Genomic DNA, 72,089 nt, shown 5'->3' with positions numbered 1-72,089 from the left:
TTTGGAGAAATTATGTGAAAAATCAAAGTATTTGGGAAGTGATGATATTTTAGGGTTCTAGGATTTTAGACTTTAGGAGAATATAGATTTTTATTTTATATCTCGGTTTTTAATTGTGAAGTATGTGTTCAATTGGAAATTTAAGTAAGTTACGTGACTATTTTATAGTTGATGATTGATATTCCTTTGGCATTGTTGTGAGGAAATTCAAATAAGTTAAAAATGCAAGGTAAACGGGGTTCCTATGCTAGATTTTGCATAAAAAGAAATGAACTGAGGTTGATTTTGGAAAAATATACATGTTTTGTTATGAAAATAAAATTGAAATAACTCGGTTATTTGTTCTGCATTACTCATGAAATTTGTATAAAAAAAGAAAGTATTTTATATCATGACTGGTATAGATATGAGTAATATTTGGTATGCTGTTTTTGAACTATACAAAAAGAGCAAATATAAAATCTGAAAACTTGTGCACGTTATATGAAGATACTCTGAATCTATTTTTGAATTTGTGAATATGCTTTAGATCTACTTTGATTATGTGAAAATGATATGAATTTTTTCAGTACTCTGTTTTTATATGATGTAGCATTTGAAAAACCTTTGGGATTAAATTATGATTTTGTTCTATTTTGTATCTGATTCTGTTTCTGATTCTAATCTAATGATTTCGATGCTGTTATATGGTTGACCAGCATATCTGTTTCTGAGTACACCCACTTTGAAAGCAAAGTGGTTTTTCTGCATGGTCTTTCTTGTATGCACACTCGGAACTCAGAGAATGAATAAGGGAAAGATTCACATTCTGATGTTGTCTGGTTTAGCCATCAGGGATATCATAACCCTACCAAGGAGTTAAACATAGTCTCTATTCTGATATGATATGATATAATGATGATGTTCAATCATGTTATGCCAAACGATTTTTTAATATGAAAATTTTGAAATGTCGCTCTGATGTTCTGATAACATGTTTTTGGGTTCTGCATTCTAAAACTGAAATGTTTTGTTCTACATTCTGAGCTTTTTGAAAAGACTCATGTTATATACTACTATATACTATCTGCTTACTGAGTTGTTGATAACTCACCCCTTATCTCTACAATATTTCTCATATAATTTGAATATTTTATGTGAGGATCAGAAGTAGGGAGCATCTGTGAGATGAGTTAAACATAGTGGATTAAGCATAGAAGGTTTCTATGATTATTGGAGAATTTTATTCAGTAATCTTTTCGTGTGTTTAGAGGTATATTATTGGAATAGATTATTTGAGATTTTGTTGTGTTTTAGATTAATTATATTGGAATAGTTGATTTGAAACAATGAGTTATATATGCCATTGAAATTTTGGAGTCTATGACTATATGGTTGGAAGATGATTTTAGGTAATATGAGCTAATCCCTTAGACCTCCAGGACAGGGGCGTTACAAGGAGGCCAACTCATTATCAGTGCATGTATCTTGTATAGAGGTATATTATAATTATTATATATAATATTAATGATATCTATACAGTTTTGGCACAATTTCTTTAAAATTACACTAGATTTGCTATTATCTTACTTATTTGCATCGACTTAAATTTCATGTACATAACAAAGTTGCATCGGAAGGGTCCATTTTTTAAAGGTACCTATTGGAGGGATTGTTGACGTTTTGTTTTCATTATTTGGAATCCGCACAAATAATATTCAATAGTCCATATAAAAACCCTGATGATTCTAGAGGGAGGTTGTTGATTTTCATCTTGGTAAGAAGTCATTGACTTAGGCGCATTGATATATACTCTTCAACTTCGACAATTTTATTCCATTCTACAAGCGAGTATTCCACTCTTAAATTCTTAATATGCACTATCAAGTTACTTTTTAATTAAGTTGGTGGAATTACAAGCTTCATTTCTGATACCATATAAGTATATATGATCCATATAGAAATGCTAAGGAATACATTCAACTAAAATGAATTATCGGAAGAAAATATATAAAAGAAGTATCGAGACCAGTTTTGTTAATGGTTTCGAGACTATGTAAGTTCAACATCACACCCACTAGTATATCGTACATACATATAACTCACATTACATTTAGTTTGTTATAGTCGCTTTAATGGATTTTGTTGTAAATCAATTCTCAGGTTGTGAATATCGATAACACTCAAAGAAAGTAGTTAGGTTGAAAATTTTAATTATATTCTAAAGGGCTTGTACAAACAGCCAAAGAATTTAAATGATTTGGTAGCAGTTGTAGAACTTACATTATTTGACTGTGCATTTAGTTGTTGAATACAAGTTTCGTGGGCTAGTTCATTATCGATGGATAAAAACTAAATTATAGTCTAAAGGACTAAATACACCGTAATCATGAAGAATCCAGGTGTAAATATAATTTCCAATTGGCACGATATATAGGATATTCTAGACTCTAGTCGGTCTAAATCTTCTAAGCGTAATATCTTGGAAAAACTTCTCCTAGAGAAGGTAGAGAACTTTCTTAATGGTTCTGCAACCTTCTTCGATATGGACTTGCACAATACAATTTGTTGCAGTTGCTGCATTAGTATGTGACCGTCATGACTCTTCATACCCTCTATAGTACGTTTTCGAAGCTTAATACAATGTGAAATGTTTAAGACGTAACTATTTGGCATCTTTATATTTTTAATAATCTTTAATAAATCATCATTCTCCACATTATTCAGTATGAAAAAAGCTGGAGGTAAATATGTCTTGTTTACAGTTTTGGGAAAATGGTGAAGTTGTGGTTCTAAACCCATCTCTTAAAGGTCAAGACTGCAAACTATCTTTTGATTTCTTATCAATGTTCAACAATGTGACGACTATATTATCAATAAAGTTCTTCTTTATATGTATTATATCAAGATTATGTTGTAACAAATTTCTTTTCTACTAAGGCAAGTCAAAGTGTGAGCAAATGGCCACAAGGACATCTAAAAATACTTGATCAAAGTTTCCTACAAGAAAAGAAAATAATGTGTCTAACTTTACAAACAGAGCAACATGAGCAAAATTAAGGTGTGGGAGTGTTAGGGTTCTGCTCAAGAGCATTGGGGCCTGGTGCAAGCGCATTAGGATCTGCATCGGGGGCTTTAGAATCAAAAGATAAGGCATTAGGAATCATGTCCCTGCCCAAGGTGCAGCCACGCTCGAGCGCGTTGTGGTCTAGAGGGAGGTCACAGGGGTCAAGGGCTCTTAAGTGTTCCTCTAGGGCTCTTGAGTTTGCTTGAGGGTTCTCCAGGATGTGGTCCCACATCCTCTTGAGGCCTTTAATATATCCGTACGACCAAGCTTGGTTGCGAACGAACACATCCAACCGCAGCTGCCCTACTAAGTGGGGAACAACCTCTTGAACTTGAGACAGGTCACTCTGCATATCTTCAATGACCACTGTCTGGGCGGCCAACCTCTTCTCAGCTCCCTTTAAATCGTTGGATGCTTGGTCATCCCCTCCTCTTCTCTTAGTCGACAGTGGCTTGGGCGACCGCCAACGAGTCTTCCAGTCCTTTCAAAGATGCAAAAAGGGACTGACTGACTTTATCCAACTACTCAAACCACTAGGCCTCAAAGTCTCAACTGCCTTTAAGTCGGCATTCTCCCCCTTCAACTGGCTCAGTGATTCCTCAAGAGCCACCACCTTCGCGGTAGTTCACCAAGTGACCCTTCAACCGAGCTCCTCACTGCCAAACGTCATTACGAGCCAACTCGGCCTGTTCTTTCACTGTGACAAGCTCGGCTTTTAATGTCTTCCACCAATGACAGAGCTGCTTGACCTGCCCCCGAATCTTTTGTTAGCAAGCTGAGAAGGCCAATGCAAAAGACCTCAAAGAAAAAGCCCATTAAGGACTTGGCACTCGGTTGAGGGATTCTGCTCGGGCTTTCCCCCTTTTGACCGAGCGTAGAAAGGGATGGCCTCCACGGGACGCTCTCTGAGAGGTGGCTGGGCAGCCCCCTAAGTCTTCGACAATGCCTGCGGCCCCCTCTGTTGGGCGGATGAAGGACTGAGAGGAAAGGTGGCCCGTGACAGTGGAAGGGAGTTTTTTGCCAAGGTCTCGGGGCTCCCATCCTTTGCCAAAACCCTACAATCTATCCCCCTCACTCCTCGCCTCCACTGCTACCTTGACTCCAGCATTTGGTAACTCAACGACATGCAGGAAAGGAAGAACGACGGTTGTCCTCTCAGCAGCGAGATTGAGGGCCAAGGCAACCTCTGGCTCTGCCCCCCACCAGGAGTCCCCTAGCCTGGCTCGTCAGTCGAGGCCACTAGGGTGTTAGCGGTGACGGGAGCAAAAGCAAGGCCTTTTGGTGATGGTTAGGAGTGAAGTGGCACAGGGGAAGCCATCCATTCAACGTCTAAGCTGGAACCTCCTGTGCAATCCTCGAGAGCGCCTTCGAAGACTTGACCTTCAATGGCAGATTGCGTTATGGATAGAGAGGAGGGGATTTTCTCCACTTTCACCTCCGAATGAGGCTCAACCAGTGTTGATCAACGAGGGGCCGGTTCAAGAAGGGCCCCGTAAAAATGCATCGAGAGCATATTTGCTCCGCAGGACAACCTGCAAGGGCCTATCGAAGCAATTAGTGCTATGGGGACCGTGACCATGAAGGGCTCAAGGGTCAAAACGCCCGTGGGAGGAGGAACGACTGGTGTCTCTGGGATGGCAGGGCTTTTTCCTCTCTGGCTACTTGGTGGATTTGAATGATGGATATGTGGTGTCGGTTGTAAAGGAGGCACAAATGGTGGAGGAAGTCGTACCTCAATTAGCACCGAGGACTGCCCCAAAGGAAATTGAGGAGAAGAAACTGGGTTGCTTTCGGCCCTAGCAACCTCTACGTGGACTTTCTTCCCCTTGCCTGAGGGAGGAGGGCTTTCTGAACGCTTCTGAGCCGGGGTGGCTCCAGGCTGCATGGGAATGGTGCGGTCGTCGAAAATGGTGTGGTCGAGAGGAGGCAAGAAGGCCCTTATGTTTTCCTCCCCAAGGAGAGCCTCCAAGAGGGCATCGACCGAGTGTTTCTATACCCATTATCGGACCAAAGCAATATGACATAGCTCCTCGGGATAGGCCTTTGGTTGTACTACTTTGTCGTTAGGAACCACCCCCTAATATGGCCCGAACAGGGAACTCGTAGTGGTTCACCTGCCCGATTGAAAATTCCCACCCACGGCAGAACACGAAGAAAAACTTCGGAGTTCGATGCTTGACTTTGTGATAGCGTGGTTCTAGAGAAATAAGGTTGTGTATCGCCTTGAAACTACAAATGTTCCCCTCACGCTTTATGAGGTTGTGAATTAGGAGAAAATCGTGGCCAGTAAGGTCAACATGCTCTGGGTCTGTCTCCGACAAAGCCCATCGCTAGAGAATGCAACAGCAAATCAATATCTTCCAAGCATTTGGGTGGATTTGAAAGGGGGCCAAACTGAGGTGATCCAATTTGTCGAGAACAGGGCAAGGGTAGGGTAGCCTCAGCTCGCAAGAAAACATGTTAGGGAAAAGAGCGACTTCAAAGCGTAAGGCTGATCGTTAATAGCCCCTTCACGGGGCCCAAGAACCTCAAAACCACCTTCTCTGGGATGTGAAAAGTGGAAGCCAGCGACAATAAGAACTTAGGAGTGACTTTTGAATGCTAGTTATGCCCAATGAATAATTGCTCAGCGGTGCGAACCTCAGGTTGGTCCAGTTACCTGGGAATTTTGGGTTGAACGGTCTTCTTAGGAGATATGAAAACTAAAGTAGAGAAAGGCAATGTGAGAAGGAAAAGGAGTCGAGCAAAGGGAACGAGAAAGCTGGTGCAGAAGGAGACGAGAATGTAAAAAAAAAAGGTAGGAAAAGGGGGGCGGAGGCGTGTTTATATAAAAGGGAAGTGACGGTTTCCCTTCCGTACCCACGTGGCGGAACATGGAATACGAAAGGGTTCAAATCTCGCAAAACATGCGGCACGATGGGACGTGGGAAACAAAATGGCATCTTGAGACTAGTCTGAAGAGTCTAATTGTTAGAATTGGAAGGAAAAAAATGTAAAAGAAGGGAGGGGAAATTTAAATAAATGGCAGTGGCGGTTAGAATAAAAAAATCATGGGGACGCACGTGTCCGATTGGGCTGCCAAGACGTGGGAAAATCCCACCGCATGTACTGTGCGTTGCGACGTGGTGAGAAGGAATCACCTGACACCATCATTGCTAAGAGAGCAAAAAGGCGCAATCAAGTGCATGATCCAACCATCATGAAACGGGCCAATAAATTTAGAAGGAGAATTGTTGTCCGACGTCATTAAATTAATGAAGGAAGCCACATAGGCATAATCTGGAGTAGGAACCTTGTAAGTAAAAGAGATGGGAGAATAATAACTGCCCGCTCCTAAGGAAGAGGATCTCAATGACGGAGACAGCGGGAAGGTATGAAGAATGAAGACTGAGGCCAAAAGGAATTCTCATCTGGCTAGTCCGATGAGAACTGGCAGGGTAATTGTAAGGAGATTTTTCCCCCCTATTGGTCCATAAGGCAAGCTCACGAGGGGCCACTAGGAAGTAAGTCAGAGAGCCTAGTCGAGGCCAACAACACTCCTCTAAAAGAAGTTAGTGCATTTCTACAGAGTATTCGGCCCATGAACGAAACCCACCCACGAAGCAACTCACGCGTGGGGAAAGTGGACGATAGGGGCAGTGGGCTTTTGGGGAAATTTAAATAAATGGCAGTGGTGGTTAGCATCCCAAAATAATGGGGACGCACGTGCCCGACTGGGCTACCAAGATGTGGGTAGATCCCACCGCATGTACTGTGCATTGCAACGTGGTGAGAAGGAATCACCTGACTCCATCACTGCTAAGAGAGTAGAAAGGGTGCAATCAAGTGCGAGATCTAACCATCACAAAACGGGCCAATAAAGTCAAAAGGAGAATTGTTGCCCGACGCCATTAAGATAATGAAGGAAGTCACACAGGCATAATCTGGAGTAGGAACCTTGTAAGTAAAAGAGACGAGAGAATGATAACCACCTGCTCCTAAGGAAGATGATGTCAGTGAAGGAGACAGGGGGAAGGTATGAAGAATGAAGACAGGGGCCAAAAGGAATTCTCATCGGGCTAGTCTGATGAGAACTAGCGGGGTAACTATAAGGGGACTTTTTCCCTCTATCAGTCCACTAGGGGCCACTAGGAAGTAAGTCAGAGAGCCCGGTCAAGGCTAACAACCCTCCTCTAAAAGGAGTTAGTGGGCTTCTGCAGAGTACTCAGCCCATGAACAAAACCCACCCATGAAGAAACTCACGCGTGGGGAAAGTGGACAGTAGGGACAGATGGGACTCGCCACCCTTACACCTCCCTGAAGACACCCTACCCTTGTGAACCTTCTCAGGCATGTGGGCGGGAAATATGGAGAACCCTTGATCTCCTGACAGCAGGCATAAAGAGACTTAACAGGGAACGCCTGCAGGATAAAATGAGTCAGGAAATCACACCGCATTAATGGCACCACTACCCAAACTCTACGTTGCATTAATGACTCCGCCCCAGAAGCCACTCCGCATTAAAGGATTCTGACGAATGAATAGTGAACGGACATAAGTCCCTCAGAGTCAGGGATGGGCTGCTTTCACCTGAAACCTAGTATAAAAATTGATCCCTAGGTACAAAAAACTCTTTCTGATTTCTCTGAGCTTACGCACAAAACTACTAAGGAGATATACTGACTCTAGTATTGGAGACTCCTCAGCCACCACCAGGGCTCCCATTCTTTATATTTGCTTAAAGTGTGCAGGTGATAGGTGGAAGACCAGAGTTTCTGAAATCCGGCCCAAAGGTGAGTGAAACACGATGTTAACAGAAGTATTCAAAGAGACAAATTTTTCAATATACTCTCTTAAGCCCGAGTTTCACTAGTGTAATTGAATGATGGTGTGATTTTTTTTTCTTTCTGTGAAACTCTTTGTGTATAAGTGGCGTGGGAGTGAGCATAGAAATGAGAGAGGGACTTTTGGTTTGCAGAATACAAAATGAAGGAAAAAAAGAGGAATCTCAGCTGCCTAATTAGTCCACCAACTCTAATACATGCATCAAATTGTGACAAGTGTGTGACTTTGATCAAAATGACTTGGGGGATGCGAATCCATGTGTCATATGCTATTGTAAGGGTACTTTCAGGTGTAGAGGGGCGTGAAAAACCATGAAACACCCGATTGGGTGAGGTAGCGTAGCTCTTGACACTTGGCATCCAAAAACTACATAAATTTTTATTACATCATAAATTTCTAAAAATTCCAATGAGAACAATGGTGTACATCCATTTTGTCGATCTTTAAGTATCTCCATTAAATACAAGAAATATCAGTTTCTCATTAAGGATCATGAATCGATTTTGCTCTTAAAATAAATTTCTAACTAGTTTAATCCATTGAAGTTCCTATTCTTTCATGTTAGATCAATATATCCAAAAATTAAAGAAATATTTTTAATCTAATTTTCCTTTAGGGTATTAGATCTATCCTTTAGGGTATTACAAAAGGAGAATGACCGATGAAGAAGCAGTGACGTAACATTTGTAAGAATGAAGGTCATGTTAAAAGAAATTGTCTATCACATAGCTATTTAAAATCTTGTGATTAAGTTTTTAATTATTTAGGTTTTTTAAATGTAGTTTCGAAATTTTTAAAAGAGTACTTTTATTTTAGTAATATGAGAAATATAAGCTTAACTACGTTTGACATGTCTCTAGGCTCGGTCACTTTCTGATCAACTACATTTGAGTACATGTTTCAAGACTTGGCCACTTTTTTAATTAAGATTACTAAGTTTTCTAGTTGAACTTTCTTATTCAATTCAATTCGAAACTTCTTTTTGTTTGCGAGAAAATTCTGTCTACAAACACATGAATTACATTTGACATGTTTCAAGACTACTTGGGTACTCTGTGGCAACCTCGTTTGTTTTCGAAAAATATCTCATATCATCATTACAATTTTCTCAAATTCTCACACAAAATAAAATAAACAATTCAACTTTTTCAAATCTCAAAATAAAAATAATATTAAAAAATATATTCTAACAATATTTTATTCAACTTGTTAACTTTAATATCAACTCATCTCATCTCTTAAAACAAACAAGCCCTAGCATATCTCAAAATTGTCATATATGAAATGGTTTGGTGCAATTGAAACATAATTATATCTGCCATTACTTTCCATATTGTTGGTGTATGAAATATATGTCTTATGTAAGAATTTAACGTGCAAGAAATCATCAAGAGACTTTGTGTCAAATCTGATATATAGTGTTATGGAATAGTCTTGTGCGATTAAATTGATTAGCTCATGTCAAATTTGTCTCATTTGTTTTCGCATATGAGATGAGATAAGTTGAGATTAAAATTAAAAGTTGAATAAAATATTATTAGAATATATTTTTTTAATATTATTTTTATTTTGAAATTTGAAAATGTTGAATTGTTTATTTTATTTTATATGAGAATTTAAGAAATTTGTAATGATTATATGAGATGAAATGAGATGAGTTGAAAGGAGTTGTGAAAACAAACGAGACAAAAACATTGATACATAGTTTATGAGTTACATTGAAATGATAAAGTTGCTACTAACAATTAAGTTAAATACATATAATTGTCCTACATTTATATCTTAATGTAGTATTCGGATTACATTATCATTGGTTTGATACATACTCAGAAAAATCAATAACGCAATCAAGGCTCTTTTATCCTTGCACATTCAGAATTTATCCTTTTACTTCTTTGTTGTATTAACTCCATGGTTCTCTTACAACAATTTGGTTATTCCATTTCAAGTTCAGTTTTCGAAAAATCCATAGTCTTTTGATCTTATAGTATAGACAATTGAAAAATCACCGACCAAAACTTTTTGGGTTGCTGAAGTTCTAAGTTTCCAAGGAATGCTACAATAAAATAAATAGTTTTCACCTTGAGATCACTTTATATTTTGCCCTCATAGTCCACACTACAACAAAAATCGACTTGGAGAGGGTCAGAACAATGGGGAAGGACTTGTTATTCAGTGAATTGTAGTCCATAGTAAGAACAATGAGAGGCTGACGTGTTAGTCTCCCATTGAAGGGTGTTAACTTTGCCTTCACACCCTCAAGTCATGTATGAGTATGTCATAACTTAGATCCTAACTTTGATAAGGAATTCAATGAATCCATTGTGGTCCATGGTAAGAACAATGAGAGGCTGACGTGTCAGTCTCCCATTGGAGGGTGTTAACTTTGCCTTCACACCCTCAAGTCATGTATGAGTACGTCATAACTTAGAACCTAACTTTGATAAGGAATTCAATGAATCCATAAGCTACTAAGATCAATCCATATTCAGATTTGAACTCATGACCTAATAAATGCTAAACCACTAGGGAGTAACCCAAAGATCACCATTGAGCCATCATCCTTAATGGTAAACGTTTTTAACCTAAAATACTTTTTGGATCTTCCAAAACAAAATTTTATCTAATTCTCTACCGATAACACAATACACAGCTTTCAAAGAAACTAAAAAATCAAATCACTTTTTACAAAAAGAAAAATGAAACTATCACAATGGTTTAATCATGGTTGGCAGCACGGCAAATAAGTATTTCTGACTCCAATTAACCATGGTTGGCACACTTTTTGTGATGAAAGTTTGCATTTTTGTGAGGAAAAGAATCGCCGGAAATACTCTTATTTTCGAGGAACATTTTGCTCGCAGGATTAAGTAGTACTATATCTTAGGACATAATTCCGGAGAGTCAGCTACAACTTGAAGTGGAGGGAAAAAGTCATTTCTAACACAAATATGGATTAATTGTGACAAAACTGCTTGTGAGAAAAAGCCTAATTTGTTGTAGTGAATGCTTTAAGAGGATCTCAGCACTTTCACAACTATTAAAAATGTACATCTCAATCATTTTAGTCTATGGTAATTATAAAATTAATCTATAGGTTTTAGCACCTTGGCAAAGCATTTCATCGGTTTTAATTTTTTTTTTTTTAATTTATTTCCTGAGCATGCAGATTTTGCACTTAGATCGTTGGGTCCATCGATCTCTCGTAATTTCATCTAACTGCGTGGTTGCCACGTGGCAACCAATAGAGTCTGACATGTGGTACTCTTATTTAAAAAGTAATAAAAAAATAAAAAAAATAAAAATAAAAATAAAACATATAAAATAATTAATTCTTAAAAAAAAAAAAGAATGGGAAGGGGGATCCCCTCCCTAAGGCAGTCGCAGTAGTTTGGAGGTGGTCCACTGACCACCCCATTGAGGGGTGGGCCACTGCCACCATGCAGTGGACAATCTAGCCATAGACAGCCAAATTGGCCATATTTGGTGATTTCGAAAACCATGCACGTCGTAAATGGCCTAATCACCTATGGCCGCATGTCACCTTGGGGTTCCTCACTTCCTTCGGATAAATTTTCTTGTAATTGAGGGTTGGGCATGCATGCAGACATCATGGAATTTCGATCAACTACCATTCGCCACACATACTGCATGCCTTGTCCCTACTTGACTTGATCCATGCGTTGAAGGTTTCAGCCATGTTGTTCAATAGATTGTCATTCAATTCTTGCAAGTTATTTTGAATACATGTCTTGACCATAGGGATGGGTTAATGTGACCCAAATAATCAAATGCCTTGGCAATATGCAATGTCTTAAAATGTCAATGATGAATAGTATGTAATATATATACCTTCTATTGCTTTGAAAGAAATTAGGGCCAACCATGCTCCACATGATCCCAATATCATTTAAAGGGGCATCTATAAACCACATCCATGAAAGGCGTTGTTCAGCCTCACACGCTGCATGCATATGTGATAGGGGACATATGGTTGCTCTCATCCCTCCTTATTGCTGTCATTAGTTGCCCTACAAACTTTCATTTCAAAAAATATGCATCAACATATATAATTGGTCCGAATCTCGCAAGGAATCTGTTTCCGCATGATAAAGAAGTTGTTCTATTTGTACAGCTTGTAAAAAGTACCAGAGTTGCATGCAGTCAGCAAGGCAACACCATATATAATGTCCAAGATGCTTAATTAAATTTCTCTACATGTATACCAATTAAATACTGTTTTCAACGAGAACACTCAAGCACAACAAAAACGAAGCGTTCAGGCCTCATATTCGTAATCTATCTATATTTGCTTAAAAGTGCATTCAGAGTCTGAGTGGACAATGCCTAAACATGTCCACATATCGCCTCACAATCCACTTCACCGGCCAATGCCTTTTTATTGTAGTAGTGACTACCACAATTATGGCTGTAAACAAGTGTTTTGATCTACACAGCTTCCAGCTTGTTATTCATATATGCTGCATGAGCTCTCCATTTGCATGCATTTCTCCTTATATATGTCTATGACCCGGAATTTGTCATTGTGAACATAGGTATAATCAAAACCAATGTTGCAGTGCATATGTCTGCACTCTACAGTCCACAAGCTAGGCATCTTTGAATGTTGAGCAATCTCTAAACTTCATCCCAAAGCTGATAAGAACGATCGGGTGTTAATTTTCAGATCCTGATTCTCATTAAATTCTAGATATTTTTTTCTCCAAACATGATCATCATCGAAGCTCTCTAACTTATCGTTATTACCATAATTAGATTCAACAACTAGATCAGCACAATTGAATCCTTTAGTGGCTGTTGCATCCATGGAAGATGGGAATTAACAATCACTTGTAGTAGCCTCAGTCGCATGGTATCCCTTTTGTTCTCCTATTTGACCTATACAGTATTAAATTATTCCTCCCATGGACAACATGCGTGGCCCAAAGAAAGAACCACCATAGTATAATAATACCTTCATCATGTCTGTAGTAAATTGAATTAAATCTCAGTATATAAAACATATTACATGATATAAAAAAAGTCACAACAATATAAAAAAAAAAGTAAAAGAAAAAGGAAATTAAAATTAAGACAACTAAAAAAATATGTTACATGAAACAAGCTGGTTCATGGCATATGCATTACTTCATGTAGAATTAATAAATACTCAATTGCTACCTCATTCCTAGGGACCACTTGTGTGAAGTAATAACATTTTCTATGTACGTATAAGCAAACATTGATTATTGAACGTAAAAGTGAACACGGTTTCAGTTAGGGGTGGGTAGCAGGGGCCCACCCCCCGCTCCACACCCTTCCTTATTTAATTTAAAAAATTATAAATTTTAATATTTATATAAATAATGTATATAAATATATACAATTTGTTAAAAACTTGAAATTGAATTCAAGTTAATGGATTGCCTTGGCTTCCTAGGCCAACATTTATATAGGAAACCAAGGCAATACAATACTCATACTTAAGCAATGTGGGACTCACTCTAATGAGTTTATATTTTTTTTTAATGTATAAATTTCAATTTATAATTTAAATTATATTTTTATTTAGGTCAAAAAAAAAATTTTAGACCCAATGTGTCATTGGGTTGAGCGAGGGGCGGGGCGAGGCAAGGTGCAGTTTCAACCTCACCCCTCCGATACCTGGTCGAGGGGCAGGGTAGGAAACCCTCCCCTCCCACACCATGCAGGGCACCACCCATAGTTTCGGTACTGCAACCAAACAACTCGAGAATCGAGGTCCTTTCCATTCTGGGTAAGGAGTGTGTCCATTCCTTCTTAGAAGGGTGAAGCAGTGGGTAGTCCTTGCATTCAATACAGTTTTCGATCAGCAATTTCTCAATACAGACATAGCAAATGAATTGGCAAGACTTTGGGAAGGCTTGATTGAAACAGAGAAAGATGAGATCACTTTAACAGAAGAGAAAATACATCGAGCTACAGCTAAAGCACAGAAATGCCTCCTTCTATTTGTTTTGATGGAAAATAACTTAAATAAGTTTTTAAGACTACAATGACAAAAGTATGGAATCCTGAAGGTTTTGTAAGCTTCAATGAAATAGGGCATCACAAGTTCATAGTTGAATTCCAAAAAGCAGTGGACATAGAAAGGATTATTAATGGAAGACCATGGAGTCATGGACTTTCGACAAAAATTTAGTATGCATCCAACCTTTTGATCGCAGTAACCCTCCTAGTGGGGTAAGTTTTTCTCATGAGCGTTTTTGGATACAACTTCATGACATACCCTTGGCAACCATGACCTATGAAGTTGGGGAAAGAATTGGGTCATCCATAGGGGAAGTAATAATTGTGGATGTGGATGTGGATGTGGATAAGGATGGGGTAGGGTGGGGAAAATATCTCAGAATCAGGGTTAACATGGATATTACAAAGTCTTAACTTTGAGGGAAACTGGTTAGAATTGAAGGAAAGCAATATTGGGTTGAATTTAAATATGAAAGATTGCCCTTATTCTGTTTTCAATGTGGGGTAATTCAACCTGCAAATAGGAGTTGTGCAGTGGAAAGAAGTAGACTGAATACAAGAGGTGCTATTCAATCCCAATATGGCCAATGGTTAAGGGCTACTGCTATAACAATGATAGGCAATGGGGATAAAAGAGCAGGGGCAGGGGAAATAAAATTCATGCTCAGATACAAGCAACTGAAGACGGGCAACATAGTAGGGGAATCCTCATCTCAAATGATGACAAAATTAATCAGGAGGAGGCAAGCTTGGTACCTTCTCTAAACCCCCAAGAAGACAGTTTTTGCCAAACTAAACCTGCAGTCAATAAGGGGAACCAAAAATCTCAACTGGAGTTTAATAGACAAGAGGCTCAAATTACAGACAAGAAGAGAGTTATAACAACTGAGACAAGCATCAGAGAAAAGACTCAAGTAGAGTTGAGTACAAACTTCAGTAGTCAAGCTCCTCAGCCAATCAGTTTAACATTAGGAACTCAGTTGGTATATTCGAGACAGCATTCTCCCAGCTCAGTGGAATTTCCTAAAAAACCATTGAGTTGGAAAAGAAGGGCTAGGTTTGCTAATCTAATAAGACCAGATGAGATGGAAAGTGAAGAGTTAGAAATAAGTGACACAAGTGACAGGAAAAGGAACAAAGAAGAGCTAGACAGTGAGGAAGATCAGGGTTTAAACAAGAAATTTAAAGAGAGGCTCAATCCTAAAATAAGCATAACTCAGGAATCAGAGGTGGAGGTTGTTCAGTAGCCCCACCTACAGCAATGAGATGCCTTACTTGGAACTGTAGAGGGCTTGGGCACCCTCGTACAGTTAGAGAGCTTCACTTTATAGTGAAGTAATAGTACCCACAAATTTTTCCTTATTGAAACAAAAAGCACAAGGGAAATGATTGAGAACATATGAAACAAAATTGGTTTTGGGAGAAGTTTCACAATGAACATAAAAGGTAACAATAGAGGGTTGGCAATGATGTGGCATTCCAGTTCTGACATAGAGGTAGAATCTTACACAAACTCTCACATTTCAGTTTGAGTAACTAATCCACAAATTGGGAAAGCATGGAAAATTACAAGCTTTTATGGTAATCCAACAACTGCTAAAAGGGAAGGAAGCTGGCAACTGTTAAGGGTTCTAAAACCAATGGATCACAGACCATGGTTATGCATGGGAGATTTTAATGAAATCCTTCATTACCATGAAAAATATGGGGGACATATAAGACCTTTTTCTCAAATGAAGGGTTTTAGACAAGCATTACAAGATAGTGATTTAAATGACATGGGATTCATTAGTAATAAACATAATTGGTTCAATAACAGGGAGGGAAGTGAATTTACTAAGGAGAGGTTAGATAGAGTTCTTGCCAACACTAAGTGCATTAACAGTTTTCATGTTATAAATGTTACTACTCTAGCAGCATGCACTTCTAATCACAATCCTCTCCTAATAAACATGATATCTCAAAATGATCAAGTGAGAAGAATGGTTAGACTTTTCAGATATGAACTGAGTTGGGGCCTTAACAATGAATGCAAGACAATAGTCACTCGAGCATGGCATGGAAATGGTAGCACTGGACAAACAATGACAGAAATCTTAAACAAACTGGACAGTTGCAAGTGTCAGTTAATTAACTGGAATATAAGACAAGAGAAGCAATCCAAAGAAACAATTGAAACTCAGCTTAACAAAGTGCAACAGTTACAAGAAAGGAATACAGGATCAAATGAAGAAGAAATCAAACAGATTCAAAGAAATGTAAACTTGCAGCTGGAGCAAGAGGATTTAAAGTGGAAACAAAGATCAAAACAGAAATGACTTAGAGTGGGTTATTGAAATACTAGATTTTTCCACATGTGTGCTAATCAGAGAAAGAAGAATAATGTCATAAACAGTATCAGTGATGGAGAGGGGCATGTTCATACAACCACACAAGGTATGAATCATACATTTCAAGAATTTTTCATTAATTTGTTTGCTACTTTGAATCCATTGGGATAGTCACAATGTCTGGAGGATATGCCAACATTAATCGCAGAAGAGATGAATACTATGCTTTCAAAAGAAATTGAGATTTCAGAGATCAAAGAAGCAGTTTTTAATATGAATCAATTCAGTTATCCAGGCCCTGATGGTTTTTCTGCTGGATTCTTCCAACAACATTGGGATAGCATAGGCAAGGAGCTATGTGAAGTAGTTACAAAGGCTTTGAACAATAACATGTGGGTTAGTTCTATCAACAAGACTTTCATAGTCTTGATTCCAAAAACTAAAACTCCTACAACTATTTCAGAATTTAGGCCAATTAGTTCGTGTAATGTATTATACAAAGTAATGGCCAAGGTTCTAGCTAACAAAATGAAGATTATCCTACTAGAAATCATCTCCCAAACCCAAAGTGCATTTGTTCCAGGGAGATTAATAGCTAATAACATAATTGTAGCATTTGAAGCCTTACATACCAGGCGGTGTAAAATGAAAGGGTCAACTGGATACATGGCTCTCAAGCTCAATATGAGTAAGGCCTATGACAGATTAGAGTGGACTTTTATAGAAGCTATGATGACGATGCAAAAAAAAAAAAAAAAAGGCTTTTCTATCAAAAAACAAGCTTTTCTATCTTCTAATCATACAAAGCAAAAAACTGCCTACTCACAGATGACCACACTCGTTCACCCATATGGCCCAATCACTTGTGCCATAAACGAGTAATATTTGAATCTGGAACATCTGAAGATGCAACTCCACCAATTATTGTACTGCCCTGAAGAAAATAAAGATCATCTGTCTTCTTCCCTATCATTACCACCGAAGAGCCCTTGTAGACTCGAATGACTCTACCTGCAGCTGAATACTATAACCAAAGGAATTAAGAATGCCCAAAGATATAAGATTTTTCTTCAAAACTGGAGTATGTCGAACATTAGACAAAGTTCTAATGGTTTCATCATACAACTCCATCTCAACTTAACCGATCCCAACCAAAACGAAATCATCGTTTACTAATTCATAGATAGTGAACCAATCTCTTCTGAGACACATATGGAACGTAAAAGTTGAATCCATAACCCACTTGTCACCAAAATGATCGCTAGAGCCGCTGAGTGCTAAGACAATATCAGAGTTGTTAGACTATTCTTCAATGCTAATAACATTGGAGGAAATTCTACCTTCCTCTTTGTTTTTCAATCTGGGACACTCATTCTTGTAATGACCAAACACATGATAGTAGTAACATTTAACATTTTTCATGTTAAATTTAGAGCTACCACTGGAATTATCCCTACTTTTTTCCAAACTTCTTTTCCCGGATCTACCACTAGAAGAATATTTCACCAACAAGCCATTGGCTTGATTATTTATCCCTTGTACACCCAATTTTGTTCTCAACTCCGTAGAATTTAAAACAGATTTTACATCTACCAAGGAGATAGTATCTCTACCATATAGCATTGAGTTCACAAAATTATCAAACGACAAAGGCAACGAACACAACAAAATTAAAGCTTGATCTTCATCGCCAAGTTTAATATCAGTATTCCTTAGATTCATAATGATTTTGTTAAATTCATTGAGATGAACGGGCATAGTAGTACCTTCTTTCATTCGGAGAGTGTACCACTGTTGTTTCAAATACAAACGGTTGGTGAGCAACTTCTCCAAATACAAACTCTCCAATTTCTTCCAAAGACCCGAGGCAGTCTCTTCGTCGGCCACTTCCTGCAAAACTCCATCGGAAAGACATAACAAAATCGCACTATATGCTCGCTCTTCCTCATCCTTTGTTGATGTAGAAGGTTCATCCGACACCTTCTCCAAGACTTTCGCCAATCCTTGTTGTAAAACAAGGCCTTGAACTTGATGCGCCATAAACTGAAACTATTCTGACCGTTGAATTTCTCCACTTCAAACTTTGTCATAGCCATCCCTCAAGATCTCACACAGAGCCTAGCGTTTTAATACCAGTTTGTTGGGATAAATCAATTATCAAAATGCTAATTTAAAGTATAACAATGGAAGCAAACAAAAGAAATAACGACAATCACACACAACACCATGATTTAAGTAGTTTGGCTTAGAACATAGCCTACGTCCACTGGAAGAGAACATAGCCTACGTCCACTGGAAGAGTCTATCTTCAAAGGAATTCACTAACAAAGATTGAGTACAAGAGATGTATAACAAAACACTCATTAATCCCAAAGCCCCAATACACCCAAATGAGCTCTCAAGCTCACAATGGAACTCACAAGGAGGTCTCTCTCTTGTTGGCGTCCTCTTTGAGTTTTGGCCATTCCAAATTAACCCAAAACACAACAATACATGTAAAAAACATGTATTTATACTAAACAGCACGGAACCCTAATTTCATAACATTCGCTCGAGTGGAGTGTCGAGTGGACATTTAGGGCAAGTACTCGCTAGAGCTGATTGCCGAGTGTGTGTCAAGCAAACTCACAGGTTAGCCTCCCGCTTGAGCTGATTGTTGAGCCGATATCGAGCGAACTCTCAAGTTGTGTCCAGCTCGAGCTAATTATCAAGCAACTAATGAGCAAACTCTCAGTCTGAAGTTTCGCTCGAGCGGTAAAGCACATCGCTTGAGCGAGATGCCCTGTTTCACAATAGGATTCAAGCTACACTCCAAATGAGATTTGAAGATGGGGTTTGAATTCATATGGTCAATCGTCTCTGGTAATCTTTAGCAACTCTACGGGAACTCTCTCCACGTTTTTGGGTTATTTTTGCTCTGGAGTTTTGGGCTTTAACAGGAGATGGATTAACTTAATACTTAATTGTATTACAACAATTTCATATTCTCTATTTCTGAATGGAACCCCACAACCATAATTTATCCCAACTAGAGGTATTAGACAAGATGATCCATTGTCACCCTATCTATTTATATTGTGCTCAGAAGCCTTAAGTCAAATGCTTAAAAAGGCAAAAGAGAAGAGGATGATCACTGGAATTCCATTGGGCAGAGGTCAAGTTCATATAAGTCATCTGTTTTTTGTAGATGACAGTTTGTTATTTTACAAAGCTTCATCTTTGGAATGGAACAAGTTACTCTACCTTGTTAATCAATATGAAATTGCATCAGGACAAAGACTTAATAAAGAAAATTCCTCTCTCCACTTCAGCAAAAACACAAAGTTTTCCACAGGGACATAATCACAAGTATTGCAGGGGTCAAAATCACAAACTCCTATGAGAGATATCTTGATCTTCCAGCTTTGTTAGGCATATTGAGGAACAAAAATTTCAAATCAATACTTGATAAAGTAAGTGGGAAACCGAGTAACTGGAAGATGAAGTTCTTGTCACAAGCAGGAAGGGAAATATTGATTAAGTCTGTGATACAATCCATTCATACATACTCAATGAGAGTTTTTAAACTTCTTAAGGGATAACTAAAGCAATTAAATAGATTGATGAGGAACTGTTGGTAGGGTCAAGTAAAACAGGAAAGAAAGTTGAGCTAGATGAGTTGGTCTCAATTGGGACAAGCTAAGGAAATGGGGGGACTTGGTTTTAGAGAATTTGAAATCTTTAACATTACTTTATTAGCAAAGCAAGGTTAGAGGATGATAAAAAAATCCAAATTCTCTAGCATCAAGAATTCTAAAGGCAAAATACTATCCCCATTCGGATTTTTTTAATGCTAAACTTGGAAGTAATCCATCCTGCATATGGAGAAGTATATTATCTGCAAGAGAACTATTTCAAGAAGGCACAATCTGGAGAATTGATAATGGTCAATCTGTCAAAATTTGGACAAATCCTTGGTTGCCTCAACCAATTTCATATAAATCTCAATCTGGTCAGAATTTATTGGGGAAAGATGCTAAAGTGGAGGCCCTTATCTACTTAGATACTAAAGAATGGAACAAGTCTTTAGTTCAAGCAGTTTTTAACAATACAGAAATAGGTCTTATAATTCAAATCCCTATCCTATTAGTTTGCATAATCAACAAGACAAGCTGATATGGAGAAGCAATGCAAATGGAGAGTTTACAATTAAAAGTGTATCACTTACAAAGGGAACTGCAAGAAAGGAAACAGGGACAAAACTCAAAATAGAATTCCCCTCGAGAGGAATGGACCTGACTATGGAAACTTGTAATACCTCCAGCAACCAAGAATTTTTTATGGAGAGTATGCAAAAATATTTTGCCTACCAGGGTCAATTTGTGCAAAAGAAAGATTCTACAAGACTCAAGCTATCCTATGTGCCTCAAGGAACAAGAAACTATTGAACATATCCTATAGGAGTGTGTTTCTACAACTAATATTCTGAGTCAAAGTTCTAGAAAAATTCAAAAAATAAAGTTTTCTTGCAACAGCTTCAAGGATCTCATGCAAGACATGTTCAACATGCTTAACAAGGAAGAGTTGACAGAATTAACTCTAATTCTCTGCAACATATGGAGGAGAAGAAATGAGTTAGTTTTCAATAACTTTCTTAGTGATCCAAAGAATGTGATGCACAGAGTGAAAAGCATGTTGTTTGAATTATCTATATCAAACGCTGATGAGGATGCTAAGGATTTAACTACAAGCAATAGGAGGGTTACCTGGGAATGTCCACCTCAAGGTTTTTGTAAAATAAACTGGGATGTGGCAGTTGACTCAAAACAATGTAAAATAGGCATAAGAGTTGTTGTAAGAGACAAGGAAGGGAATTTTTTGGCAACTTTGAGGCAGCAACAAGAAGCACTTCCAAATCCACTCCTAGCAGAGGTAATTGAAGCTCTTAAAGCAATCAATTTTGGGCTTGAATTGGGAATGAAAAAGGCAATATTAAAAGGGGACTCCAAGATAGAGGTTAATGTAGTACAACAGAAGAAAAAGGATGAAAGCTATTTTGGAATGCTTGTCTCTGATATTCAAACAACCATGGCTAGATATGAAAAGTGTTGTTTTAGTCACATATGTCGTGAAGGCAATGAAGTTGCCCACAAGTTAGGCAAGGCTGCTCTATGTGAAACAGAATGTATAATTGACATAGAAGACTTTTCTATCTGCTTAATGTCTATGTAATAGTGCAAGTTATGAATGAATGAGGATTTAAAAAAAAAAAAAAAAAAAAGACAACCCAAGAATCTAACAGCAAAAAGAAGCTTAGGGCTTGTTTGGAAAAAAAATTCATCTTAAAATTTTTATCTCATCTCATCTAATCTCATTTCCAAATATCACTCAAATACAAATACTTTCAAATTAATCATTATAACTTTTCCAAACTTTCAAGTAAAAAATAAAAAATAATTCAACTTTTTCAAATTTTCAAACAAAAATAATATTAAAAAACTATATTATAACAATATTTAAACTTTATAATATTTTTTATTCAATTTTATTTTCTCTCATTTCTCAAAATTCCATAAATATTAACTAAAACTATTCTACTACTATTCACAAATTATTTTATTACTATTCATAAAATTCTCATCTCATCTTAATTCCAAGCTTGTCCATTATCCACCCCACGAGAATGTTAAAATCTTCAATTGATGACAAAAAACACTTGAATAGAGATGATTCAGTAGAACCCTAAAAATACAATACTGTTAAAAAAAAAAAAAAAAACCTTAGCAAGTATAAAGGAAATTTACCGGCCATTTATTGCCTGAAATTTGGAAGACTTATGTGGTCAATAATATAGATCCAATTGATTCATTGGGAAGCTGAGGTAAAGAGTGAAAAGTATAAGAAAAACAGTTAGGTCCTGTTTGGTTGTAAGATTTAATAGAGATCAATTTAGTTCAGGTTAATTATAAGCTGAGTTTAGCATCTAAATACTCAACTTTCAAATTATTAAACTTATCTCAACTCAAAACTTTCTTACATGTGGAACCCACAATCTTTTTCAATTTTTTATAAATAGTATTAAATTTATCTTAATATATAAATACATCTAAACTTATTTTAGATGGACCTCACATAATTTTCTTTACTTACTTAATTCATTACTATTAATAAAGAACTCACATCACTTCAATTCAACTCAACATCTAAACATAGCCTTAGTATCCCATAATTTGCCAAGCTATCGGGCAATATATTTCCTTCTCGATAGACATGGTTAAAATAAGTTAAATATGTACCTATTTTACTCAATAAGCTTTTTTGAGGTACTAAATATATGGAAAATAATTTATATAAGTTTAGATTGTGTAAATTTTTACAATTTTTTAGAAAAGAATAAGTATTTTGTTTGGATACTAACAATATATATTAGAATCTCTAGTAAAATAGTTTGTAAAAAATATTAAAATAATTTGAGTTAAATTGTTTTATTGAGTTTTAAGAACTAAGAAAAAAAAATTGAATAAAAATATTATAAAGTTAAAAAGTTGTTTGAATATTATTTTTTAATATTATTTTTATTTTAAAATTTTTAAAAAGTTGTATTATTTTTTGTGTTTTATTTGAAAGTTTAAAAAAATACTTGTAATGATTAGATAATAATTAAACGAAAAAAATTTAAAATTTAAAATTATTTATATTTGAGTGATATTTAAAAATGAAATAATTGAGAATACCCGAGGACATCCATGTTCTCAATGTTTGGTTGTTAAAGTAATATAAACTCATCTCAAACAAATAATTGATAAAATCTATTACTTTTTCAACTTCTCATAAAAATTTAAACTTATCTCAACCTACTTCATACATTTAAATATATATCTCAACTTATTTACATTAAAAACATCTTAATTAGATTCATAAAATATTACTATTCATATATCAACATAGATGATGTCAAGATTCAAATGTATACTTAGGCTATATTTGATTAGTTGAGAATATATATCTCAGAATATTTAATTATTCATAAACTATTTATTATTTTTTTAATATTATTCGTTACTTTTTTTACTATTATTTTAAATCATCTTAGATAACCTTAGAGAAATATTATTTATTATATTTTTAATTATTATGTCGTTCCTCCGGCGAGTCTATTTTTCGAAGGACTTGTTCAAGAATTGCATGGCATGAGCTTGTAAATTACAATCGGGGAAAGAAAATTCCGAAGATCCAAACGCAAACATCCCTGATGAGTGGTCGTCACTCCAGTGACTATTAGTCGTAACTACGTAAAATTGCATTTGGATCATTTTCTTCCTCTTATGATCATACCCGGAACCAAATGCCAGAGCCAATAGCCACCGTTGATCCCATCCCCCACCTCCCCCTTCCCCTCCTCCCATCCGATCCGATCCCTCCAGCTCCGACCCGCTCCTCTCCACCCGGATCCACCATCGATTTCCTCCCGGACTTCTCCGGCTACTCATGGGTCGCCTACTCCGCCTCCTCTCTCCTAGTCATCTCCCACTTCCCCTCCCCTCTCTCTCCCGACGAAGTCCTCATTGGCCCAATCTTTCGCCAGGTCTTCGAGCTCTCCTCCGCCGTCACCGCTGTGTCTTGGTCCCCGGTGTCGCCATCGATGGGAGAGCTAGCCGCTGCAGTGGAGAACTGTGTCTGCCTCTTCCAGCATGACTCGGCGAGTTCCGCTGGTACGTTCAAGTTTTTTTTTTTTAATGTTTGGTTTCCGAGATAATTGAGCAAGGGAAAGGAATTGAAACGTGAAGTCTTGAGTTAGTTAACGTTATTTGATTACAGTTAGCGTGTTCATTTTGTACTAAAAATGACCCAACATCGTCGAATTAATTATGATTTTCAGTTTCTAAAGTATGAGTATCTGATAAATTTTGAGTAAGATGGCACACGGATTTCCAAGAGAATGACTGTATTTTACTTTCTCTATTCTTTTTAATTTTACTTTTTTCTTTCTGACATTGGTATCTTAAATTACGAATTTGTTACTCATATATTCAGGTTCTTTTTGTTGGAGCCAGAATGCAGTGCTTGTACAATGTACAAAGGTGGAGGCAGTCGAATGGACGGGCTCTGGGGACGGGATAATAGCTGGTGGAATAGAGGTGGTTTTATGGAGAAACAACAGCAAGTCCTGGGAAATAGCTTGGAAGCTTAAAGCAGAGTGCCCCCAAACTCTGGTTTCTGCAACGTGGTCACTTGAGGGACCTTTCGCTACGGCAGCTTATCTTAGTGACCCTCAGATTGAAGGATCAATGGTTGATGCATTTAGCAAATGTGTGTTCGTATGTTGGAGTACTGGAAAATCTGATTACACAAAAGCTGAGCTACATCATCCTCTATCTGTGTCAACGATCCAATGGAGGCCATTGACAGGAAGACAATTGAATAGAGATGGAAAACATTCACGGAGACAACTGCTGCTAACATGCTGCTTAGATGGAACAGCAAGGTTATGGTGTGAGATGGATAATGGAAGGGTCAGAAAAACTGGAAAGGACACCATCGATCGCGAAACCACCAGGCGATCTTTTTGTGTAGTTGCTGTAATTGAGATTAACCAGGCCCTGAATGGAACTCTGGGCATGGATGTATATGTGTTGTGGTCCACAGAAATTTGGGGCCTTTTAAAAACTGGTGATGGAGTGGACCAAATATTGTCCACTGAGGGATTGGAGCATGACAAGGCAGGTAGGTGTGAGTGGTTAGTTGGGTTTGGTCCAGAAAAGCTGGTTTATTTTTGGGCTATCCACTGTCTTGATGACATCTCCCCAATGCGGTTTCCCCGAGTTACATTATGGAGGAGACAAGAATTGCAGGGCCTTGAAGAGGGAGAATGTCGTGGGACCAGTTTTTCAAATTCTAAAAACAGGCTACTTCTTAATAAATTTGTTATGTTGAGGAACCGCTTGTCCGGTCCACCAATTCTGTGTTCTTTGATTCATTTATTACCTAGTGATTCTTTAGTTTGGTCACTGTTACATACCAAGGCATCTAATAATATAGAGGATACTTCTCCTAGTAAATCCAGGACGGATGGCTATTTATCATGTTCTGCCAGTGGAATTCTGAACTTAGGTGGTCATGCCGGAAAGATCTTACAAGTTGCAGCACATCCTGATAGCTGTGAAGTTGAACTGGCTGTTTCTCTAGATTCTAACGGATTGCTTCTTTTTTGGTCACTTACCACCATTTCCAACAGCATTCTGGGTTGTCCGTCATTGCTTCCAACATGGAAGCTTTATGGAAAACTTGTGACTCAAGATTCATGTCCCAAATATACATGCTTGAGGTGGGCACCTTCAGTATTGAATGACGACCTGTTTCTGCTTATGGGACACATTGGAGGAATTGATTGCTTTATAGTTACAATCCACCACAACAAAGAAGAACATATAGAATGTCACTACTTATTCACTATACCTTTCACTGGCCATGGTCCATATGAGGATGGTCCCACAAATATCTTTTCAATTCCATTGCCTTCTACTTGTGATAAGACCTTCAAGTACAATAAATTTATGCTTTTGGGGATATGGATGAAAGGGTTTCGGGCTCTATCATGGGAAATGACCTTTCATTGTTCTGATCTATCCGCAAGCCACTGTGAATCTAATTTTGACACTAAAGATGGCTCAGAAGGCAGCATGTGGATGTTTGAAGGTGCTTTTTCTGGTAAAAGATACCGTCTTGGCGTAAATCCTTGCTCATCGCATTTACCAGATCCTCACTACCACGATCAGGTTACAAGTTTTGCTGTGGTCTGTCCAGGTAGTCTGACTCATAAACAACAAAAGCTGGATTCAACCAATGATATGTATGGCAGTTATCCTGCATATATCATGGCCACTGGCTGCTCTGATGGAAGTTTGAAACTGTGGAGAAGTAACACTGGTAAGCCCTCATCCCCTCACGTGCCATGGGAGCTTGTTGGTATGTTTGCTGCACATCAAGGGCCCATTAGTTCCATATGCTTGACTGATTGTGGTCAGAAGATTGCAACCGTCTGTGTGGAACGTCATCTGAATACTGTCAGCACCCTTCATATATGGCACTCTGTACACCTTACATGTGCAGGGACTTTTATGTTAGAAGATACATTATTCCTTGACAAAGGCACCATTGCTTTAAATTGGTTAGCTTTAGGAAATGGTCAGTTATTACTTGGAGTATGCATGCAGAATGAGTTGCGAGTATATGCAACAAGGCGGTGTGGAAGTCACAATTTGTTGAGCTCTGAAAAATCTTCAAAAATGGACATATGGGTTTGCATTGCATTCACTCACACTCTTCCTCCCATTCATGACTTTCACTGGGGCCCCAAAGCTGCACCTGTGGTTATTCATGATAATTACTTCTGTGTATCTTGTCAATGGCTGTTCCATGTTCCTAAAGAACATAAGGCCAAGTGCCATCTGAATTATATTGAGGAAAGTTTCCCTCATTGTGATGGTCAAGCAAATGAGGACATTCTTTCTGCAGTTTTCACTGATTGTGACATTGGTAATTTCAAACAATCATGTGCGTCTCGGCCATCCGTAGAGATGCATAAGAAGAATGATTTCCCTGCCAGCAGTTTGTTCATAGCAAGGGATCGATTGAAATGTGATTCAGGTTTGAAGATTGGTTTATGGAGCCTGCCAGAAGTAGTGGAGAGGTTTAGCGGATCCTTACCTAGTTATCACCCTGAAACTCTACTTATGAATATATTTTCAGGTATTATGAATTAGTAACTACTTGTTTGAACCTCTGATTTTAGTGCCATGGCATTGTTAAGATTCAGATTTACGAATATGAGTCACGGCTAAAAAGAGGGATAATTATTGTAAAGGTCCTGGGGTTTGTCCTGATTACAAACTTGGTCCCTGTGGTAAAAAAAGTTCAAAAACTTTATCACAAAGGTTAGTCCCACATTAAATTGATCCATCCATCAATTTACCATTAGATTTGTCAGGGACAATGTTGACACCAATGTTCCATGTTACATTTAATTAGATTTTGACACGTGTCATAGCTATATAGTGAGCGCTTTAAAAAAAAGTCACGTAATCATAACTCATAAGACCAATTAAAAAAAAATTAAATTTTAAAAAGTGAAAAAGAAAGAAAGAAAGAGAGTTTGTGCTTGCAACCATCTTCTTGGTTGTCCTCCCCCCAGGGTGCACACAGCCACCCTAAGAGGGCCAGGAAATCCCCTCCACCCATGGGATCGATGCAAGCTACAGTCTTAAAAGTGAAGTTCTTGCTTATAGGTTTTTTAAGTTTTGGTTTTTCTATTATTTTTTAAAGTCTTTTTATTAGAAAATTGATTCTTCTTTTCTAGTTTTAGTTGAATTTATTATACTAGTTACTTTAAGTTTAGATATTTAATTTAAGTTTTTTCTAAGTTTTTGGTTTTTTCTTTTAGCATTTAAGTTCTAACTTTAGTTCAGTTTTTAGATATGCTTATTTCAATTTAAGTTCCTTTGGTTTTTGTTCATGCTTTAGTTTTTTCTTAAAATTTGATGTTCATTTTCGTAAGTTTAATTTTTTCTTGTTTTTGTGATATTTGACTTTTTTATTTTTTAGTTATGACTATGCAGTTTTACCACATTTTCAAACCATATCAATCAGGACATGGATAATAGTTGCCAGGCTAGTGTTTTACATCATGAACCTAACAATATGTAGATGGAGGACCAATTTGCTATGCAGAGCTCACTCCAAGGGTCAACTTTTAAAATTTCATACCACGGACCCTAATTATGCTGTTGTCTGATTTGGGTAATTATGCATGTCACTGGGTAGAAATATTCTAACTGTTTTGCCTCCGTTTTAAATATCTTGATTACTCTTAGTAGGTCTCATATGACCATTTGGTATAGGAGAACCCAGTGACTGATATATTCTAAGCTCAAGTTATCTTTCATTGTGAACCCACAACTTACTCAGTTTCAAGCAAAAGAAAGTTTCTGCCAGTGTTTCAAACCTTCCTTGGATGTTCTTTGCTTAGATATGATGGAAACCCTTAATTTGAAATTTCTTTCATTTGTGATATGTAAACCAATATATATTTTGAAGAAGAGGAAAACTAAAATGAGACTAAATTATGTTCTCCTTATAGAACTTAATAAAGTATGCTACAGATGCGGGTTTGTGAATGTCCTTCATATTAATGCTCTGTCCTGATAGAACTTATTTTGACTGACTCTCTACTTTTCCAACCTTTTATTCCTTATAATTATCTGTGGTCTTCTATTTCATTCGTATTAATATAATTACTCTTACTTATCAAAAAAATAATAATTATCTGTGGTCTTATCCTTTTTCAACCGAATGATGTAACTAGTTTACCTTGCCAAGCAGTTATGTTGTTAGGAACTGGTGCATTATGATTGGCATGCTTCATAGGAACTTCATCTTGGTAATTTATATTGTTTTGTTGTGCATTCAAGTGCATGTTTTGTCCGTTTTTCTGCCCTTTCCTCTTTGGCGTCCCTTGTCAATTTAGTTTTGGAATTTCTAGGGCAATATTGCTTCTCTAGCTCAGAATTCTCCAGTTGGAAAGCTTTTCCTTGGATGTGTTAATTAAAGAGTGGTATTTATAATGTGTTTAGGGAATTGGAAACGTGCATATATGGCTGTGAGGCATCTTGTTGAATGTCTTACTTATTATGCTACTAAGATGAAAAACACCTCCACAAAGACCTGCTGCATAATCCCAGAGATCCTTTTGTCTGATTATTTTGAAGGAAGTCTTTTCAGAAGTTCAACTGATAAAGGATTTCAATGGGGTGGAGATTTGACCACAACATCATCTCAGTTTCAGAGCAGTATGTTCCAATTTGCTTCTGATTCTGAAACTTTTGCTTCCAATAATATCTTCCCTTCCTCTTCCAAAAAATCTGAACTTAGTGGTTTTGTTGAGACTCTTGAGAACTTGCATCAGCTAGCAGCTATACCCGACACAGAGAAGACTCAAATTGTTGCAATTACTGATCTTCTCAGTGAACTTAGTACTGCACAGACTTCTGCCTATGAAAGTCTTGATGAACCTGGGCGAAGGTACATCTGAATCTGAATCTGTATCTGATGAATTATGTGTTTTTCCATGGTGTTTACGTGATGTTTTCTGATATCCGTTTCACAAGATTTGCTTGCCAAAAGATTTTTTTATTTTTACTGGATCTTTCATACTGGTCTGTTTTTTTTTTAAATGAAAATTTTCAATAGAATGTCAAGAATCATTTACTAAATAACCATTGATTGTTACAGAGGATGCGCTTACAAATTTGCGTGCATAGAAACTATGAGCATACTAAGTAAAGTTCTCTAGATAGGGTTAAGGGCGTCCTGTGATATCGATATTGGTCATGGAGAATTGGAAGAAATGATTGAATTTGTCAGAAATGTCAACAAAAAGAAAGTAAATAAAAAAGAAGGAAAACATGTTGTGAATATTACTTTAAACGTGAAATTTTGTAATGCGTAGTTGTTGCTGTAACATGAATTTTGAGCCCTCAAAAACTGTAACATGATGGTGGTTCAATACTGCTTGTTCAATTTACTGGACTTTACAAGGCTCAAGTCCATCAAATTGAAGTCATTATGAAAAAATGGAATTTCAAAAAATAGAAGTTCTTCACAGATAATAACAAGTGATATTTGTATTTTATATTTATTCAAAGATAATAATATTAAATTGCTATTTTTTTTGTAATTTGATGCCTCTATTGAGTTAATATATCTAGTAGTGCAGTATTAAATTATATTTGTTTGCTCTAAATTTATGCATTGTTAATAGCTGACTCTGTTTTCCCTATCTAAAGTGACACTAGCATTGTTTTCATATTTTTTTCAAGCAAACTTGGTTTGTAAGCCCCTGTTCTTTTCCCCAATTGAGATTCGCCTTCTGTTTTTTTTTCCCCTTTTTAGGAATAGCACCTCGTGTTATGTCAAATTTTTGAATCAAGCCCATCAGTTAGAAATTCTGTTTACTCCACTTAATGGAAAACACATGGCAGTCTGAAACACTACCACGTGGAAGATACTATTTTCTTAATTAAATTTATATAAAAATAAAAATAAAATCTTAATAATTTATTTATAAAAAATAAAAAATAAACTGGCGCAAAGGCCACTAGGTGCTCTGGCCACCACATGGCTCGTTTTGAGCATCCACGTAGTGGCTAGATCTTTGCCTCCATGGGCCACTGGTGGGTGGCTGGAGTCAGCCACATGGTGGCCTGAGCTCGGCCACCACCTGGTGCCCCTTGCGCCATTGTTTTTCTTTTATTTTCTTCCATTGTTTATTTTTTAAAACAAATTATTAAATTTTATTTTTATGTAATTTTTAATTACGAAAATAATATTACCACATGGCATTGTTTCAGACTGCCATGTGTTTTCTGTAAAGTTGAGTGGATGGAATTTCTAACAGAGGGACTTAATTCAAAATTTTTCATGGCATGATGGATTATTCCTCATAAAAAATAGCACCAAGGACGAATCTCAATCGGTACAAAACATAGGGAGGAGTGACCAAAATTTTATTTTCTTAATGGAATCTTGATTTTCCTTTTCTCTTAATGTTAAATTCTTTTATTTCCCCTTCCAGGTTTTGGGTGGCGTTGAGGTTTCAGCAATTACATTTTTTCCGGATGATTGGTAGATCGGCATCTATGAAAGAGTTGATTGTTGACTCTAGGTTGATTGTATGGGCATACCACTCTGATTCCCAAGAAATTTTATTTGGTTCTTTTCTACCTAATGGACCAACTTGGCAAGAAATGCGGGCTATTGGAGTTGGATATTGGTTTACTAATACAACACAATTGCGTGCACGGGTAATAAATATTATCATTATTTTTGCTCCATCATACAAGGAAAATGTTTCCATTTTTAGACGGTGACAGAAAAATATTTTGTCCTTTTCACCTGAGCATTTTTTTCTAAATAATGTCTGATAAATCAGTTCCTGAAGGTAGTAGGTAACATCATCGTTGGATAAAATTTATAATTGCCAATTGTTTTTTCAAAATCCTTGTTATTTTTTTCTACTGCTCCAACATCAACAGTTCAATGAGCTCGAGCTTGTGTTGCTGGCATAAAAACATCCAACTCTTTTGGAGATAGAGGTAGAGCCATTCTACCATCTATTCTTGGAAACTAATGTGAACACCTCTTTGCTAATTGAATTAAAGTTAAAGTGAGTTGTATAGATGGATATATAACGTCCAAGGATTCTTATGTCCAATTGTTGGTTAGTTTGGGGCTCTCTGAGCTATGTCAAACAGCTCGTTTTATTAGTCAGTACCAAGGTTGGATGCAGCAGCTATACAATGTTTGAATTCACAATAATCATGCTTGTTAAAATAGCTGATGATTTCTGATTCTGTCATTTCGGTTTTGGGCGTCTATATATCTTGGTGACCAAGCCATCGATGCAAGGGGTACAAGTTGATTTCACATCAGCTATGATCATAGCTGTTTACAACACAATTCTTAATTGTCTCTTACTATTTTGCATGCAGTATGTGGTATGTTTTTGTTTATGATAAAAAGCAGTTACCCCCTCGCCTCTCTTTTGGACACAGTTCTTTATGAACCATAGTAAAAGCACCTATCCTCGTTGACAAGGTAGTGAGATGAGTTCTAGTCTGTGTCTTTACTCTTTAAAAAATTTTAACGAAGGTTTTTTTTACTGTAGATGGAGAAACTGGCAAGATCACAATATCTTAAAAACAAAGATCCCAAGGATTGTGCTCTGTTATATATAGCATTGAATAGACTTCAAGTGTTGGCTGGTCTTTTTAAAATCAGCAAGGACGAGAAGGATAAGCCTTTGGTGGCTTTTCTTGCACGGAATTTTCAGGTATTCTCGAGTTATATCAGGTTAACTTGTTGATTTATTTCTGTTGGAAGCTTAGATAAAACAATTACAGAGGCTCTTTCTCCAATGTGTTTCTCAGAAGAAGTCAATTACCTAAACCTCGTTTCTTTCTCATATTTCTTGTTTGTGTTATTTGGGGACAATTTAGATGAACTATAAAACTGGTTAATTCATGAATATGCATTTGCATTAATTACTGCTACAGGAGGAAAAAAACAAGGCAGCTGCTTTGAAGAATGCTTATGTTTTAATGGGGAGACATCAGCTAGAGCTGGCCATTGCTTTCTTTCTGCTTGGGGGTGATACTTATTCAGCTCTCAATGTTTGCTCAAAGAACCTTGGGGATGAACAGCTTGCAATAGTAATTTCTCAGCTTGTTGAGGAGCGTGGTGGACCATTACAGCATCATCTAATAACAAAGTTTTTGCTTCCATCAACCATTGAGAAAGGCGACTACTGGCTAGCAAGCCTTCTGGAGGTTTGAAGGATAGAAATACTTTCTTATTATGTTTCAAAAGGATATTCTTGTGAATAGCCATATGTACGAATTCTCCCTGCCTTTGATGATAGCATAATTTACAAGGACTTCTTGATTTGCAGTGGGAAATGGGGAATTACTTGCAATCATTTTTTCACATGCTTGGTTTCCAGATCAATACCATAGCTGAAAAGTCTGCATTTTCGTCCAAGCATGTTGCTTTCTTGGAACCAAATATTGGTCTTTATTGCCAAATGCTAGCCTCCAAAAATAGCTTGAGGAATGCAGTGGGGGAGCAAAATACTGCAGTTCTTAGTAGGTGGGCAACTTTGATGACAGCTACTGCCTTAAAAAGATGTGGGCTTCCTGTAAGTTCATTTTTCAGTTCATGATATTGTAATAGGGGTTTATGCTGGATGAGTATATAGCATCTTGGTAATGTTTTAGTATATGAATTACATTTTGATACTACCCCTAGGGTTTGGCTAAAGTGGTAAGGGCCTAATCTTGGTAGTAGGCTCCCACTAAATCAAAGGTTCGAACCTTTGGGTGCAAACAATTTCTAGGGACCACATCCATATGTGGAAAAGCCGATTATTTAACCAGGTTAAAGACATGTAGCGTTTTGTACAGTCGCCAGGATTCCTCGTCATAAAAATAAATAAATAAATTATGTTCAGATACATTGTAATTGTTATAACTTTATAGTTTAAATCTGTTCACAAGTTCTTCACTTTTTCTGCATGATTTTCAACCTATGTCTGTTGATGAAAGGTTAGGATACCAAATTGCTTGTCCATTGTTGCTCACTCATTTCTGTTGTCCTTATTATTACCATTCATGCGTAGTGATTATCATTTTTATGCTATCACAAACAAATCGCTTGATATGCTTAAGCTGTTACACTTTAATGAAACAATTCATAATGGTCGAGAGTCATGCATACACCTTTATTTGTCTTTTTTTTTCTAAGATGACTTTTTTAAAATGCAAAATGCGGTACCGCAAAGAGTGTACAATGGAAACACCTAATTAGATAGAGTAAAAAGGTCACGATTGTCTGAAAAACACAAGCTGGAAGGACTTAAGTAGACTGCTATCGAAATGATAGACATATGTAATGAAGAATTCCCTCTTCCTTGTTCTTCGGACAATTCTCGAAGCTGTGATCATTCCTCTTCCTCCAAATACACCACAATAGGCAAATTTTTCTTGATAAGTAAAACTTTTTTTTTGATAAGTAATAATTTTTATTGATGTGAATGAAATTAGGCAATGCCCAAGTACACAGGAAATATACTAAGAGAGGCACCTAATTACATTCTAATAGACTAGAAAGAAGATAAGAACTCATGAACATTCCCTCCCCTCAATACAATAGCAGAAAACCACTGGAAAATAGAGAATACAAAGAAGTTCCAGATTTCCCCCATTGCACGCTCCTTGTTATTAAAACATCTGTCATTCCTTTCCAACCATAGACACCACATTAGGCACAAAGGAATCATCCGCCACACGGCTGCTAATTGGGCACTACTATGAGACCTATTCCATCATGCTAATAGGTCCACCACACTCTTGGGCATAACCCAACTTAGCCCACCTATTAAAACTTTATTGATAGAAAAAGGCATAGTCCTAGTACACAGGAAGTATACACCTATCAACCACTAGTGAGGGATACAACAAATTATGAAAACTATCCCCATTACACACAATGACAGAAGCCCAAGAAAATAGAGTGTCCAAAAAGAATCTCTTCAACTCTTCCAAGGAATGCTGCCGTTCTTTGAAGCACCTAGCATTTCTATTCTTCCACATAGCAGCGATGTGAACATTGCCCCTAAGGCCTTTCCAACCTTAAAAATATCCATTACCCTTCTAGGCATAACCCATACCACACCAGTTCGGTTGAAGATATCATCCCATAAAATCCTGGCCACCTCACAATGTAACAATAGATGATCCACAGTTTCCCCCTTTTTTCTTACATTAGTAACACTAATCCATAATGATAAGACCCGTTTCCTCAGATTGTCAAATTGGAGTCATTTTCCACAAATTTCCATTGGTAGGCTGTCAAGCTGACCATTCCAACAAAGAAGATCAGCCACCTATTGAGGCATGACCCAACTCAACCCGAATAGGCTAAAGGCAGTAGGACTAACGGCCTCACAATGTAGTAGCTAGTGGTCCACTATTTCTCCATCCCTTGTACACATGCAGCACCAATCAAGATCATCGCTTTGATTTTTTCTCCAACTCACTTCCTCCACGAGACTAGTCTTTTCCAATTCTCTAATGGTTGTATTTCTCTTCGCCTTCTCCTTGACAGCTAGGCCCTCTCTTCTTCAATAGACACTTGACTCCTTCAAGAGGAACATTTGCTTATCTCCCCACATCTCCAAAAGTTTCCTTGTTCAATGTTCTTAGATTGGCTTTCAGTGCCTTTAGTTTACACTCAAAACACAACTCGAGCCTTGAAAGCGACAAGAATTCTAGCCCCTCCACCCTTTCCACAAATCCTTTTGAGAGTAGCCACATATTTTCAAAATTGAAATTGAAATTACCCAAGTACCCCTGTAATGCAGCGGGAATATCTACCAATTCATTCAACAAATTGGTTAGTCGTCAAGCATGCAATTAATTTGATAAACAATCAAATACATAAATTAATTGATAAACAATCAAATACATAAAATAAACGAAGTGTGTAACACCAAGATTGGTATCGAAGGGAAACCCTTTAAAGAACTCTTTAAAGGTAAAAAATCCTACGGGGGCAGTCAAATCCAGAAAAATCAATTTTATTATTTGAAAATCAATTACAAGTAAAGCTCAATTACAAAAATTTTGTCAATTGACACTCTTACTTGACCAGACAAATGACCCATTTGTCTTCTACTGCATTAGTAGCTAGAACCTTTAACGATTTTCAAACATTGGCTTTTCTCCTGAAACTCCAGTGGCTAAAACTCAATCAATCAATTCTCCAACATGGAGTATGCACGCACTAAAAAAAAAGAGATAAAACATTAAAAAATTTTCAAGTACCACTCTCTGAGAGAAACAGTATGAAAATTCCTTAGGAATTTTCTCAACTAGAAAATATGCGAATTTGAATCTCTAAAAATCTTAACCAGTAGAATCCCTTAAATAAACTATCTGGAAAAAAGTTCTAGTTTCAGTAGGATTCTGTTGACGGATAGAATCTGTCGCGAAGACATCTCCTGACGGATTACTAACATGTCGCGATAACTCTTCTTTGCAGTAACTGATTTCTGTTCAGCCTTTGTTCTGGATAACTTTTTGATAGTTCGAAACTCTTTCTGCTTGATATCTTCTATCCAGATCACTTGATATCTCCTATCTTTTCGAACATTCAATCTTGATCAAAAGTCTTTTGAACTTTTATCTATTTAACCACTTATCTTAGAATTCAAATATTCATAGATAAAGATAAAGACAAACATTTATCTATTAATCTATTTATCTTTGAATTTAAATATTCATAGATAAAGATAAAGACAAATTACATTCATCCAAAAATTCAAATAGGTCCTAGTCATCTAATCCTAGCCAATAAACTTTTACATTAACTGAAATATTCACTACCTCAGCCTGTGATCGCAGTCCAACAAAATAGGAAAACTATCAAAGCAATCATGAGAGTTTTCGCTAGGATACATCAAGAAATAACGCTTCCTACCCTGGTGAGATAAGAAATGTGTCTATTCTAGACCAACTAAGATTCTTCCAATAGTAGATCGTGTCTTCTTCAATTAGGGTTGGTCCCCCCATCCATGAGAAGATCAATAAGATTGTGCTCAATTATAAAGTAGAACTCCTCCAGTTAGGGCTGGAAACTAGTTGCAAACTTTTTGCTGGGGAACCTAGTAACTAGACCAGCAAACTCATCCCAGAACATCCTTCTATCATTGTCAGAATCAGGCCCATAGACCCCAACAAATACCATACAGACTGATCTGTGGGGGAGAGAAAGGTGCAGTTCTTTGAAATCAAATCGTTTATCAAGCATTTTATTCTCATGCATACCTTTATATGATGAACTTTGTAAGAATAGCTCCCTATTCTTAAAAATGGATCCACCAAATAAACCTAATTTACCTTGGATGGCGTTCAGAGCTAAGATGTCCATTTAGAGCTTTAAACACCTGCTGAATGCTACAATAAGGTTGACATATTTATTATTTACCAAACCCCGATCTCCAAACTTTGAAATTCTTATGACTTCTAATGTTTTTATGGTCACCTACTTCAGGCCCTGTCTTTGTGTCGTGTCATCATGTTTCTGATACAAAATAGTGACTTGCTTCTCAAATTCATTGTAGCTTGAAGCTTTGGAGTGTCTTTCATCTTCCATGAGTGTCATTGGGAGTAGAGATGATGGGAGGTGGTCAGATGATGTCAGAAGTTTTGAAATTCTAAACGGGATTCTAAAGCCTTCTCCACAAGATTCCTCTAACTGGCTTTCAGGTGATGCAGCTTTTCAACTGGAGTCCCATGATAAATTAGATTTGGCACTTCCATACTTCTCAAAATTGCTGATAGAGCATCCAAGTTGGCCAGGCAATATTGTAGAATCTGTTGGAGCTGGTGCATGCTCAAAGGAGTATGAGATTCATGAATATGAGGAATTACTCGAAAACTTCCGACGTAAGTTCTATAGAGGGCTCTCACAGTTTGACCAGAGGTTTTCCTTGGCTCCTGCCAATGTAGTCAGCATGGTATGTAGTTTGTAAAATATGATGTGTTAACATCTTGTTAATACGTTAGCAGATGCTTTCTATCAGCTGATTTATTTTGTTTGATCCCTTTCAACAGATGCTTGTCTCACTATGTAATCATGGGCTCTTATTTATGGGATATGATATATTGGATGGTTCTGCTTCTCAAGATCAGTCACAAGATAAGCGCTATAATGTTGACAGTTTCATACTGTATCCTCTTCTGCGTATGCCACTGTTGAAGGCTACTAACGAAATTTCCCTTTTATTTTCACGGTTTATTACTGCTTGCAGTATAACCTGCCCTCAAACCAAGTTGCGTAATATTGACAATGACATGTCTGCTAACAAGAAATCCAAGTGGTTAGATACTTGGGGGTACTTCTTTCAAGGCCTTATGCCATCATTGTGGAGTTTAAGAGCTGCTTTGCGATTTATTTCCAGCCCCATCACTAAAGATCTCATGATGGAACCCCTTATCATTCTTGATTTATTTGAATTTTATGTACATTTTGCATCTGCTTGGCTTCAAAAAAACTCAAAAGTTCTCCTTCTGATGGTGCAACCTCTCTTGATCACGTTAACCAACGGGCATGCTCCATATGAAGTTGATGTTACAAATATGAAGAAACTCCTTCCCCAGATTGAAGAGTTAGTAGCTCATAATCTATCAATGGATGACCGAGGAGAAGGCTTTCAAGCTTCAAATTGTGTGCAAAATAAACTTGCTAGGGATATGATGCATTCAATGCCAGAAGAAGAAAGATGGCAAATTATCGGCACTTGTTTGTGGCAACACATGTCCAGCTTCGTGAAACAGAAATTCGAGAAACTTGACGATAAATGTTTGCCTGGTGTTTCCATCAGAAAACTTTCTTCCCGTGTGTCTTATTATACAAATTTGGAATATGATGGCAACAGTATAACAGAAGAGATCAGGTTGGTCTCGTTGAGCTTGGCAGAGTTATTGAAGACCACACTTACACATCTTTCTTCTTATCATGTTAAACAACTTGCATCATTTATACAACAGAAAGTAAAGAATGGACTGCAGGTAATGACTCTTCTATGGTTAAAAGAATCTAGTCAACTTCAACCCAGAGACCTCTGTGAGGGTACTGTAAATATTGAGATCATGAAAAGCAAAGATGAATCATCAATTTTTGAACTACTATGGGATATCTGTGTCGATTCTAAAATAATATATGAAGGCTTTGAACATGGAAAAGTAAATTTGCCACATAGTTTTGATCAGAAACTCTCTAAAGCATGGAGTGATAAATATATTGGTCTGGAAGTATCTAATACATATGATGGCATGCTTCAGAATAGTTCTGCCAGTAGTGAATCGGAATCGCCTGCTGGGGGTCTGATTCATGGTGGCCCTGCTTTTCCAAGTTCCTGGCAAAAAGATGCAACTCTTACTAAGGAGGTTATAAGTTTCAAAAACCCTAAAGAATTGTATAAGAGAAGTGGGGAGCTTTTGGAGGTAATATTTCTTTCTTAACTTCTGCATATTTTTATTTATTAATTTATTGTCTTTTATTCATGGTACTGCTTGCTGTAGTAAAATATATTGGTATCGACTCATCTGTAGATGTCATGTCGGTTATGAAAATCATCTTTGTAGATCCTCAATTCCATTGTATAGTAACTTAACCTTATTCTTGAGCAGGCATTGTGTGTCAACTCTATTGATCAAAGGCAAGCTGCGCTTGCAAGCAATCGGAAGGTTAGACTCTGCCTGCAAACTCTAGCTTCTGTTTTGAAGTTTTTAATTTAGTGGGACTTTGGTGAAAACTCCTTTTGTTGTGGGTAGACTGAAGGTAGGAAGCAGTCCAGATTTGTTTTGGATCATGGAACTGCCAATTGACCATTGTTCTACCAAAAATGAAGTTGAAAATATGCTTCTCAAGGGAAATGTTGCATTTGAATTTTCATGATTTGTTTGAACTTTTCAAATGTAGAAAGTAGATAAATTCTCAGAATCTGCAACCTCTTATAATCTACACCTTGCCAAATGCAACTCTTTGCAAAAGGAACAATTCGTGGATGGCTTGGCTGTGGGTTCAAACTAGTCTTTTCAGTCATATACAGTAAATATTATTTTAGATCCTTTCTTCAAAAGGAATGAACAGAGATTGAATCAGACCGATTCCCCAAATGCTTTTCTGAATATTCCTCAATGCCCTGGCTATTTACAAAACATGAATAATCATCTGCTTCCGGAAGATATTGAAGAATTTCTTGGGAATCCTACAAGATCAATGCCATCTTTTTTCTATGACAAATGGTTAGAACTTCATCAGTGATTGAATCCTACTGAGAGGTCCGTTAGAGATCATAAATTGTTGAAGAAAAAACAAGATATTTCCTGTTATTCAAAATCGTGGTGTAACGTGTGATCCCCTCCTTCCGGTCATGAACTAGAAGAAATAAATCAATAAATGGATTTTTGTTCAAGAATAAATTTTGATATTAATAAATCTAAATTTATTAATATCAATAGGCATAACCAAGTACACTAGGTGTATACAAGAGAGAACACCAAGCTCATAATTGAGTACCCCTAATAACCAATATACACCAAGCCCAACCCCCGCAGCAAAGCAATTGTAACTACCCCAACCCACTATCTTGAATATATTAACTATTTCTTTCTTTTCCATGTGTTGTATCACCCTAATGGAAGGTCCAAACCATATAGCTTATACTCCAAAAGGATTAGTCAATGATATAACTGGAGTCCCATTAGAACCTTATAAAGAGCAAAAAATTCTCATTTCTAAACAATGTGTGATCTCATACACTAACTACCATTATTCTTATCATATGTGGTATCACAATCTACCCCCCTTAAATTCCCGACGCCCTCATCGGGCCAATCCATTGTAGGTGGCACAGCTTAAGTCCCACATTTCTAGTTGGAATAGGCTCTAATACCATTTGTAACACCCCTTCCCATAGGTCAGGAGAGTTATGTACATTCATAACATAATGCCGTGTAAAGAGATTCGAAGTTATGAAAATACCTCATTTATTGAATCATCAACTAACTTAACATAACAATCTTTCATAGCATAAAGCTGAAACATAATGAAAAGGCATAACTAGTTCTATGTAGTGATCACTTATTCAAATATTTTAATCATAAACTAAATCCTTGTAGAAATAACACTTATTCCAGTCTAAGTCTCCAAAAGTAATCTACTTCTGGCCTTCCAGCTCTGTGTCCACGTGATCAACATTTGAGACATTAAAACATAAAAAGAAACAAATGAATCGAAGACTCATTAATAGCATATCATAATGTAACTTAATTTAGCTTTAGCAAAAACTTCAGTGTTTCGTAACATATGCAGAATTAACAAAATCATGGAATTTCATGTAGCATGGTGCATGAGTGACTGGCCCCATGTATTTCCTATTAATCATACATGAATTGTTCATCTTGTCTTTCACTTATTTAGTGGCCATTATTACCTGTGAGCATTGATCCAATTGTCATTGACAATACATACATACTATATGGGATCCCACATTGTTTAGAAATGAGAAGTTCTTAGTCTTTATAAGGTTTCAATGGAGCTCCAGTTGTATCATTGACTAGTCCTTTTGAAGTATAGGTCATGTGGTTTGAGTCTTCCATTGGGACGTTACAAATGGTATCAGAGCCTATCCCAACCAGAAATGTGGGACTTGAGCCGTGCCACCTACAGTGAATAGGTCCAACTAGGACGTTGGGAATTTAAGGGAGGAGATTGTGATACCCCATATGATAAGTATAAGGGTAGGTGGTGTAAATGAGAAGTTCTTGCTCTTTATAAGATTCCAATAGGGTTTCAATTGTATCATTATCTAGTCCTTTTGGAGTATAGGTCATGTGGTTTGGGCCTTCCATTGAGGCGTTACACATAACTTGGATACCAGTCACAAAAATTTTTGTTCCTTTTTATTTATCTCCCCTCCCCCAACATTTTGCTTACTAGCTGCCATCGAAGTAGCATCATTGAATCTCGATGCTGTTGTTTTAATTTAGCGATAATACTCAACTCAGTGCTGCGTGTTTCTTAATTATCATTGACATGTGCATGATGGGGATGCAAAAATTACATGGGAGAACAAAATTGTAAAATTTCTCCCTTTTCTGGCGGGATTGTTTTATACATTAGTAATTGTGTTTATTCAATGTACTTATAAAAATAACAAATTCCATCTAAAGAGTCTAGGGGGAGTGTTTGCCAGCTTGCTTTATGCTGCAATAAAGCTTTGAAGAGTAGGACATTAGTTATTTGTCTTTAATTTGTCTGCCTTGATTATATTTTAGCCTTTTTATCTATATCTTATGCCCAACCTGGAATGACATGCAAAACATGTACTAACGTCAAATTGTATCAATTCAGGGCATACTGTTCTTTAATTGGGAAGATGGTTCGACTTTCAGTGATCAGTCAGACTATATCTGGTCAATAGCTGATTGGCCACAGAATGGGTGGGCTGGTTCTGAATCGACCCCAGTTCCAACACGTGTCTCTCCTGGTGTTGGTCTAGGGAGCGAAAGAGGTGCACACCTTGGGTTGGGTGGAGCAACTGTTGGTGTGGGCTCTCTGGTTAGGCCCGGCAGGGACTTGACTGGTGGTGGAGCATTTGGGATACCGGGTTATGCCGGTATGGGAGCCTCTGGCTTAGGTTGGGAGATTCAACAAGACTTTGAGGAGTTTGTTGATGCACCACCTACTGTTGAAAATATAAGCACAAGGGCTTTCTCAGGTCACCCCTCTAGGCCATTCTTCTTGGTGGGTTCTAGCAATACACACATTTACTTATGGGAGGTAAGAACTTTCATATCATATGGTAACATATGCAATAGTTCATTGGTAACGCATTAGTCTTTCTTTGGGTATTTTTCTTGCAATATTCTTGTAGATTTTGTGGAGCAAATGGGAATTCTTATAAGGTTTTCTACTCATCAGAAAGAAATGTATTTTCAAGTGTTTTTTTGATAAAATACAATCCAAAATGTTGCCTATTCTTTATGAAATGATCATTTCCTTGATTGTGCTGTTGGCCATAACGGGAAGGGTTTAGGTTGATTGCAGTTTAGGCATGGTTTCAACCATGTTTCAAATTCGCATAGTAAAGTACCACCATCATCTCGAGGTGCATTAGTATTTGAGCTTCTTGTATTATTGATTTGTCTCTCACCAGACAGACAAACAAAATGAGTTTAGGGAAAATAACTTTTGCATGTTGAAGCTTACCTGTTATGTTGCACCAGTGACTAGTCTATTCTACTCCTTTATTTTCTTCTGATTCTAGATTCTCAGAAATCACCACCAAAAGCTCCAGGAGAGAGCTATAAAAGAGTAAAGGAAAAGAAATACAATGCATGGACATTAAATGTTTAAATAATATGTTGAAATGCATGGACATTAAAAGTTTAAAAAACGCTTAAGTGAGGTTTGTGAATTGTTTATTGTTCATTGTGACTTTTAGTGCATAAGCATAAGGATGATATGGGTTAATAAGTGCAGTTTGGTAAAGACAAAGCTACCGCAACTTATGGAGTGCTGCCTGCTGCAAATGTCCCTCCGCCTTATGCTCTTGCATCAATATCAGCTTTGCAGTTTGACTACTGTGGACACAGATTTGCTACTGCAGCCTTGGATGGAACTGTATGCACATGGCAGCTGGAGGTTGGAGGAAGGAGTAACATTTGTCCAACAGAATCATCTCTCTGCTTCAATAACCATGCATCGTATGTATTCTATTCCTGTTGTTTTACAGGGCAGTTCCACTCACCCTTCTTTTCATCTTAGCCATGCTTGGGAAGTCGATGGAAGATTGAGGAATTAATTAGAACGTTATTTTGACTTGGTCAAGCATACTAGCATCACTTCTCCAGATTTGAGTGAAGTAATTTCCTCCATATTATCATGCAAGTTTGTTCCCTGTAGCATGGCCGTTTTCTCCCCATTTGACTCATTATACATTGGCTTTCTTTCTTCTTTTTTCATGTATTTCAAGTGATAAAGGCCTTGGTCTTGGTGATATGCTCCCTTCAGGTCTAAGGTTCGAATCCTCTTGGGTGCAAACAATTTCTAAGGGTCATCGGGATGGGGGAAACTTTTTCTTGAATTACCCGAGGTGCACTTGCGGGAAACTTCTTGTTGAGGGCATGTGTACCCCCGGGATTAGTCGATACTTTGTTCTCAAAGTCTCGAACACCTGGTGCCAATAAAAAAAATGTATTTTCATTTTTATCACTTCTCCAGATTTTAGTGAAGTAATATCATCTATGTTGCCATGGAAGTCTGTTCCCTGTACAGTGGCCATTTTCTCCCCATTTGTCTCATTTTACGTTGGCTTTCTTTTTCTATTTCATTTTTTGTGAGTGAAAACCAGGAACAATTATATAAATTACTTGGCTAAAAGTTCAGGGTGTTGTTTCTTCTTGCTTATTCAGGATTTCGAAGTGTGTTAGAATTAATCCTCACAATAGTGGTATTTGTTTGATTTGGTCTAGTGTCGGGTAACAAAATCTATAGTTGAAATGATGTGTGTGTGTGTGTGTGTGTGTGTGTGTGTAGTGTGTCGTACTATAAATCTTATGACACACTCTACAAGAACTTTCCCATGGAAGAACATATGGAAGACTAAGGTCCCCCTAAAAGCTTCTTTTTTTGTATGGACAACTTCGTTAGGGAAGATGCTCACCTTAGATAGTCTAAGGAAACGCCGCTTCATTGTATTGGATTGGTGCTACATGTGTAAGAAAAGTGGTGATTCTCTGGATTCTCTATTATTACATTGTGATGTAGCCATGAATTTATGGAACGATATATTCGCGAGAGTGGGACTCATTTGGGTAATGCCAATAAGGGTTGTTGAATTTTTGGCTAGTTGGCAAGGAATCCGAGGTAATTCTCAAATTGCAGCTATGTGGAAGATGATACCGACCTGTCTATGGTGGTGTGTATGGATGGAGAGGAACACTCGGAGCTTTGAGGATTGTGAACAGACAATGGATGAGCTTAAAACTTTTTTTCTGCACACTTTATTCCATTGGTCGATTCTAATAGATTTTAATGGCATGAACGTACATGATTTTCTTGTATCTTAGATAGTCATGCCTAGGTGTGGCTCTTGTATATGTCCCGTGTACTTGGCTTCGCCTATTATCAATAAAATACTTATTTACTGATAATAAAAAGTGTGGGTGTGTATCTTTGTGCTTTTAATTGATACTAAATCTTAAGTACTTTTGTAGGGATGTTACTTATGTTTCTGGCGGATCAGTCATTGCTGCAGCTGGAAATAGCTCCAATGGTGTTAATGTGGTTATATGGGATACATTGGCTCCACCTTCAACCTCTCGAGCTTCCATTATATGTCATGAAGGTTTTCCTCTTAGTTTGAAACTGCACATGGTGAAACTGGTTGCATGTGACCATCTTTATCTGCCCAATTCTATTGATTTGTAGTGGAATGTATAGGTACATTTGAAATAGAAAATACATAAAAACTAGTTACATTATTATACTATATTCCCACAAGTTTTTCTGGTGGTGACATAAGTATTCCAAAAAATATTGACTCGTGAAAGTTGCCCGAAGGTGATGCGAATTATGATGACAACTATTAACAATGTAAGATATAAATTGAAGTTACCTAATCGGATCATGAATCTGGTAATTACCTCACTCCCTCAAATGAATTGTTTCTATCCTCCATATAAAGTAAGGTTTAGGTTATCGTTTCGTAGATTGTTATTGTTTTGGTCTAGATTCATGGCAGCATCATTTGTGGAAGTTCATTAAAAAAAAAACTTCTAAATGCATCAGATCTGGAACATTGACAAACCCATTACCCTTCAATCTTCTTTCGGTGCTCTGGCCATACTTTTTGGTTTGTAGATTGCTATTCAGCTGTGATTAAATTAGTTAACAATATGCATTTTTAGCAGTCAAGTTGTTTATTCATTCCCTTTGTTGTGAAGGTGGAGCCCGCTCCCTTGCTGTGTTTGATAATGATATAGGAAGTGGTTCCATTTCTCCTCTTATTGTGACTGGCGGCAAAGGTGGTGATGTTGGACTCCATGACTTCCGGTACATTGCTACTGGTAAGAGTAAGCGGAACAGGCACGCTGATAATGGTGAAAGCATCAGCTCATCTTCAAGTTCTGACATGCAGAGAGGGATTACTAAAAATGTTGGGGACCAGAATCGAAATGGGATGCTTTGGTATATACCAAAGGCTCACTCAGGTACAGCTTTGTTGTTTTAAATGTAACAAAGGCTCACTCAGGTAAAGCTTTGTTCTTTTAAATGTCATCTATTATGCATGATTATTTGATCTAATTTTATTTAAATCAAATGGTCTGAAGGGAGTATCACCAAAATACGTACCATCCCAAATACTAGTTTGTTCTTGACGGGAAGCAAAGATGGAGATGTTAAACTTTGGGATGCCAAAAGGGCTAAGTTAGTATATCACTGGTCAAAATTGCATGAAAGACATACCTTTCTGCAACCAAGCTCTCGAGGCTTTGGTGGAATTGTTCGGGTAATCTTTTATCACACAAATTTGCTAACATAACATAGAATCTGGCTTTGTTCTCAAAGGAAATTTCTTTAGTTGTATACCTGTACTAAAGAAAAATTCATTCATATGGAACAGGCTGCTGTAACAGACATACAAGTTTTTTCACACGGTTTTCTTACATGCGGTGGAGATGGCATTGTAAAGCTGGTAGAGCTCAAACAGTAGCAACATGGGACTCGGTGAGTTTTAAGCGAAAGATACACCTGTGCTCACGGAACCGTTGTTTCAGAATGAAAATCGATAAGTTTTGAATTCCACAGCAATGGCGAGCCAGGGAAGGTTGGCGTGACATTCCATGTTGCTCATTCTGGTTGCCTATTGTCAACATATCTTTACATGGTCAGCAATGTATGTCTCTTACAATTCTTGTTTTAAAATACTAGCCATGAGAGCCTGGAATGCAGCTGACTTATGTGTAGTTTCTTCCATCAGGAATTTTTTGCATTGCTAAAAGCAGAGAAATGAAGTCCCTGTAGCAGTTGTTGTAAATTACGCGAAAAAGACAAAGCTAAAGGATTTTAATATTGAATTGACTGTGATGAAAAAAGATAGCCTATCAGGTTTCCTTGCTGGAATCAGGGCTTTTGTCGAGTATTTACTGCTTATCATTGCTCTTCATGTTCTGTCACCAAGCTAAGCAGAGTTCCCAAATTTTGTATCTATTTTCCTTCTACGTGGTTATTGCGTGTATATGTGTGAATAAACATGACAAAATCACCTCCTCTGCTGTTCAAATCTATCTGCTTCTTTATTACTCTGACTAAAATGTACATAATTCTCTGAAAAGCAGTGGTTCACTGACCGATATCCATTGCTTTCTTCTCCTTCAGTTGCCATTTATTGTTTATTGATCATTGTATCTGACAAAGAAACAATAGCTTTGCTATACAACCTTCACATACTCTACATTTTATATTTTTTAAAAGTTTTTAAATTTTTAATATTTATTTTAAATTTTTTTTTAAATTTATTCTTTTAAAATTATTTCAAATTTTTTATTCATTATTTATATAATAAATATTTGATAAAAGAAAAAAATAATAAAAATTAAAAATAATGTAGAGTGTGAAATGTTAAGAGGTTGTGAAGAGTTTTTGAAGAAATAAATGCTTCTCTTTTTGTTTCATTTTAGGATCTGAAGTATTTGTATGGGTTTGAGCTACAGGTATCTAATTTCAGCATGGATCTTCTTTTGCATCTTAGCTTGGTATCTACTTACCTTAAAAAAGAGAAAGAAAAAGAAAAATGAGAAACAATATTATCAGCATGTGTACTCTTCTTAATTTGCCACTCCAAGTCTAAGACCTGCTATATAAAAATAATTAAAAAAAAAATTGCAATCCTGATGTGTAAGAGCACTAGTATTGGACTAGTTAAATGTTAGTCAAATCAAAATTTTTACTAAATTTTTTCAAAATCAGTTGAATTGGACTAGTCAAATTACTTTAAGTCAAGTTATGAGCTACAGTAAATGGAAAACTAAAGTCATATTTAATTAGTTATTATTCACCAACCAAAATAATATTTTATTAAAAAGTATTTCCTTTCTCTTCGTCTCTTCTTCATTTCTTTTTTATGTTAAATAATTTGTTTGGACAGTAAAAATTAAATTATTAATTAGTATATAGAGTATTTATAAAATATATATAAAAAAATTAGTAAAATATATAATATTATATTATTATTTTGACTTTAAAATGACTAGTCCAATATGGATTAATCTCTTCAAATAAAATTTCAAGTTTTAGTCAAAATTTCGACTTGACAATGATGTTCTAAGTGGACTATATAATAACGATAATTACCGTTGAAATGAATGCATTTTATAAGCCAATAAGATTAAAGGAAACTAATATTAATGACATTAATTTAATGTACTATTTAGTGTTTAGAACATGTTTTGGATGGGAAAAACTTTTTGGTTGTATTTAAATTAACAAGGCTGTGATAATTAAATCCAAAATAACTGTTGTTTAATCAAACAAACACTTATTTTTTTATTTTCTTAACATTGTTTTCGAATTTGTTTCTTCTCAGAGAAAAGTGGCCTTTTTATAAAATAAATAAATAAATAAATACCTGTGCTGTATGCGTGCTCGCAAAAGACGCAGGAGGATACATACAACGTTTAAAAGCCATTCTATAATGTAAAATTCTGCTTTAACAAATCCATGGAATCAGGCCATAGTTTTCGGATCTGGCTTTAAGTTCAAACTGTCACGAAACGAAAGAAATATGGGGATACCGTGGCATCAAACCGTTTCTACTTCGAAACAGGAAAGTTAAGGAAAAGTTCTACTTTAATTCGCTCTTTTCATGTTAGGCCCCGTTTGGGAAGACATAATCTCATTCCATTCCAAATATCATTTAAATATAAATACCTTTTAATTTTAAATTTTTAACTTTTTAATCTAATCATTATAATTTTTTCAAACTTTTAAATAATAAAAAAATCAACTTTTTCAAATTATAAAATAAAAATTATATTATAACAATATTTTAATTTTTTAATATTTTTATTTAAATTTCTTTTATTTTTCAAAATCTAATAAAATATTTTGACTTAAATTATTTTACTACTATTCAAAAGTAATTTCATTATTATTTATAAATTTCTCATCTCATTTTATTCTCCAAACAAAATATTTTTTCTCTTTCTAGCCGTGTGTATATATATATATATATATCCAAAACAAGCGGAAGGGAGAGAGGGGGGAAGAAGACATGAAGAAGAAGAGGAAGAAAGGAAGATATGATAAATTTGCATAATAAAATATGCACAATTAAAGGCAGGCGGTAAAACCGACCATATGCATGGATGCAATGCTAAAACAGATATATGAATAAAACATTATCATTGATATAAAGATAATGAAAATACAAAGAAAGAAGGTAGTGCTGATATTTGCACTTACAATCTTGAAATAGGTGAGAGTAATTAGGATGGTGGGTGAGAATAAGGTGAGTGAGTTCTAGAATGAATTCCAGGATTGACTCCCCTTATTCTGAAGTAAGGTCCTCCTTTTATAGATGAAGGAGTTCCTATTTACAAGGTAGATCCGTGAGTGAACAGTTGTTATTACTGTTTAGGCACGGGTAAAGTAAAAAGTAAAAAGTGATTGAACAGAGTTAGTACTTTTTAATCACAGATGTTATCATTGTGTCTGGCGGCGGTTGCTGCTTTCGGCACAAAATGACAAATCTTGTTTAAAGGAGACCAGTCAATAGGTCTTCTTTGAACTCAAGTAGTAGTCTGACCAAAGTGGTCTGTCATTAGTCCTCTTCTGTCTGAAAATAGTAGCAATTATTCTTCGTCTGTGTAAAACCCAGAGTTACCGAAGAGATTGCTGTAGGAAGCCTCTGATGCATTGTCTGATTCTTCATCTTCAGATTTGCTTTGAGACTTTGATAGTGATTCTTTAAGTATGTTGATTAAATCCTTCTTTTTAAGTCCATCAAAGATGTCAGTTTTCTTTTTAGACTTAGAGGATTTGGTAGATGAACTGTCCTTTGCTCCCCCGAATTTTGTTGGAGACGCAGGGGCTTGAATTAAGGGATATTCAGGAGCCTTGGATGGTCCAGCAATGATCTTTGGAAATTCTTTTCTATTCTGCAGGTTAGGTGCAATCTGTGGAAAATCCTTGATCAATAAATCAACAATTTTTTCAGAACTTGCAAATTTATCCTACCATTTGGTGAAATAAACTCGTGTCATAACATCACTATTTCTTTCATAATTCCATTTAAAGATCCACGGGAGGTGGTATCTTTTACAGAAGTGTAAAGTGTGATGAAATTTTTTGGAGTGTTGATCCAAAGTTGGATCGACGATTTTTGAAAAATGTTGATAAGCTTTGAAGAGCTCATCAGGAAGATTTTCAAGAATTAATCCATATCGGTTCCACCATTGGATGAACTAAAGAGGAAAATTTCCTTTAAATTTGGTATCAAATTTTATGAACCAAGAGTGGCTCATATTTGGGGTTTGGAAGAATATGAAGCGCTTCCAAGCATCAATATAATCAAAGTAAGAAAAAGTAGTGTCTGTTTGGGCGAGTCGTTTGGAAGTAGATGGGGTAGATCCCCATTCTGCTTGAATAATGACTCGGTGGATATAGGCACTGTGAAAAATTAATTTGTTGGTATCAACCTTGTCATAAATAGGTTTGATAACCAAAGAATTTGTTTGGATAAGAATACTGGAATAGAACTGGAGATTTTTTGAAGAATCTTCAGGGATCCAGTGGAAAAGAGAAAGAAAGTAAGAAAAAGAAATTTGGAAAACATCTGTATATATCGTGCTGTTAGGCTCGATATGGAACAGATATGAAGCAAAATTATTTTTCAGATACTCAGATTTTCCTTTTGGGAGGAAAAACTGGGGGACAATAGCATTTGTGTTCTTTGACTCAATTGCTTTCGCATATGGGTCAAAGGCTGTAGTTACCGCAGACGAGAAAGTCTGTGGTTGGACAGGTTTGCCAAGTGGCTGGAACCTGTTGGCAATGTCTAGTGCTGTAGATACGGCACTAGTAGTAGAAGATCCAGCCTCATTCTTGATGAGGTTTATACTGGGCATTGGGGGTGGTGGATTCACTTTTTTCTCTCTTTCTCTTGTTTTCTTCTTGCTGACCATGATGGGGTTTCTGCAAGAATTCACGGGTGAGAAAGTCAGGGATTGAGTTTTGTGTGCCTTTGATGTATTCAATATCAAAATAAAAAACACTTAAAATAGCTTGCCATCGTGCAAAAATATGTTTTGATGCAATGTTTTTAACATTTTTTTCTAAAACAAATTTAGTACTCATGAAATCAATCCTCACCAAAAATTTTTGGTTAAGTAAATCAGATTGAAATTTAGAAATACATAGTACTATAGCCAAGATTTCTTTTTTGATAGTACTATATTTTTCTTGTGCAGAATTCCAGGTTCCAGAATGGAAGCGAACAATTTGTTCAGAAGAACCTGGTGAAATACATTGTTTCAGAATGCCGCCATAACCAATGTTTGAGACATCTGTTTGAACAATTTTGAATGAATCAGAAGTAGGGATACCAAGGCACGGAAGGGTTTTAACATATGCTTTGATTTTCCTTACTAAATTTGTATGTTCTTCTGTCCAAGGAGGAGGATTGGTAAGGAGTCGTTTGAACAAAGGACGACATTGTTTCCTCTTATCCTTGTAGAAGTCAGCAACATAATTGAGAGATCCTAAGAATCTCTGCAATTGATTTTTGTCAGTGATGACATCAGGGAATTTGTCAGCAAATTCAATGGCTCGTTGAATGGGCCTGATTTTGCCTTCAGATATATCATAACCAAGGAATCTGATCTTGGTCTGAAATAATTTGATTTTTGTTGCCGAAACAACAAGACCATTATGTCTGATGATGTCAAGAAACGATTACAAGTGTTTCCAATGTTCATCAATAGACTTGGAGAAAACAAGGACATCGTCGATATAAACGATGGTGAAAGTAGAGAACGAATTGAAAATATCGTTCATGATATTTTGGAATTCACTAGGAGCATTTTTGAGACCAAAAGGCATCACATTCCACTCGAAGTGACCAAAGGGTGTAACAAAAGCAGTCTTATACCTATCTGACTCGGCTATTTGGATTTGCCAAAAACCTGACTTTAGGTCAAATTTGGAGAAGACAACTGCATCACTTAACCTATGAATTAAGTCATTCTTATTGGGGATAGGGTATCATATCCACTCTAAGATTTTATTCAAGGGTTTGTAGTTAATGACTAGACGAGGGGTACCTCTTTCTAGTTCGGCATTTTTCTGAACATAAAAGGCTGAACAAGACCACGGAGATTTGCTATCCCTAATAATCCCTTTTTGTTTTAATTCAGAAATTTCTTTTTTGCAATATTCCAAGGTTTGCTTGTTCATTTGAACAGAGGTGGCCTTTGTTGGAATATTTCTTTCTTCAAAATCTTTAACGTATGGGAGAAAAACTATGTGTTTCTTCCTATACCAAAAAGCATTAGGTAAATCAGAACAAACATCTGTTATGAGACATCTGTTAAAATCATCAATTTTTGAAATCAACAAAGAAGAGGATAACTGTTCTGAAACCCTTTTGTATTTGATTTCCTGTTGGAGGAAATTCAAATGTTTTTCTTTAGCTAAAATCAAAGATTTTTTACTTTTATCCGAATCTATTTCAGAACGGGAAGCAAAATGAAATTTGACCTTTTGACCAAAAGGGTCGGTAGTGATACCGTCTTTTTCAGTCATGAAGGGATATAAAGAAGAGATAAAAGGAATTCCTAAAATTACTTTGTCAGACATGTTTTTGACTAAAACAGAGGGAATTCGAAAACAAACATTATCCTGGCAAACATGAGCATTATTGAGCTCATAATTAATGGTCATCTTTGATCCATTTGCTGAGAATAATCTCTCAGTAGATTTTTCAAAATATTTGCTAGGAATGAGTCCTTCTTGAATGCAATTCAAGTCTGATCCGGAATCAATCATAGCAATGACAGAAAATTGGAAATCATGAGCAATGATAATAGAAACTCGTGAAAACCATTTTGGAGGAATAGTATGTCTAATCAAACAAATTTGGTTGTTCTCTTGATGACTGGAACTAGCCTCATCTGTTTGCTCATTATCAGAAGGAATATCATGATCAAGTTGTTTATCAATCTTGAATAATAAAAATTCTTGTCTCAGAACTTCATTTTCAGATTTGAGGTTATTAACTTCAGATCTGAGTTCAACAAGTTCTTTTTTAACAGAATTTATTTCAAATTGTAAATCAGAAGTAGAAATTTCCTTGGGTTTTTTCTTTTGAAATCTTTCCAAGGTTTCTTGAAAATTAATCATTTGTCTAGAAGTTTCAGGTTCTTGACGAACCATCGTCTTCTTTAGCTTTAGAAGATATTCTTCTTTAAGCTCAGGATTAGTAATTTGAGAAATAAGGGTTAGCAAGAGGTTTTCTTGTTCCTCAGCCTTAGTCAAGACATTAATTGTCTTACTAGGAGGCTTACAACAAGTGGAATTACAGTTGCAACCCAGCTTTGCATCAGGAGGCTCAAGAGTCTCAATATCAGAGTGATATTCGGAATCACTAGAACTGAGCTCAAGGGTATCCGATGATGAAGACGAGTCTATTTCTAGGAGTCGAAATAGTTCTTCTTTATCATGGTTACCAATATCCAACTGGCTAAGCTTCTTTTTAAGTTTTTGGGCTTTTTTGGGACATTTATCTGCAAAATGCCCAGTTTTGCCACAATTAAAACATTTTCCTTGAGAAAAATCTTTGGAATTCTTTTTCTTAGGAAATGATTTAGAAAACGGTTTTTTATAAGTTTTCTTATAAAATTCATCACGGGGTTTTCTCCTGGAACCACCATGAGGTTTATAAATTTTATGCTTTCTTTTAGATGGAGCAATACTAGGAAGGCCAAATTGTTCACAAAAAGTTCTCATTTCATATTTAGCTTTCTTACTATTTCTCATCTGTTCACGAAGCATTCTTTGATCATTACACATACTAATACCAAGTTTCTTAATTACGCTGAAAATATCACCATAGGTGTAATTTTCGTAATTGAGGAACCCAGAGGTATCAGTAAGTTCTTCCTTTACTTTATAAGCAAATAATCGAGGTAAGCCATCAATGAACTTCTCTTTCCAGTAAGGCTTTTGACTATCGTCACGAAGCATTACTCTGGAAATAAAAACATCTTGGTACCATCTATAATCAGACATCTGATGACATCGAAGATTATTTAACTGATCGCTCACGTGACTAGTTATGTTGGATGGTGTACCGATAAAGTGTTTTAAAATAGTGTAAATCAAAGTATTAACACCATCAGGATGTGCCATCCCAATAGTTTCATCAAAAATAGGTAACCCTTCTTCATTACGCCTGACAGCGTGCTGAATGGTTTCCTTGGTTTCATTGGTTAGATGTTTGTCCCACCAATATTTTAAAACACCAGAAAATCCTTGGGTTAAAATGATTACAATATCAGGCTGTCTGATATTGTTGTTAACATAAGCACTTGCTACCAAAGACATTTTACTCATGGTATTAAGGATTTCTTGTTCAGAGAAACCATCAATATTCCATTCGTAAACTTTGTCAGCAGAGTAAGAAGATTGGCTTTGAAAAACTTTTTCTTCAAACTGTAAATCAGGAGGAGTAGGCCTGGAATACCAATTCTTTGTCAGACTCATTGGTTTGGGTCCTTTTGAAAAGAATCTGGCAAGTTCAGGTTTAAAATTATCTTGAAAATTCTTTTCAATAGATTCAATATCCTTTTCATCAGGGGAATCATCGTTAGATGATGATTCTTCTGTTGATTCAACAGGAACATCTTCTTTACCATTACTGTTCAAAGCACTGGTAGAAGGTTGTTCTTTCTTAAGATCAGCAATCATCTGATCTATCTTTTCTAAAGTTTTGGCCTGGGGATTTTTTAAATCGATTTTTGGCCTTTCTTCAGGTAAGATAATCAGAGGTTTTTCAATCTTTTTCTTTGGCTGATCTTTAGGGAAAACCAAAGGATATTCATTTTTAAAAACAGGATTTGAAGTGAAGATTGGCTTCTCAACCTTTTCTTCAATTCTATCTAACTGTTCCCCGATCGTATGAAGAGCAAGATTCGCAAAATTATTTTGAGAAATAATCTTTTTTGCTTCTTTAAGAATCTTGTCCTTTTCAGGATTTTTAGAAACATTGTCAGAAAGTTTGAAAGGAGAAGCAATTACTTCTAATCCTTTAACAGGAATAACAATAGTCTCTAAAGGAGGGTGACTAGTCCGGATGACTGTCCTTCCTTCTTCTTTGACAAAATCTTTTTTAACAACGTTTAAAGAATTTTTTGAAACATAAGTGTTTTCAGCAAAGTCTAGAAGAGAAATATGCTTTTGGAGTCTATTCATCTCTTCTTTCCATTTGCGTTTAACACGCTGTTTTTCTAAATCTGAAAATTTTGTAACATAGGCTTTTCGCCTTTGTTTGTTTTCAGGGGAAGAAAATTCTTTTAGTAAAGCAGGTAAATCAATTTCAAAAGATTTGTTCAAAACGTTTAAACTGTGATGAACAGGTGCAACAGGGGCTTGCATATCTGAAGCTGTTGGGGACATAGAAGAAGTATATTCTTTATCTGCTTCATCATTTTATGTTCTGGTGTTTAGAAGATCCAGCACCACCTTGTGCAGTGTAAAAAGCAGAAGTAACCTGAGAGGACGTGGATTGTCCTTTCAGTTTCAAAGCAGGTTTTTTGGGTTGGACTGTTCTTACTGAATCTTCAAGAAATTGATGGAGTTTGATATCATTTCTTGAATTGTTCTGAACAGGACCAGCAAAACTAGATCTGGAACCAGTAAAAGAATTTCATCTTCTACTAGAGGTTTCAGACTTATCAAAAGAAATTTTAACGGTTCCATTTAAATATTATTGGATGATGTCAGCATGAGCATCCGGGACAATATTTCGTGGAGGATGAGGAATTTCTTGATCCAAAATCCATTCATTAGGAAGCGTTATTTCTTCCCAATAAATTCTTTTTGGAACTTTTATATCCACATCTGAAAAGCTACTCTGGATCAAGAGAGTATGCTTTCCAGAAGGTTTTGCAATAGCTTTTGGGTCTAAATTCGTTTTTAAAAGGCGATAATAAATCTGAAAAATTAAAGCAAGTGGCTTGCTTCCTTCAAGCATTTGATAGCCAGAGGTTAAAACATTTAAAATCAAACATTTTAAAATGTGTTTGTCAGTTAAACACAGAGTAAGGTTTGGAAAACAATCAAAATGAACAGGTCCTTCCGAAAGGGAGGATTGAATCATTCCGAGAATGCTATCCTCAAAACCGAGGAATCTGCCATCTCATAAACAGAAAAGAACAGAGGCATTAATGCCTAACCTTGTTAAAGGTTTAGTAGCAACTTGAACAGAACCTATGTGAATATATTTATATCCCATTTTAACATATTTTTTAATGTCATCTTGGTTAAGAAGATAACATTTTTCTTGGGATCTAGATATACTGTAGGTTTGTTCGACTGTTCGAACATTTAAAGTTTTCAAAAAAGTATTTTTTAACCAAGTTGTTTGGTAAATAGAAGAGGGATTAATATCTGAGATCTTCCACGATCTCAGATCAAGAGATAGCTCTTCTCCATAAGAGCAGTCTTCTTCATTAATAATGTCAGGAGGCAGGGCCGTCCTGGAACTAATTGAGGAATTACTCCTCCACATTCTAACAGGTTTTGGTCCTAATCTACAGGGAAGGTTGCATCTCAAAGAGGCTGCGAACTTACCGTTTGTGGGACTACCCTCAGGAACCACTATCTGCCCAGATGCCTACCCGGCTTTGAAGGGACTTACCTGGATTCCAACAATAAAAGTAGGAGATCAACTGTTTTTTCTTATTTGGGCAAGAGAATTTGTGGCAACAACAACCATGACAAATTTAGAGAAAATATATTTGTAAATTTATAAGAGTATGTAAGTGGTACGTAATTTTTTTATGAAAAAAAAAAAATAAATACAAAATATATATAATAAAAAAATTAATTTTTTAATAATAAAATCAATTTTTTTTAAAAATAATTATACAAGACGTTTGTATATTTTATAATTATATTTAATATTATTTATAAATTTATTAGATTACAGCAAAAGTAATAGAAAAGTCAAAGAATGCGGTCTCCTGTCGATATCTAAAAGTTTTTTTTATTTCTTTTTTCATCCATTTCATATTCTACCTAACTAGAATCTGCAATTGTCTTCCAAACCAAAAAGTAGTGGGTCAGTTGATGCATAACGATAGTAATAATACCATGGGCACACACTGGATTATTTACTTTATTAGTGTGTACTACTTATTTAACTCCTCAAATACAACCTATATTACTGAAAAAATAATGTTATATATAATCTTTGATGTATAAATTTTATATATATTTTTAAAAACAATATCAAATTTTTTATTAAAAAAATAATTTTTTCATGTGAATTATAAATTTATTTATTTATTTTAAAATAGAGTCTAAAATTATAAATATGATTTATCTATTATCCGGTGGGAGGTTGCTTGTAAGATCTAAAAACCAAATGGCAAAATGCTTGGATTTTCCTACCTTTTATCTTATCTTCTTTGTATTTGAATTGCTTCCTTGTTATAGTAGACTGTACTAACCTCCGGGGAAGTCAATTGCCAACTGTTCATGCAAATAGCATGTACGAACAAGATAGAAATGGACCCACTTTCAAGACTAATGATATTTGTTGTCATTTTCTACGTATTATAAATGGTTGATAAACTAAGGATGATAAGGTTAGGTCATGGATCTCAAAATTCTCATTATTTAATTTTTATAATAAACTTTTAAATAAAACATAAAAAATAATCTAATTTTTTTAAATTTTTAAAGTGAGAAAATTATATTCAAATAAATTTTTTATTTTTATAATATTTTTATTCCATAATTTCTCTATTATTTTATAAATTTAATAAAATATATTAATTCAAACAATTTTAATATTATTAGTAGAGTATATAAATTTTATTTAATTTTTTAAAAGATAAAATGAAATGAGATGACGAAATCTCATAATTATAACTTTTATTTTTTTAAAGTTGCGGCATTATAAAATTATATCAAACATTTATCTGACTAAACTTTACGAGGATGGAAAACGTGGGAGTGGCGCAAGAAACGACGTCGTACTTTTGCCGCCGATTTGAAAAATGCTTTTCCGTGCAAAACCGACGGGAGAGAAGAAAATGAAATGGTTACCGAAAACGAGAGGAAGGCCAAAGCCAAGAGTCAAGACCCTCTCCTACTTACAAAGGGCCAGCTTCTAATGTTTGTCCTAGATTCTCTTCTGGGTCTCGACTCCTTCAACACACTTGTGCGCTTCGCTCCCTGCGTTTATCCTCGAACTCATGTAGATTGATGCTCTCTCACCCTTGTCCACCAAACTCTACACAATTCAATTCTGTCTCACTCGCTATCTCTTGGTTTGTTCTATGTCTTACTTTATCTTCCCTTTCTTCCTTTCTTTTTCCATATGTGTTTGATTACATGCTTATTCTTCTTAGCTTTTATGGGGTTGTTTTAGTTTACGACGTTGTTTCAAGTGTTATTTCACCTTCTCTGTGTGATTGACCGATTGTGTTGCTGGGTGTTTCACTTTCGTAGTGATTTCCAGTTCTATATGTCGGTTTTTCCTGCGGCGGTACTGGGTGTTGGTTGTTTTGGTTCTATTTTCTCCGGTTTTCCTCATTTTCTTAGACACAAGGATCTGGTTGTCATGCTGGGAATGTTGATAACTGATAAGAGTTAGTGGATATAGGTTTGGATATAATTGTTAAATTCAATGAACTCTGTGTTGAATTCTGGTAATGAGTTTTCATGCAACTAAAGGCCCTCCTAATGATATTTTTGATAATGTCCTTTGGAATTAACATCAGTAAAATACTAGCTTGTACCGTTCACTTGACCATGTATGCAAATATTTGGATCTATTAAAGTCTTGTATATTTTTTCTTCTATTTTCTCTGGATGAATGTAATGACTTTTATAAGCTTGTCCTTCCCACTTATGTTGCTCTTTGCTAATGGAATGTTCCGTTTAATCTTTGTTAAGTGATGCCTTTATTTCTACTTCTATATGGTCACTTGAGCCGGGATTTGGCTTGAATTTCATTATAAGTGAAGTATGCTCCTGGCTTTCCTTAATGAAAATTGCTTTTTGAAGGAAGGAGTTTATGCGGTAGAGCTTATGTTTTTTTTTTTTTTTTTTTTTTTATTCACTGTTTTTGCATAATAAGATTTATAGCTAGGATATGGCGCTGGGGTCGATATCCTCCACTAAAGAAACATTTTAGCAGTAGTTAAAGTGGCTCCTCTGCCATGGTTGGAAAGGACACTGTAGGATTACCAGCTTCAAATGGCTAAGCATATACATTATATGCCACTGGTTGGGAGGGCCTTGCTCCATCAAACATTAATGAAGTCACTGTGTCAATCTCATGGTTAAATTTCTGTTTTTCATAATGTCTTTTGACAGTTCAGAATCCGGTTACAGTTGCATGAAACATATTCTGCAACGAGGGATGCTGTCTTCTTAATCACTACTAGTTTATTAAGACATAACTAGGCTTTGCATTATTTCTATGACCATTTTAGTCTTGCTTATTAAGTCAACATGCTCATTTACTTTAAAAAATATAGAAGGATTGGAAGTAGAGCTAATGAAAGCAGAGTTATTGATTTTTTTTATTTTTGTTGAAGTCTTTCTTTAGATCATTAGGAAATAGAAACGCGGAAAGCTGGAGAAACTCATGTCTAAAAAGTGAATAAATAAGATAATGGATCATTCCTATTTTCTTGGATTTGACTTGTTTTCCTAAAGACTAATCCATTCTGAGAGGGCCAAAATTTGTGGAGAAGGTGGAAAAGTGTACATTATATTGCTAGTTACTCTTCAAAGATGTTGAAATGATGAGTGATATGGGAAAAGCATTTAAAGGAACAATTGAGTCTGCTGTGATCAGAAAGAACTCTTTAAGTTCTAATTAAATAATTACTTATGCTTTCTTTTGTATGTTTTCTATTTTCTTCTCTTATTCTCTGGGAATTGGGGGCATTGGAGGAGTAGGATCATTTCTGTCCTTGACAACTGAAAACATATGTACCAGTGCAAGTTTTGTCCTAATTATGTTCTGTTAACAAGTAGCATTTCACTCTATTCTTAATAAGCAGGAAGCTTTTTATGAATTTTTGAACTTTTTCTTTACTCAAAATTTTAACCTCTAATTTCTATGCAGTAAAATGTGTCAAAGAATAGAATAGTGATGGCGGTAGCAGAAGCAAGAGCTGCATGGCAGAGAGCAGCTAATCGCTGCTTTTTCCAAGAAGATGCCAAAAGAGCTCCGAAGTTAGCTTGCTGCCAATCATCATCTTCAGCATCTAAGCAGGTTGACACTGGACCTACCAATAATACAGATGGGCAATCTCATCCTGCCTCTATTTTTATGCCTAAAAGGAATCCTTCGTTTTCCAATCTTCCCCCCGACACAAGATGTTGGCTCCAATTGCAACCTAGCAATGCAAACCAAAAGGGCTCAACGTATGAACAGTCAGTTGCATTGGAGGCCAAAGTGGTCACCTTAGGAGCTGGCACTGTAAATTCAACAGCTAAGCTCGATGAGGTCCACCCTCAAAAAGGGGACATTATTAATGACAATGATGATAAAAACTGCGAGTCTTCTCTTGATAGGCAATATGTTCTCCCTGCTGTTCGTATGAACAAAGCCGTCGAAGCCAGAAAGGAAGAGGTAAATGCTTCATATTGTAAGAATGCCGAGGAGTATTGTGAACTAATGGAAGTAAGGGGGAGATACGAACACTTGGATATGGATCCTGATGGTTGTCCAGTTTCCAAGCAAGCCAATGAGTGTAGCTTAAATCCAGAATCTCCATGGATTGGGGATTATAAGAGGGGACCGTGGTGGCAAACAACAGATAAAGAAGAATTGGCCTTCTTGGTCGAGAAGAAGTCACTTAACCATATTGAGAATTGCGATCTCCCCCCACCTCAGAAAATTTATGTAGGGAAGCACCCATTTTTTCATAGTGGCTGCATTGATCATGATGAAGCATTGCTGTCATATTCTGATCTGAAGGCCAGAACTGGTAGCATTTCCAATAGGACTCATACACAAGAGGGCTTTCCAGATTCCAGGAAAGCAGATGGAAATGAGGTGGCTTCATCTGAAGAAGGGTGTTCACAATATGGTTCTGACAAGTCAAAGTATAAGTTAGATTACCATCATTTTCATTCTGGCATGAAATCATCCTTTTCTTTCATCTCACTACTATTTGCAGATATTAGTAATTGTCTTATGTTGATTTTGCTAGTTAAGCTTTTACATGTGTGTGGGTGTGTCTTAAAATTTTTGTACACAATATCTTAGATTTTGTTCGGTCTTGCAATTTAATAGCAGTTATAGTACAAACTACAAAGATATCACGAAGGCATTACAAGTTTCTGAAGGTGGCCCTGAAAAAGCTCTGCTGATGGAAGCACTCTGCCATTCTCAAACTCGTGCAAGGGAAGCCGAGAAGGCAGCAAAGCAAGCTGATGCTGAGAAGGAGCAAATTCTTAAGCTCTTCTTCAGACAAGCCTCACAACTTTTTGCCTATAAGCAGTGGTTCCAACTGCTGCAGCTAGAAATTCGTTACATCCAGATTAAAAATACCGACCAATCAATTTCCACTCTCTTCCCTGTGGTCCTTCCAAAGATGGCTTACAAAGGTTGGAAACAGCGAAAGAACTGGCAGAAGGCTACCAAGAGGAGAAGAGTCCAGCGAGGGCGATCTAGGCATGATATCAAAAGGTATGCTGCTGTTTTTGCTTTGGGAATGAGTCTCGTTGGTGCTGGCTTGCTTCTGGGATGGACTGTAGGGTGGATGTTACCTCCTTTATAGTGTACAGTGTATCACCTGCGCCTTGTGAAGATTGATTTATAACGGTAAGCAACTGTTTGGAATATATTTTATACATTTATCTTTGTAGAGTTTCAAGTATACAGAAGTGCAAAATGAGATATGTGAATATGTTGGGGCGAAAATATTCTGAATTAAACATTTCATCAAGAAATTTTCATTGACCCTCTGCATTCTGTTTGGTCTTCAGTTAGAGTTCTACTTCACAAATTTCGTTCTTTTTTTCTCCCTAGACAATTTTTTTGGGTTCAAAATCTCTTGTTTCAAAATCGATGGCGGGTGGCAGGAGGTTTAAAAAATACCCCCGTTGCAATGAACTGTGAGGAAGAGTTGTCACTGATGAGTTGGGAGAGAAACTTTGGATTTATCTTCGTGTCATCAATTCTTTTTTTTGTTTTTTTAACGAATGAGAAGAAGGGTACGAGAGGGCAACCAGACGTGACTTCCCTACCATGCATGACCATGCACTCATCCGTCGGGAATCGGATATAATATATGAGGGGATGAGACAGCAAACGACCACGCACCCATCTTTGATTGGAATTTGGGATGTGATGTAAAAGTGGCTTCCCACCATGTCGTGATTCTACTAAGAGTGGCTCTACAGCCACACATGAATCCCGACAATGCTCTTCTTTTTATATATTTTGTTATCACTTTTGTTTTTAAAAAAAAACAAAAATTATAATATTATTAAAAATTATTTCCTTAATTATTAAATAAAAATAAAAATTCGGGATCTCCATATATAAGAGCAGCATCTCTCTACTATTGAGGCTACAATAAATTAAACCACACCAAGTTAAATTTTTTTAAAATAAAAACGTAGTTGCTTCTTTCGTGAGGAAGAGCAACATGCCTGATGAAGAACTCATTGCTGTTTTGCAATTTTGCTTTTGGAGGGCTACTGATGTTTTAAAGCTGTGTATAAAAGAGTGACACAAAGCTAAAATATGCTGTTATGAACCAAAGAACAGGAGATTTTTGGCAGTTATTGCTTAATAAAAGTTTTAGGCAATATGTAATAGGCTAATTTTAAGTAAAAATTAAATTATTAATTAATATATAAAATGTATTTATAAAATATTAAAAAATATATATATATAATATATAATATTATATTACTATTTTAACTTTAAAATAATTAGTTCAATATGGATTAACCTAATCAAAGGTTTTGGCTAACTTGAAGTTCTAGTCATTGCCAATGCTATTTACTCTGTAGGACGGGTGCCTCGCCATTAAACATTCATAGAAATCAAGTGATTTAGAGTTATTTATCAATATATATTAAGATATTAGCTACAGTAAAAGTTATGAATAGTATTTTTTTATTGATGGGCAAAATTACCTCTTTGTCATTAAGTTTTCTTTTAGATTATGGGAGCTTTTTATTTTTTTATGGACAAGATAATTTTATTACTAAATAAAAATAAATTCACGAGTATGGGGTTGAGATTCTGAGACCAGGAAACATCCCAATATATTAGACGGCCAGCGTCTCTTATTTGGTTTTTTCATCTTTTTTCTTAATGTCTATTTTGCCCTTATGAATAGGACTGAGCAAAAATTCAAAAGTTCAATTGAATTCGACTCCAGCAAAAGTCTTTTTTTTTTTTTTTTTTAATCAGAGTTGGAATTAGAGGTGTTGCCGGACTCACCCCAACTCCGATATTGTGCATATGTTATAAAAATATATATATTTATTTATATATTGATCATATATACTAATATAATTATATAGTTATATAACTAGAACTTATATAATTAAATTAAGTAATATACTAGTTTGAACTAGTTATTATAAAATAATATACTTATACTATAATATAAATACTCTAATAATAGTTTAGTATATGTTATTACTACCATACAAAATATAATAACATTTAATTAGACACTAGAAATATGTTTAGTATATAATTAAGTTAGAAATAAGTCTAGTATAAAATTAAGTTAGATATTAGTATAAAAATTTTATAATTAAATTCAAGAATAATAATGGACTAATAATTAATGTGATAATTGTTAAATAATAATATTAATATTGTAATGGACGTGTTTCACCGTCACCACTTCATGATCACCTGCAACCAAAGAGTAGACGGCTTGGGAGTTCGAGGGAACGTCTCCGATGCCTAAGTCAGTGATTGAATATAATTTTAATAATACCAATAAGTTCGATTCCTTTACATACTTGGGTTCTTCCCTTATATAGAGCTCCATGAACTATCTTTGTTCTTTATCTCATAATAGTTATCCATCATTCGAATTCAAACTTAGAGATGAGGATTCATCTCTTAGTAAATTTGAATAATAGCTGTTTTTATCCCTTGCCACCGTTGGACAGTTATCCAGTTAGTATTGGTTGTGGGCTGGACTATCTTGGTATTGAGTTGGGCTTTTCAGTAATGAGGCAGGCTTTGGGCTTAAGTAAGGGCCCAAGCCCATGTCGGGGGCTAACCGGTCGGGATGTCCTCTTCAGTTACCCCGTGAAGTCTCATTACGCATGGTGTAATGAGACTTGAATCTAAGTGCCATTTCATTTTTCGAGGCGTGTCAGTGCGCCGTTTAGTTTCCATTCCTCAGGCACGTTAACCATCATTTCACTTCAACTCTTATTTAATGCCCATTTTCCCTTTTCTTTTGAACTTCTGCTTCCTTCACATGTCTTGTCTATCTTTTTGAGTTTTTGCCCTTTTTTTCTCTCGTGATTTTCTTCATTCCTCTAGGGTTTCCTTTTCTTCCAAAGGCAAGGCTATGGTTTCGACTCGTAGCTCTTCACCATCCCGCAAATCTCCTCCTCGAATCGCCATTGCTCCTCCGGCGTCTATATTCATGGGCTCTCGTTGGTCATTGACTATCTCTTCTCGTGACCTGGAGAATGCTCGAGACACCTTCAACATTCCTGATTATGTGGTATTGATGGTGCCCACTCCGAATTAGAGAGCCATCGATGCAAAAAGGTATGGTCATTTTTGTCGCCCTTTACTTTGCAATGTTTACTATGGGGCTTCGATTGCCCTTTATGCGACCAGTTCACAACATGTTAGACATCCTGGCGCACAACACCTGGAGGATTTTGGTGACCTGCTGCATTTTGTGGCGAAAGGTACTAGAGAACGTGGGTGATGAGTACCCTGACCTAATAGCCCGTGAGTTTTTGTCTCTATATGGGTTTAGGCATTTGGAGGGAAACATTTGTAGTTTTAGATCCCATAGCAAATTAGTCGAATTGGAGTGTAAGTATTCTCATGCCAAAGAGTGGGGGAACAAATTTTTCTTGCTTTTGGGCTCGGGTTGGGAATTTCCCGCAAATGAAGCTTCCACTCGAGAATTCCCTATTAGGGCTTGTTGGTCTCCTATTCCCGACTTTGATGACTTTGAGATTATCCTTCCCCTCGGGAGGAGGCTCGTGTGAAATTAGTAGAGTCCTGGGCCCAGGCTCATTTCAAGCTATGCTTCTCGAATGCCCTTTTAACACCCAATAATATTGAGAAATATTTGATGGTTCCTAGCTAGGCCCATATATTTGGTTGGGAGTTTTTGGGCGCCCCTTCGCCTGCAGGCAATTTGAAGAGGAAAAAATGCCCTGGTGTAGGCGGGAAGAAACAAAGAAAACTTAAGAAGGCTTGTATCTCGCCTCGCTCAGATGAGTCCATTTCATCCAAGGGGGGTTCTTTACTTTCCTCTGAACAATTGTCGACCTGTGAATCTGTTTGTGCCGCGCGTTTCTTTGTAGTTACTCGAAAACTGTAGCTTTAATTTATCTTTTCCAACCTTGAAAAAAGCAAAAAAAAAAAAAAAAAAACTAAAAAAAAAATATTGTTAGACAAGGTGGGTGAATGGAGGAAGGAGGGAAGGAGAGGGAAGAGGAGGAGGAAGCCGAGGCCTCTTCCCCCTCAAACGAAAATCAAATCTGAAATCCTTGATTTTTTTACGAGAGAGAGAAGGAAGCGCTTAGGGTTTTTTCTTTTAACCATAGAGAGATTTAATAAGTCTACAAACTTTTCTTTCCTATCCTGGAATCACAAAATCTTTTAGTTGATCCAAATATATTTCTTCTTCTAGATCTCCATTAAGAAAAGCGATTTTTATGTCCATTTGGTGGACCTCAAGTTTATGGATTGCAATTAGAGCAATTAAAATATGAATTGTGGTTATTCTAGTAACATGAGAATACATATCAAAATAATCAATATCATTTCTTTGTATAAAACCTTTTACAACTAATCTAACTTTAAATTTATTAATAGTACCATTAAGTCTCAATTTCTTTTTAAAAATCCGTTTACATTTAGGAGGAAGATCACATAAGTTCTAGGTGCCATTAGTGCCATTAGTTTTTAGAGATTCCATATCAGTATTTATCGCTTCTTTCCAGAAAGCAAAATCAATTGAAATCATGACATCCTTGAAAGTCAAAAGATATTCTTCCACAGAATAATTATAAAAATCATATCCAAAATCATTTTTCTATTCTCACTCGTTTTCCTCTTCCAAGTTCATTTTCTAATTTAGATGAACTCTCATGATTAGATAAAATGATAGGTTGATTACTGATGAAATGAGAATTTAATATAGATAAAGACCTTGCTACTTTGTTTTTTAAAGGAAATAGATCTTCAAAGAATGTTATATCTCTGGACATCATGATAGTGTTGAGATCAATACCTTGGACTTTTGATTTGATAATAAAAAACCTATATGTAGAACTATGTCTAGCATACCCAATGAATACTGCATCTATTGTGTTGGGATCTAGTTTCATTTTCTTAATTTTTGAAACATTAACATTTGCAAGACAACCTCAAACTCTAAAGAAATTAATATTGAGTATTTTACCCTTTCAGAGTTCATATGGTGTCTTGTCATATTTCTTAAATGGTACTCTTTTCAAGATAAAACAATATGCAAGTATTGCTCCCTCCACCATTGTTCTGGTAGACTAGAATTAGAGAGCATGCATTTAACCATATCTACCAAGGTTCTATTATTTCTTTCAGCAACACCATTAGATTGAGGAAAATATGGAGTGGTTTCCTCATGTATAATATCATTCTCTCCACAATATTGAACAAATTGATTAAAGGAGTATTCACCTCCTCTATTAGACCTGATAATCTTAATCTTTCTCTCTATTTGGTTTTCAACTTTAGTTTTATAGATGAAAAATTTATTAAAACATTAATCTTTTGTTTTCATTAAGTAAACATAACAAAATTTGGACATATCATCTATAAAAGTAATGAAATATTTGTTACCACTTATAGAAGAGCTATCATTTAAATAAAAATTATCACTATGAATTAATTCAAGTAGTGAAGAATTTCTTACAACCGATTTAAATGGTTTTCTAGGCTATTTCGATTGAACACATATTAAACATTCTTCATCCAAATCAACAGAAACTTTAGGAATAATCTCTGAATCCATTATTCTTTTAACATTATGATAGTTAATATGACCTAATCTAGCATGCCATATTGAAGAGGAATATGTAGAAAATGTAAATTTATTATTAGAATCAAATTTATTTATTACATTGTTTTGAACATTTATTACAAACAAATCATCACTCACATAATTTTTCTCTACAAATGACCCATATTTAGTTATAATAACTTTAGTTACAATATTCAAATAATCAAACAAACGACATATCATATTCAGTTTGTAAACTTCATTTCCTAAGATTTCTGTAGTTTAAAAATATTTCTTTATTGTTATCTATTCGTAATTATTTTTTATTTATAAATTTCTTTAAAAATATATTTTTAAAAGAAATATGATTTATATAGACTCCTGAGTCCCCAGCGTGCAAGTCCTATTCAAACATTTTGAAAAAAGTGAAAACACTTAGAAATTCTCAATTTTCTTCAACAGGTCATACTTTTTAAAAAAAAAAAATTAGAATTTGCTTGTCCTAAACTTGTATCTTGATTCTTTCCTAAATGTATCTTGCATTCAGCATTTTACTATCTGACATCTCGTATCAATGCAACAGTTTGTGAACTTCTATTCAAAAGATTTGTAGTGGACCCATGAATGATACGTACAAAATCTGAGACCGTCACTTTCCAAAAAAATAAGAATAGAATATAGAGAGTAAGAAATGCTAGTTGCAGTCGTAAGTATGCAAGCGTCGTATAATTATTTTAAAAAAAATAAATATATACGAGATCTAAATAAAAATAAATTAATTTTTTAATAATATATATTATTTTTTAAAAAAAAATAATTATATAATATTTACACACTTTATGATTATATATAACATTACTAATAAAGAATACATTGAGTTTGAATACATGTGTGATGTATTTATAGGCCATAGCCCATGGATACAAGTCGTTGCCAACTTCTAACAACTCTAACAGAAAGCCCTTAAGGCCCACCGGCACACACAATAAAGGATAGAAAAATGCTTCTTCCACCGAGATTCTCTCCAGTTTTTTTTTTTTTTTTTAATAGTTTAAAGAGTATTTTTTTAATATATTTATAATTTTTTTTCAAAATATTTAAAAGAATTTTAAAAATATTAAAAAATAAAATAAAATAAAAAATACAATTTTATATTATTGATACAATGCAGAGGTCATCTTTCTTAATGATCCTAGCTTGTCCATAATGGATTGTTCGGATGAAATTTTGACACGTTTCGGTCCATTCTGGTATACTAAGGGGTTGTTTGGATTGAGAGTCTTTTAATTCATTTTATATCATTTAATTATTATAATTTTATTAAATTTCTGTATAAAATATAATAACTAATTTAATTTTTTTTAAGTTTTAAAAAAATAATATTTTATTCAATTTTCATATCGTCTCATCTTATCTTATTTCATTTTAATCCATCTCAACTCATTATCCGAAGTTCAAACCTCCCTTTAAGAGCACTCTCATTAGATTATGCAAATACAAATTCAATGAAGTGTTTGGCTAGAGTCTCAAAATGTGTTGCGTTGAACTTGCAAATGTAAAAGGGGATGGCTTTTTGCTACAGTAAATTAGTGTTGTGCAAATTTGATAGTTACTTAGCATGACCAAAATGAATAAAAAATATTTTCTTATTTACTTCCTACTATGATTTGATTGCAGCAGTTTTATTAGAGCCATAATATTATTACTAATTAACATATAATTCGTAGAATGATAAAATATAATAAAATTAAATAATTTTAAAATTTTTAAAAATAAATTAATATTATTTTATTATTATATAAAGAATATATGGATAATGAAAATTGGAAGTAAATGTAATAGATAAAGATAAATTATGTCATATTTGTTATTAGCTAAAGAGTAATGTTATAAACCACACTATCATTATATTTTCATTTCATTATATAAAATATAGTATATTTATCATTATTAAATGATAAAAAATAATTTAATAAATAATTATTTAATAATAATAAATATATCACATTATATATAATAAAATAAAAATAAGATAATAATACAGTGTATAGAATTTTTCTCACTTAAAACTCAGATTTGAGTCTAGTTATCCAATTAGAGTCCTCTAAATCGAACTTTGGTAAATACTAGGGAAATGACGGGGGTAAAATTGTAAAAGAGGCAACTCCTTTTCTTCTACCTTGCGGGGTGCGACATTTCCTTTTCGAGTTTTGGAGAACTTTTCCTACCCTAATTTCTCTGCCTTCCAGCAGCACAGCCTTTGATAATCGTCCGCTCCGTCGCACCGTCGCAGCACCTCTTGCCATCAGCCACGGTCTCTCTCTCTCTCTCTCTGATGGATTCCATATTCATTAGTTTATTTTGATTTTTGGACTTTGGATTCTGGAATCAGACCCTACCCATCTGTAAAACGTTGTCCATTATGCGACTGGCCCTCAGAAAAAAAAGGCCTTCAGTGAAGAGAAATCATTGAACGGAATGGCTCCTGTAGGGATTATCTGAATAGGCTATTAAGATTCCAACCCATTGGTTTAGATTCAGACATTATGAGGGACTTCGATCTCATCTGTAATTCTGTATCATTGCTTTTTCAGCTACTACTTCTGGGAAGGTTCAATTGTCTCATGACCAACTATTAGGATTTGGGTTCTTGTTTAATTTTTGTTTTTTTTTCTGGGTTCACTTTCATACGATTTTTTATTTTTGGGGTTGAGAAATGATCAATTTACTAGTCCTTCATTGCACTGATTATATCCCCTCTGACTATTACATTTACTTCACAAGATCAACATTGCACTGAGGGAAATATGCCGGTGATGCAGAAGCTGAGGATGTTTGTAGTGCAAGAGCCAGTCGTCGCAGCTTCTTGCCTCATTGCTGGCGTCGGTAATTTATTACTCACTTTCTCTTTTAATCGCTAACCTACGTTTCACATTTTCGGTTTTCTTCTGTTTTTATATACTCTCTGTTCAAAGTTTTGATTTGTCAAAATTTTTCGGTTTCATTATTTGAATTTCGAACAAATTGTATTGGGATTCTGGGCCTTTTTTTTATTTGATTAATAAAATACGGAGGGACAGTTAATAATTTTCATGGACCAGTTTACTTGTAAAAAAAAAAAAAAAAGTCATGGCCCAGTTTGAGACCAATTTTAGGGTTTTCCAGTCAGACTTGGTGGGTAGACTTGGGATATTTTTCTTAGAATTTATTTGGGTTTTACCTGTATTGGAAAATTGGCAATTGTAATGGTATCTATGTGACTGGAAATAAGTTTATTATGAATAATTAATGATTAGGGCATGGTTTGGTTAGCATTTGGGATGCGCTTAGTTAATGGATATCATAAACTCTATGATATTTGGTGAAACTGGGCAAAGTTCTTAATGACAAGAAGACAAGTTAAATTGGGCGATTTTTTGCATTGTATTAATGGGGCAATGATATGCCAGCTGTTACAACAAGAAAGAAACGTGAACAAGAAACTGGGAAACTGGTTGCTTGTGAGCAATCCCAAGGAAGTTTGTAAGGTTGAGTTATGTATGGAATTTTCTGTGACCCTATCTGTGGAATATTTGGCAGTTCTTGAGGTATACTTGATTTGCAATATCAATAACACGGGCATGTGGATGACAATTCCATCTCTTCAGCTGCTTATTGGAGCATGTTGGGCAAAGAAAACTAAAATTGGTGTCCCTTTATGCGTAATCAACTGGACCAGAGGAAAGTAATAATAGAACTTTTAAGGTCAAGCAGGATCCCCCACAGTGCTTCTTTATGTTGGCCTTGGGGCATACTTGACTTGGATAACTATATGAGTAGCCATACCATACTACGTGAGTGAGTTCCATATTACTGATTCATATAGATCAATCATAATTTCTATTGCTACTGATGTTGTTTTATTTATTTGAATGGAATTTTTTTCCTGTAAAATAGCGACAATGACTAGAAGGGACACTGATCTATACTGTCTTCTTTGCTCTCAGGAAAGCTCTATGCAAAGAAAATAATATTCTTTTGTTGTGTGCAAGAGTGCCAAATTTGTTTTTTAATTTCTATAATTCTTTGAAAGATCATGCATTTAATGGATTTTCTACAACCAGTATTTTTGGGGTTTGAGGCTATCTCCATGGGGAAAATGAATTCTTCAACTTACTAGTTGATATCTTGTTAAAAATCCAGGCCTGTTTCTTCCAGCTGTTGTTAGGCCCATCCTTGACTCCTTTGAAGCATCTAAACAAGTTCCCCAGCCCGCTTTAAGTGATGTGAGTATTTGGTTTTGCAATATGTTTCTTTTATGCCTGTATCTCTCAGTTTCTTTTCTTTTTCTGCATCTTGTTATTTGGGTACTTAAATTTTAGTGTGTTTTCAAAATTATTTTTGTGTAAAACTCTTTTTCCTTTTGTGTAGAGTTAGAACTTATGTATTTTGTGACAAGTATTTAAAGAATATTAAGATTAGTATGAAGTAGTTTTTTATTTACAAAGAATGACCATCTCATTAGCTGATAACTTGCCACACTTAGAAATAGCTAATAGTTTTGCCACTTCGAGTAGCCTTCTTTTGAAAGCATAAGCATCAATTATTCATGGTATAGGTGTACTTTTGGTGTTATACTTCAACTGTAGTTGGATGGACTGATCTGCCAGGGATGCTTATGCCCCTATAGTCTATACTGTGTATGTTACACTAACTATTCATAACCCCAAGGGGTTAGCCCAAGTGGTGAAGGCATTGGTCTTGGGATATCACTCCCATCAAGGTACAAAAGGTTCAACACCTCATGGGTGCAAACAATCCTTTGGGGTCACACCTCTTGGTGAAAAGCCAGCGATTTAACCAGTTTCGTGTAGGGAAACTTCCGAGGGTGCGGTGCACGAGACCGAGATTTACTCTGCAGGGGTGGATCCGAAGGACCCTGCCTTGGAGAGGTTTCCCGACATAATAATAATAATAAAAAAAACACTAACTATTCATTCCCTCAACCCTTTTCAGTAAGTTCTCATTTTCTTATCTCTCTCTAACTAAAAATCTTCATAATTTGGGTGCTTGCTTTCATATGGTCATGAACATGGGAGGATTGAAAGAAAGGGGAGGGGGAGAGAAATCTTTCCTACACTGGTCAGAATTGATAGATCAGCTACACATTCCCGAAGAACTCAACCTCATTGCTCCCTGAAGTTGGATTGCATACTTTCCCTTTATGGTTTATTGGAATAATAAGAGAGGGATCAAGAAGACCA

General features: G+C 35.8%; 3 protein-coding genes across 9 annotated transcripts in view; all 3 read left to right on the top strand.

Annotated features, from left to right (window-relative positions):
- Positions 1–23,401: 23,401 nt before the first annotated feature.
- LOC108989269 lies at positions 23,402–46,747 on the top strand. Of its 6 annotated transcripts, none has more exons than XM_018962820.2 (18): positions 23,402–23,901; positions 24,224–26,938; positions 28,819–29,266; positions 30,819–31,047; positions 31,911–32,075; positions 32,299–32,571; positions 32,694–32,939; positions 36,924–37,319; positions 37,417–38,808; positions 38,995–39,051; positions 41,723–42,151; positions 42,854–43,077; positions 44,590–44,720; positions 45,319–45,585; positions 45,706–45,884; positions 45,999–46,102; positions 46,184–46,262; positions 46,356–46,747. In XM_018962820.2, exons 1-16 carry the CDS (start codon positions 23,535–23,537, stop codon positions 46,086–46,088), a joined length of 7,608 nt encoding a protein of 2,535 aa, XP_018818365.1. In that variant the 5' UTR covers positions 23,402–23,534; the 3' UTR covers positions 46,089–46,102; positions 46,184–46,262; positions 46,356–46,747. The 6 variants fall into 6 exon arrangements, with proteins under 6 accessions (XP_018818365.1, XP_018818363.1, XP_018818366.1 ...); XM_018962818.2 differs by having other exon boundaries at positions 46,184–46,271; XM_018962821.2 differs by having other exon boundaries at positions 23,403–23,901; positions 37,417–38,373; positions 38,647–38,808; positions 45,999–46,271.
- Positions 46,748–57,585: 10,838 nt separating this feature from the next.
- Positions 57,586–61,594, top strand: LOC108989281. 2 transcript variants are annotated; one of them, XM_018962837.2, is made up of 3 exons: positions 57,586–57,930; positions 59,742–60,727; positions 60,921–61,594. In XM_018962837.2, exons 2-3 carry the CDS (start codon positions 59,769–59,771, stop codon positions 61,402–61,404), a joined length of 1,443 nt encoding a protein of 480 aa, XP_018818382.1. In that variant the 5' UTR covers positions 57,586–57,930; positions 59,742–59,768; the 3' UTR covers positions 61,405–61,594. The 2 variants fall into 2 exon arrangements, with proteins under 2 accessions (XP_018818382.1, XP_018818381.1); XM_018962836.2 differs by having other exon boundaries at positions 60,918–61,594.
- Positions 61,595–69,004: 7,410 nt separating this feature from the next.
- The window catches only part of LOC108989287, a 3,590-nt gene continuing 505 nt past the window's right edge, over positions 69,005–72,089 (top strand). Inside the window, exons 1-3 of the mRNA XM_018962846.2 lie at positions 69,005–69,160; positions 69,631–69,732; positions 71,029–71,111. Of these exons, the coding sequence (XP_018818391.1) occupies positions 69,654–69,732; positions 71,029–71,111 (162 nt within the window). The 5' untranslated portion in view covers positions 69,005–69,160; positions 69,631–69,653. The remainder of the gene's footprint in view (positions 69,161–69,630; positions 69,733–71,028; positions 71,112–72,089) is intronic.

This window comes from Juglans regia, chromosome 7, assembly GCF_001411555.2.
Source record: "Juglans regia cultivar Chandler chromosome 7, Walnut 2.0, whole genome shotgun sequence".
NCBI classification, from domain to species: domain Eukaryota; kingdom Viridiplantae; phylum Streptophyta; class Magnoliopsida; order Fagales; family Juglandaceae; genus Juglans; species Juglans regia.
Note: the sequence above shows the minus strand (reverse complement) of the source record. Positions and strands in the feature narration are given on the sequence as shown.

Bases quoted from the DNA above. Each gene is read 5' to 3' on its own strand.
- LOC108989269 (XM_018962820.2), top strand. From the start codon at position 23,535: ATGCCAGAGCCAATAGCCACCGTTGATCCCATCCCCCACCTCCCCCTT. The intron at 32,076-32,298 runs GTATTCTCGAGT...TTACTGCTACAG, and splicing joins TTCTTGCACGGAATTTTCAG to GAGGAAAAAAACAAGGCAGC. The intron at 32,572-32,693 runs GTTTGAAGGATA...CTTGATTTGCAG, and splicing joins GGCTAGCAAGCCTTCTGGAG to TGGGAAATGGGGAATTACTT.
- LOC108989281 (XM_018962836.2), top strand. From the start codon at position 59,769: ATGGCGGTAGCAGAAGCAAGAGCTGCATGGCAGAGAGCAGCTAATCGC. The intron at 60,728-60,917 runs GTATAAGTTAGA...GCAATTTAATAG, and splicing joins TATGGTTCTGACAAGTCAAA to CAGTTATAGTACAAACTACA.